General features: G+C 37.2%; 2 protein-coding genes across 3 annotated transcripts; one reads left to right on the plus strand and one right to left on the minus strand.

The window, feature by feature from the left end:
- The first annotated feature begins 12,649 nt into the window (after nt 1-12,649).
- On the plus strand, nt 12,650-14,807 carry LOC149419593 (zinc finger Y-chromosomal protein-like). Its single transcript, XM_089636957.1, has one exon. The coding sequence runs from the start codon at nt 12,747-12,749 to the stop codon at nt 14,724-14,726; it is 1,980 nt and encodes a 659-aa protein (XP_089493083.1). The 5' UTR covers nt 12,650-12,746; the 3' UTR covers nt 14,727-14,807.
- A 1,993-nt stretch (nt 14,808-16,800) lies between these two features.
- Nucleotides 16,801-59,124, minus strand: LOC149419594 (sodium-dependent transporter bedraggled-like). Of its 2 annotated transcripts, none has more exons than XM_089637180.1 (8): nt 58,904-59,124; nt 33,888-35,361; nt 30,349-30,925; nt 30,064-30,198; nt 21,239-22,054; nt 20,694-20,891; nt 20,250-20,488; nt 16,801-18,406 (listed from the first exon to the last, which is right to left on the minus strand). In XM_089637180.1, the coding sequence occupies exons 2-8, from the start codon at nt 35,342-35,344 to the stop codon at nt 18,043-18,045; spliced, it is 3,786 nt and encodes a 1,261-aa protein (XP_089493306.1). In that variant the 5' UTR covers nt 35,345-35,361; nt 58,904-59,124; the 3' UTR covers nt 16,801-18,042. The 2 variants fall into 2 exon arrangements, with proteins under 2 accessions (XP_089493306.1, XP_089493305.1); XM_089637179.1 differs by having other exon boundaries at nt 58,900-59,124.
- Nucleotides 59,125-72,089: the final 12,965 nt, after the last annotated feature.

A 72,089-nucleotide genomic window follows, 5' to 3' on the forward strand; every position in this document is an offset into this window, starting at 1 on the left:
AATGGGTGTATTATATTATTTTTGGAAAGCATTAATGCGTTTATGATAAGCGTATATTCGTTTTGTAATTCTGTTGTGATTAAATTCAATAGGGTAAGATGTTTTTCTATTTCTTGCTTCAATTCTAAATTAAATATGACATCGCTAATGTTTGTAGTAAACGACTTTAATTTTACGAAATTTTGATTAAATATTTCTTCATTTCTTTCAAGATTAGTTATCGTATTATTAAAATTTGTTATAGTTGTTTTCACTATTTGAGTTTGCTGTTTTAACATATTATATAAGTCTTTATCACCTGTGTTTAGAGAATCAATTGCTTCATCATAATAAAGCGCGTCATTATTATCTAAGGTTCCAAATACAGTTTTAAATACTGTACCTACCACCTACCATATCTATCCAACCACGTTTTACTCTTATTTTTGGTTGTCCTATAAATTGTTTTAGCGTCTTATCCTTTTGCTTTAATACTATTATTAGTTGATGTAAAATATTTAAATGCGGTTCGCAAGGAGAAAAACTTTTATGCATGATGTTATCGTCATTACATAATAGTTGTATATTGCTATATGTTTTATCAATTAATATTAACTTATTATCAAAATATATGTCTAAATCAATGTATGTTACTACATTCCAATAACTCTCTATAAAATTAATCATATTAACGTGTTCATAATATATCCCTGCGGACGAAGATATTTGCGTCCAGTTGAATCCATTACCGTAAGGCAACCATGTCATCAATCTGAAACAATAGCCTTTTTTAAACGATTGAAATGTACTTTAACATATTTTTTCTTTATTTGTATAGTACAGTTTACTTTCGAATTAATTTTAACAATTCTATAGGGGCCTTGATAATTAGGTGATAATTTTTTGGAATGATTACTCTTCGTTGTTTCGTTTCTTAAATAGACTAAATCGTTAACGTTATAAAGTTCATTACTAGAAATGTTCTTATCAAAGTTCTCTTTTGATCTTATCTTTTGGACTTGAACATGTTCGCGTGCAATTTCTTGTGATTTGTTCAGTTTCAACTTTAAATTGTCAACATAATTATCATATGTATATTTGAATTGAGGTTTTTGTGTTAATGACGTTGGAAGTTCTGGTTTTAAACCGAAAATTAATTCGTATGGCGTATACCTAGTACTGGTATGAGGCGTTGTATTATACGAAAACATTGCTAAATTTATCCACTCGTCCCAATCTGTTTGTTTTTCTGAAATGTAATGTTTTAAGTAATCTGCTAAGGTCGCGTGAGACCTTTCCAATGCACCGTTGGACTGGGGGTGATAAGCTGTTGTTTGGATTTGTTTAATTTTAAATAGTTTTGCAACTTCCTTTAAAATAATTGACGTAAAATCTTTTCCTTGATCTGTAAGAATTCGATTTGGTATTCCGAATACACAAATGAAGTTATTGACTAACTCCTTTGCAATAGTAATTGCTTCATGATTTGGAATTGGAAATGCTTGCGAAAATTTTGTTAGGTCGTCTTGTAACGTGAAAATATATTTATTTCCATTTTCGGATAAGGGTAACGGACCTACAATATCTAAAGATATCCTTTCAAAAGGTTTCTCAGAAGTTGTAGTTATTTCCATTGGATGAATAAATCTTTTACGAGAAATTTTATTTTTTTGACATGATTCACATTTTTTAATGTAGTTTCTTATGTCTTTTCTCATATTATTCCAATTATATCTCTCTTTCATTCTATTATACGTTCGATGAAACCCCGAGTGTCCTGATTGTGGAGAATCGTGATTCTCCTCTATTAATTTAGCTATATCCTTGGGATCTGGATAACTTATTTTATTTTTACAAATAGTTACCATGATTCCGGAGTTTGCAAAGACGTAATAAATAATAGTTTTTATTTTATTCCAATTTAAATTATTATCACTGCGAGCTAGTTCAGGAATTGAAAGCGATTTCTTTCCTTGTGAAATTAATACATTTTTTAATTTAAGAAAACAACAGAAAATATCTTCGTATGTTGGTTTATCCCAAAAATGTTCCATTGTTATAAGATGGTAAACGTTAAATATGTTATTTAGTTCTGAATATAATATATCTCTTACATTCGTTTTACTTTTCTTTATATCATCGTGATTATTGATTAAATTCCTTATCTCCATAGACAAACCTTCGGACATTTCCTTATCATTGGAAATAAAGTTACATAAATTATCTTTCCGTATTAGAAGACATTCGTCTGTTTCAACAATATTTTTGCAGTCAATAATGGTTTTATCTTTATAATGAGACTTTATAAATTCTTCGTAAGAATTTGGTTCAGGGTTTATTCTAAAGTGTAATATTTGAGAATGATCAATTCTAGATAACGCATCGATTAGAATTAAGTTTTCCGGGTTTATATATTATATTATACTGATATTCTTCCAATTTTAAACGCCAACGAAGTAAGCGAGAGCCAGGGTCTTTTGTATTAAATAACCAAACTAAAGGTCTATGATCCGTTATTATATTGAATTTTACACCATACAAATAAGGTCTAAAATGTTTAACTGCATAAATTATAGCTAAAAGTTCACGTTCTGTCGTTGAATAATTTGATTCGGCTTTATTTAGTGTTCTGGAAGCAAAGGATATTGGCAAATCTTTAGAAATCTCACCTTGAGATAATACTGCACCGATAGCAAAATTACTTGCATCTGTGGTGACATTAAATGTTTTACTGAAATTGGGGAACTGTAATATTGGTTCATGAATTAAATGTTCTCGAAGTATATCAAAAGATTCTTGTTGTTTTTCCTTCCAAATGAATGGAATATCCTTCTTTAATAATTGGGAGAGAGGTTGAGCGATTTGCTAAAATCTTTAATAAAACGTCTGTAATATCCAGCAAGTCCTAAAAATGACTTCATATCTTTTGGATTTTTTGGAATAGGGTAATTTTTTATGATTTGAATTTTATCTGGGTTTGGTTTAACTCCATTTTCTGATATAACGTGACCTAAATACATGACTTCATTACGCATAAATTCACATTTATCAGGCTGTAATTTTAAATTGTGTAATCTTAATTTTTGGAATACCTCTTTTAACCTAACCTCGTGAGTCTCTATTGTATCGGCATAAATAACTATATCATCTAGGTATGCGAAACATCTTATTCCTTGTATACCAGCTAAAACGTTATTTATAACCCTTTGAAATGTTGCAGGACCGTTTTTTAACCCAAACGGCATCCTTAAAAACTCGTAATGTCCTAGAGGGGTGGAAAATGCTGTTTTATGTGAATCTTCCGGTTTCATTGGGATTTGGTGAAATCCTGATGCAAGATCTAAGGTGGTGAAGTACTTTGAGTGTCCTAATTGATCTAATATCTCTGTGATGTTGGGTAAGTTGTAAGCATCGCCTACAGTGACCTCATTTAATTTACGGTAATCAATCACTACTCTATATTTTACTTGACCTGTTGCATCTTTCTTCTTGGGCACTACCCACAAAGGAGATGACCATGCTGAATTTGAATCTTTAATTATTCTTTGGTCCAACATTTTTTTTATTTGATCATTTACTTCCTTTTTATGTACCTCGGGGTATCTATATGTTTTTGCGTGTATTGGAATCTGTGTTGTAGTATTTATTTCATGCCTTATCGAATCGGTTTGACTCAATGTATCTCCTTCCAAGTGAAAAATATCGTTATAGTCTCGACAAATTGAAAAAAGTGATCGTTCTTCTTCTTTATTTAAATGTTCAGTCCGTAATGATGCTTTTAAAAGTTCGTACCTATTATCAATATTCTCTGTTATTTTGTTGAATTGAAAAATGTTTTTATTTTTGCATTTAACTTTCCTTTTTATCGTTCTATCATCGCAATCAGCTTCTAACATTTTGCTATCTTTTTCACTAAATTTTTCCAATATCAATTCCATTTTCTTAACTTTTACTGCTTTTTCTGTCGTATTTAAAATAGACGTAATTGCTTTTGACTTTGAATTAACCTTTGTTATACTTCTACAAAGATAAACTCCTTCCATAATCTCTATTTCTGGAACGAGTCCCTCTCCTATTTCAGGATTCAAAACATTGAATTCAACTAAGGTCTCTGTGCGAGCCTGTACAATAATTACCGAATTATTGTTTTTGACATCCGAACTTTTTGTTTTAAAATGGATTTGCATAGAACTTTTACCTATACATAATGTATTGTTGCTGTAATTAATTTTGGCATTCACTTTTCTTAGGAAATCATTTCCGATAAGTCCATCGAGTGGAACATTTGTTGCTCGAGGCAATAAATGCATCTTATTAGAAATTGGGATACCGTTGAATAATAAGTTCAATTTGACAGATCCTAACGTTTCAGTCGATTTTTCAGCGTTAATTCCTCTAATTTTAATTATTTCTTTATCATTGTATACTGTTTCACCATCTAAAACCATAGGGTTAATTAGTGATATATCTGCGCCACTGTCTAATAATAGTTTGACATATTTATTTTTACATTCTTTAATGGGGATTTTGATATATGCTGTAATATTTTCGAGATTATTTAATATTCTACCTGTAACGTATTGACCTTCTTCGTTTCGGTAGGGAACGAAGGGTCTTGGAAGTTTTCCGAAGCTTTCTTTTCTAAGAAATTTTTATATTTCCAACAATCTTTTTTGTAGTGTCCACGTTTTTGACAAAAGAAACACGTTATTGTGATGTTTCGATGCGTGTTAACAGTATTATTATTTTTGCACTGAGAATTTTTTGAAGTGAAGTTACTAAATGATTTTACTTGGTTGACACGTTTATCTTTATTGTGGAAGCAATTTATAGATATATGTCCTGATTTTTTACAAATAGAGCAAAATTTTTGGTTTGAATTACTTTGTTCTGTAAAATTGAGCATTTTTTCTTCGTTAATTGCAAATATTGAAGCTTCTTCAAAGGTTTTTGGGTTTCTAGCCCTCAAAATAATGCTGTACTGCGGTAAAGCGCCCATTAAAAATGCTTGAAGAGCCATTTGTTTAATCATAGAATTTTTTCCTATTAATTCAGTGATGTCAACAGTTTCTGCTTTAGTAGCTCTCATTAAATTTGAATAGCACCTTTCAATTCTTTGTGTAAAGTTGAGAACACTCTCATTTCTATTTTGTTTACATGTCTGCAACTCTAATAATAGTTGTGGAAAACTTTTCGAATCAGCAAAATTTTCTTCAAGAAAACTTTTGTATTCCTCCCATGTACGCAAATTTCTACATGATGTTATTAAATCAGCTTTTCCAGTAACTTTGGTTTGAATATATTTAAAAATAATATCTTTTTGAGCTTTAGATGCTAGTTTATAAGCATAATCACAATTTTTAATGAATGTGTGAAGATTATTTGTATTACCATCAAATGTACTAATGAATTGTGTTAAAAATTGAAGAGATACTTCTTGTTCAGTCATTTTTAACAAAGCGATAATTGTAAATTAATAATAAGAAAAGAGATTTTAAATGCTACGTATGAGATTCTTTAGAATTCATGAAACAATAATCAAACTTACAAAAATATGAAAAACCATTCCATCTTCAGCAAGGCAGGTCCGCGACGTGCGACGTCAAGGTGTAGAATCTTCTTGATTTTCGGCTATTTGCACAGCAAAGGGCAACAACGTACTTTATCAAAAATACTCAGCAAGGCAGGTCCGCGATGTGAAGGTGAAGGTGAAGTGTAGAATTGTTGTGTTTGTGGTAAGATCCAGGGATGTTTGGGAATCTTCTTGTTTCTTTCTTCTTGGTGCTGTTCGGCTTTTTGCAAAATTTTTTTTTTTGCAACAACGTCACTAGTCACAAATAATTAAAAGTTACTCGTAGAATCCAGAGTTCTTTTGTTACAGTCAAGAATACTACAGTATTATCGAAATAATGTTTCCATGTAGTATTAACTTAGACCATATCGCACTTCTGACACCAATTTTTTGTTATGGATTCTATTGATGAAAACACTTAACACGGTTTTATAATTTTATTTGTAAGTCTTACAATTGTTTATGGTTACATATTATATAGTAGAGTTTTTACAGAGTTAAATGTCTCTAAGTGAAATGTTTCCAAACTGAAATCTAGAATGAATCTGCCTTGAAACAGAGCGTAATGCATCTTATAGTAATCTTGTATTTAACTAGTGTGGTAAATAAAGTCAATTAATAGTAAACATGGAAATTTACAATAGACAAGAGATATGGCGACAATCAAAATGTTGATTTTGATATGCATTGGTGCGACGGACAAATAATAGATAGTGAATGAAGCATAATAGGTTCAAAGGTTGTACAAGTATTAGAAAGGTACATAACACTAGTATAACCAGAGATGTGCTTTATTTCAAATAAATCCATTTCAAATGGAAATGCAAAATGCAAAATGGGTGTTTTCCATTTTGCATTTTAAATGCTTTTCTAAAAACCATTTTGCATTTTAAATGCTTTTCTCAATGCATTTTCCATTTTAAATTCTTTTTTGCAACATTCTTCCTACTATCTCCACTCATATTTTTTTCATAAGCCCCAAATATCAGTCGGTCCTCAACCTCGCTATGAGAGATAATTTACATTTGTACAAGTTGCTACCTGGTAGGAGCCCTGGCAATTGAGTGATACCATTACAAAAAATACTGATTCAAATACTGAAAATGGGGCCATGACGCTGTAATATTAAATGTTAGATAGAAGTTTCTATGTTTTTACGTTGGCTGCATTAGTCCTGCACAATTTTTTTGTGGTTTCATAATATAATCTGTAGTCATGGTGTTTTTGGATTAACCATCATGTAATTTTTTTTTTCTACATTGATGTCCATTATTAATTGACCAAATTTTTAAAAAATTCTATAACTATTTTAATTGTTTGACCTGAGAAACCATTTTGCATTTTCAATGCATTTTTAAAATAGGTATTTTGCATTTTGCATTTGAAATGCTTTTCTAAAAAACATTTTGCATTTTCAAATGGAAAAGTTTTGACCCATTTCCATTTTGCAGTTTTGGGTACCAATTTTGCACATCTCTGAGTATAACTTATTCCTATTACATCAAGGACACTTTACAATACATCTAAAACTTATTCTTTACCGTATTTAGGCATAACCCACAAAAAGCAGCAAGTTCTGTCTGTGCTGGATAACTCATAAATTACGGCTAGAGTGCGTAAATTAATATGTTTTTTCAAAATTTCAAGATATATCCTTGGAAACACATTAATTAAAACTGTGTACTATGCTCTATGTGAATCCATAATTTAATATTATCTGGAGAGATGCAGCATCCTCAATCCTATTGCCTCTCGAAAGAGCACAACAAGCACTTATAAAAGTTATGATAAAAACATCTTACAGACTTCATACCAAAGATATTAGAAGAACGAGATGTGCTATGCGCAGTTCGTACTGAGTGGAATTGTTTTGCCGAGTGTCGCCGGTTTTGTTCACCAATACTACTGCACACCTTCGCTTGCGCTAAGGTATCCGCACTAATACATAGAACAGATTTCTGTGCGTACACGTCCCGATACCGTTCAAAGTACCCTAATTAGGTAGTACTCCGGCTACGGTCCGGCGGCCAACATAGCATATCTCGTTCTTCTAATATCTTTGCTTCATACCGAAGCACTATATAAAGAATGCCTCCTCTACGTCTGTTAACTATTTATACTGTGGAGGCCGCCCCAACCTCAACAAATCAGTCTCTCGTGACTGCAGTACTCCCTTAGAGTAATAATATACAGTACTCCACTCGTACTGCCTTTAGACAGAGATCACCAACTAAAAACAAATCAGTCTCTCGTGACCGCAGTACTCCCTTAGAGTAATAATATACAGTACTCCACTCATACTGCCTTTAGACAGAGATCACCAACTAAAAACAAATCAGTCTCTCGTGACCGCAGTACTCGCTTAGAGTAATAATATACAGTACTCCACTCGTACTGCCTTTAGACAGAGATTACCAACTAAAAACAAATCAGTCTCTCGTGACCGCAGTACTCCCTTAGAGTAATAATATACAGTTCTCCACTCGTACTGCCTTTAGACAGAGATCACCAACTAAAAACAAATCAGTCTCTCGTGACCGCAGTACTCCCTTAGAGTAATAATATACAGTACTCCACTCGTACTGCCTTTAGACAGAGATCACCAACTAAAAACATCTTTTTCACGGGAGGTATTCAATACTAGATTTAAGATAACCTTAATGAGTGATTTCTCGGCTGCTGAAAATTTCATGCAACCTATCACGTAAATTAAATTATATTTATTATTATTTTCTGGACAGGTAAGTTTTATTTGTATTTTTATAAAGCTTTCTTTTTTAATACTTTTTATTCTAATTATACTCAAATTAATTAAATATTTAGCCATGCAGGACATAGTAGCAGGGTATCAAATAGAGTAGACGTTGACTTCTCGCTACCACACGGCGTAAGCTAGTAGTAGGGTAGCAAGTAACGTAACAAAATGAAGTCTTGGACACTTCTCGCTACAACACGGCGTAAGCTAGTAGTAGGGTAGCAATTAGCGTAACAAAATGAAGTCTTGGACTTCTCGCTACAACACGGCGTAAGCTAGTAGTAGGGTAGCAATTAGCGTAACAAAATGAAGTCTTGGACTTCTCGCTACAACACGGCGTAAGCTAGTAGTAGGGTAGCAATTAGCGTAACAAAATGAAGTCTTGGACACTTCTCGCTACAACACGGCGTAAGCTAGTAGTAGGGTAGCAAGTAACGTAACAAAATGAAGTCTTGGACACTTCTCGCTACAACACGGCGTAAGCTAGTAGTAGGGTAGCAAGTAACGTAACAAAATGAAGTCTTGGACACTTCTCGCTACAACACGGCGTAAGCTAGTAGTAGGGTAGCAAGTAACGTAACAAAATGAAGTCTTGGACACTTCTCGCTACAACACGGCGTAAGCTAGTAGTAGGGTAGCAAGTAACGTAACAAAATGAAGTCTTGGACACTTCTCGCTACAACACGGCGTAAGCTAGTAGTAGGGTAGCAAGTAACGTAACAAAATGAAGTCTTGGACACTTCTCGCTACAACACGGCGTAAGCTAGTAGTAGGGTAGCAAGGAACGTAACAAAATGAAGTCTTGGACACTTCTCGCTACAACACGGCGTAAGCTAGTAGTAGGGTAGCAATTAGCGTAACAAAATGAAGTCTTGGACTTCTCGCTACAACACGGCGTAAGCTAGTAGTAGGGTAGCAATTAGCGTAACAAAATGAAGTCTTGGACTTCTCGCTACAACACGGCGTAAGCTAGTAGTAGGGTAGCAAGTAACGTAACAAAATGAAGTCTTGGACACTTCTCGCTACAACACGGCGTAAGCTAGTAGTAGGGTAGCAAGTAACGTAACAAAATGAAGTCTTGGACACTTCTCGCTACAACACGGCGTAAGCTAGTAGTAGGGTAGCAAGTAACGTAACAAAATGAAGTCTTGGACACTTCTCGCTACAACACGGCGTAAGCTAGTAGTAGGGTAGCAAGTAACGTAACAAAATGAAGTCTTGGACACTTCTCGCTACAACACGGCGTAAGCTAGTAGTAGGGTAGCAAGTAACGTAACAAAATGAAGTCTTGGACACTTCTCGCTACAACACGGCGTAAGCTAGTAGTAGGGTAGCAATTAGCGTAACAAAATGAAGTCTTGGACACTTCTCGCTACAACACGGCGTAAGCTAGTAGTAGGGTAGCAAGTAACGTAACAAAATGAAGTCTTGGACACTTCTCGCTACAACACGGCGTAAGCTAGTAGTAGGGTAGCAAGTAACGTAACAAAATGAAGTCTTGGACACTTCTCGCTACAACACGGCGTAAGCTAGTAGTAGGGTAGCAAGTAACGTAACAAAATGAAGTCTTGGACACTTCTCGCTACAACACGGCGTAAGCTAGTAGTAGGGTAGCAAGTAGCGTAACAAAATGAAGTCTTGGACACTTCTCGCTACAACACGGCGTAAGCTAGTAGTAGGGTAGCAAGTAGCGTAACAAAATGAAGTCTTGGACACTTCTCGCTACAACACGGCGTAAGCTAGTAGTAGGGTAGCAAGTAGCGTAACAAAATGAAGTCTTGGACACTTCTCGCTACAACACGGCGTAAGCTAGTAGTAGGGTAGCAAGTAACGTAACAAAATGAAGTCTTGGACACTTCTCGCTACAACACGGCGTAAGCTAGTAGTAGGGTAGCAAGTAACGTAACAAAATGAAGTCTTGGACACTTCTCGCTACAACACGGCGTAAGCTAGTAGTAGGGTAGCAAGTAACGTAACAAAATGAAGTCTTGGACACTTCTCGCTACAACACGGCGTAAGCTAGTAGTAGGGTAGCAATTAGCGTAACAAAATGAAGTCTTGGACACTTCTCGCTACAACACGGCGTAAGCTAGTAGTAGGGTAGCAAGTAACGTATCAAAATGAAGTCTTGGACACTTCTCGCTACAACACGGCGTAAGCTAGTAGTAGGGTAGCAAGTAACGTAACAAAATGAAGTCTTGGACACTTCTCGCTACAACACGGCGTAAGCTAGTAGTAGGGTAGCAAGTAACGTAACAAAATGAAGTCTTGGACACTTCTCGCTACAACACGGCGTAAGCTAGTAGTAGGGTAGCAAGTAGCGTAACAAAATGAAGTCTTGGACACTTCTCGCTACAACACGGCGTAAGCTAGTAGTAGGGTAGCAAGTAGCGTAACAAAATGAAGTCTTGGACACTTCTCGCTACAACACGGCGTAAGCTAGTAGTAGGGTAGCAAGTAGCGTAACAAAATGAAGTCTTGGACACTTCTCGCTACAACACGGCGTAAGCTAGTAGTAGGGTAGCAAGTAGCGTAACAAAATGAAGTCTTGGACTTCTCACTACAACACAGCGCAAGCTAGTACTAGCGTAGCAAGTAGGGAAAAATAATAAAATGTAGCAAATATAATAAAGAAATGGATAACAAGTATTGGGCGTCCACTATCACAAACATATGTTTAAAAAAAAAAAATTACACGTAAACAGAAACAACAATTCATAAACAAAATAAAAAAATAGATTCAATAATCTTATAATAGCCCCTCTGTACGTAATCTTTAAGTACCTGAATACGTCTGTCTCGACACAGGTGTACAGTGAGACAGATGTCGAAAAATGTATGTAATAAAACTTTATATTGATAAATATTTTTTTTTTTTAAATTAAAAATAAAAATGAAGCCACTTTGAGTACGCATCAACATTGATAAAAACTATGGCACCATGAACCTGACAACTCTTCATCAACGCCGATATATTAGTACGTCAAAATCTTAGTACCTCCTTAAAAATCTTGGTTTTGATTTTTTATTAGAAACAAAAAAAATTTTAAAAAATAGACCTATAAAAAATGTTATTTTACTAAAATACATCAATTTTTATTATGCATTAAAAATATTAATATTTTCTTTTTATGGTTTAACTAGGTATTGAAACTTGCTCCCCAGCGACTGACTAATATGAATGAACCGCGCTATTACGTATGCCAAATCCTAATTGGATGGTACCACTATTTATTTCGTATATTAACTGCAGTAAATTTTTTTAATGTCATCCAATTTCAGAAAAATCATGTGAGTGCGTGAATGCCACCAAACGTTGAAAGAGTGCATTGTCATCGATAACGATTATACACGGTGTCCGGAAACTCGTAGTACAAGCGGGAAACTGGAGAATCTACACCACATGGGAAACCCAAAAAAACATAAAGTTTTTTGATTTGAGCATTTTCAAAAAAAAAAAAAAAAACCAAAAAAAAATATTTTTCGGCTATTTTAGGGTTAAAGTTTTTTCTGGTGTTTAGGGTTGAATAACAGATATTTTATATATAAATATTTTATGATTACACCGGGTTAAATGAAGGGTGATTTCAAAATAATGCTTCAAATCCGAGTTTCTTCATTTGTTTTACTTTCAAATAGTTTTAATTAGTTGGGTACTTTGATCTTCAGTAATAATTTATAAGAATTTGATTAAAAAAAAAAAAAAAAAAAATCAACTTCAAACTCGATAACGAAAGCTCAAATAAAAAAAATATATACTACAAAATCGACTCCAAATGTGATGTAGGTTCACCAGTTTCCCGCTTGTACTACGAGTTTCCGGACACCCTGTATATCTGCAGAGTTTCGGCTCGATGGGATGTCGGGAAGTGAATTAATTAACAATGTCTACTTCCGAGATCATTTGATGACCATTTTAATCATTCATATATTATTTTCAATCAAGAAAGAAAAATCGAAATTCAAATATATCTATTTAAAAATAGATACCTACACTATACAGTTTTAGCATGCAGATCATAATTCACATGGCCAAGCATTCAAAGCCATGGTCTGCCTTGTTCGCTTGTCCCGTAGCAGAAACTTCAGCCGGCGCTGATAAAAACCTCAAGGGCGCTGTATTAGGTATCATCAGCGCCTATCAGAACGAGCTGCTTCAATTGCGCCTGTCAGAAAAATAATTACAGCAACGAGGCAATATTGTAGTGTTCAAGACCTTTTTCTCAATATATTTCGATTTTGTCCAACACTATGGTAGGTGAATAATCGAGTATGGACAACACTAAAACCACTGTTGTTCGTCTGTTTTTAACTTTGTCTATGACTTTAATTTTGACAGATTAACTATGGATTATGGATGGAGTGGCTTCTGTTGTTAGTTAGATTCATGTTAGATTGTCAGTATGTTAAGCGATGGAATAGACAATATAGGACTACAAGATGAGTGATATTAGAGAAAGTGGGGCTAATCTCGTTTGTCGCTGCTGTCTGAGAGAAGGAGATAATATGCATTTCCTGTTCTCTACCTCCGAGGAACGGATCGAACGGACCACTCCGTATTTACATGAGATGCTGGCATCTAGTACCCAGGTCGTCATATCGGAGAGCGATGACCTTCCTCGCCAAATCTGCGCCGGGTGTGTCGAGCGCCTCTACTCCGCATTCACGTTCAAGTTCATGTGCGAGCAGTCTGACGCCCGCCTCAGAGCGCGCCTGTCGGAGCCGGCCTTCAAGACCGAGCCAGCGCTTCCCGCGAGATCCATCTTCGCCACTGACAAGAGCTGCCAAACCGAAGTCAAGTTCCTTCAAATTCACAACTGCCCACACTGCCAGAAGAAGTTCAAAAGCTTGCCGGGGCTAACTTCTCACTTGAAACACCACACGGATCGGAACAGCGTCGCGGCCTGCGGGGGCTGCCGGGGTTTATTCGGGGGTCCGGAGGGGCTCGCCGCGCACTGCCGCAGCGGAACCTGTCCGCAGCCCAAGCGGAAGCACCGCGCCAAGGAAGAAACGACGCACTGCCGCGATTGCAACAAGTCCTTCATGAATAACAAATGCTACAGGGCTCACACTTGCACCAAATGGGAGCAGCTGCTGGAAGCGGGCATCAAGGAGGAGCTGCCCGCTTCCCCCGCCTCCCTCAGCCCGCCCAGCCCCTCGGCACTCTTCTCCCCCGCACCCTCCGACGGCGAACTCTCCGAAGAGGTCAAGAGAGAATTTGAAGATTCAGATTACGAACCGTTAACGCACACCAAGATGAGACAGTCTATAAAGTCAGGATCAAGACGCGTCTCCAAGAAAGTTATTCCCGATACGGAGAAATACCCGTGTACATTGTGTCCTAGAGTTCTAACTTCAGAAGTGCAATTGCAAGTTCATATGGCCAAGCATTCGGGACAGATCATTCCCTTCGCTTGTCCCGTGTGCAAGAGGAACTTCAATCGTCACAGCCATCTCAAGAGGCACCTCGCCATACACTCTCCTTCGCGGCGCCTGCAGTGTCCGCAGTGTGACAAAACCTTTGCACGGCAAGAGCAGCTCCACCGGCACCTATGCGCCCATGCCGGGGGCCAAGTGTACCAGTGCGAGCTCTGTCCGCGCTGCTTCCCGCTGCCCGGCCTGCTGTCGCAACACCACGCCTCGCTGCACGCCGGGCTGGCTCCGGGACAGGCTAGCTGCGGGGAGTGCCGGCGCTCCTTCAGCTCGCAGCGAAGCTTGGAACGGCACTCGCGCGTGCACAACCCCGTGCTGGTGCTACCCTGTCCGCACTGCGCGCTCACCTTCCCCTCGCGCCGGCTGCTGCGCAAGCATCAGACCAGCGCGCACCGCCCCGCTCCCGCGCGCCCCTTCCTCTGCTCGCAGTGTGGGGGCTCCTTCACGCGACAGAGCGACCTGGCCACTCACATGCGGCGTCACACGGGCGAGAAGCCCTTCGCCTGTCGCTACTGCCCCAAGCGCTTCACTCGCCTCACAGACCTGACTATCCACGAGCGCTACCACACGGAGGACAAGGCCCACGTGTGCGCTGTGTGCGGAAAGGCCTTCCACCGCCAGTACAACCTGAAGGTGCACCTGCGCATCCACTCGGGAGAGCGGCCCTACAGCTGCAGCCACTGCGGCAAGGGGTTCGCGCAGAGCAACGACCTCAAGTCGCACGTGAGGCGGCACACCGGCGAGCGCTACGGCTGCGAGCTCTGCAAGGAGGTGTTTGTGCAGGTGTACCACCTGAACAAGCACAAGCGCCTCGTGCACGGCCTGGAGGTGGTGGTGCACAACCGACGCGTGGTCAAGCACCCGGGCCAGGGACCCCCGCGCATTCCGCGGGCGCAGCACCGCGCTTCGCGCGCACAACTCGCTCAGAGCATGGCTGCCCTCCTAGCCCCCCTACCCGCCCCTCACCCTCCTCCCTCGCCCAGCTAACACGGCTCTGTGATAAGATGTATATATAGTATATTTATACAAACCGTTGTTTGGAAGGACAATCCACTGACATATCTGGACTGTGCCAAAACATTATAACTATTGAGTCTATTATTGAAAAATTTTATCAATAAAATATTTAAATAACTTTACTATTATTAATTATTTTCCATATTTCCTCTTATCTTGTATTGCATTTTGTATTTCTGACTAAACAGGAGTCTTGTTTGTAGTGCCTGTTAGTTTCTTATTGGCAGCAAACCGCTGGTAGATGCGTTGTAACATCTCTCCAAATCCAAAAGAATATTTTCATACCACATTTGGAAATAATAATACATTACTCATACATTTCCCACGATTGGGTACTATCTTGCATTAATTAGCCCCTTCGATAAAATTATTGAAACATTTTTAGTTGTTTTCCATGGCTTTCAAAACTGGCCTCTTCACGGCACAAGATGGCCCTGCCCCCGGTGCATCGCGCAACGCGTACTTTAACACATACGGCCACACGTCAGCACTAGACAATTCCTATACCTCTTGTTTTTTAAAAAATCACCTTTGCTGGGTATTTTGGCCTGGCTACACGGCCGCCATTCCTCAATGAAATCTCATTCAAAATAGATTCTTCCCCTCGGATACTTTATCTCTAACCACGTCCGGTCAAAGTGCAGTAACTTCGGGAGGTGGTTCTACATGATGGTAGGAGCAAAATAGATTCTTCCCCTTGGATACTTTATCTCTAACCACGTCTGGGGTCAAAGTGCAGTAACTTCGGGAGGTGATTCTACATGATGGTAGGAGCAAAATAGATTCTTCCCCTTGGATACTTTATCTCTAACCACGTCCGGTCAAAGTGCAGTAACTTCGGGAGATAACTATTATCCGAAATTCCAACTTTTTTTTCCATACAAAAAGACATACCTGCTAAAAACGTTAGTGGAGGTACACACTTACCCGATAAATTGGCTGTGCTTGTCGAGTACGAGACTGGTGACGTTGTTTATTATTTGCCAGTGACACGTAAACCGAGAGTTCGAAGTTACAACAATTCGCTTCAAAATCGTCTGTTTTATGATGTTTTAAACCAAATTCGAAGAGCAAATAATAATAATTCGGCTGATTTATATAGCCCCGTTTTTGTTAGAAATCACCTCAAGGGCGCTGCAAAGAGAACTGCACTGAACAAAGAGAACTTCACTAAATTAATAATACGAATTTACACTTTTAACGATAAAAAATATTAATAACTTATTAAACACTTAACTAATGTCATCGCTTTTTTACTAATTTAACAGATTTTCAAAATGTCCACCTTCAGCTTTCATGGAATTATGGAAACGTAAAGTGATATTTTTTTTTTTTTTTTTTTTTTTTCATAAATTATCAGCTTACCATTCCATGGTACATAGACTCATTAACATTCCCTTGGACAATAAAGCGTATGAAAAAGAAAAGGCAACGATACAAACCATCGCGGTTAATAATGGATATAATATAAATAACATTGAAAAAATTATAAAAAATAAGAAATATAAAAATAAAATTAATTTAATATGTGGGGCAAATAATAAAAATATAGAAAAAATTACATGTCTCGAATTTATCAGTCCAATATCCATAAAAATAGCAAAAGAAATAAAAAAATGCGGTCTAAATATAGCTTTCAAAACCAATAATAACATAGGAACAAAACCTTAAAAACTCTTAAAGTAGAAATCCTTAACTTAATAATAGTGGCAAATATGAATTAAAATGTTTGCACGCCGACTGCAAAGCTACTTATATCAGACAGACGGGAAGGGCTCTAAATCAACTAGATTCAAAGAACATATAAGATGTTATAATAATAAAAGCACCTTTTCAAAATTCGCAGAACATCTCTTAGTAAATAATCACATCCCGCTTGACAACAATGAACGTAAACCCTTGCACATAGAAAGAAAGGGCCATTTTCACAAAACCTAAACAATATAACACATTTAAATAAATTAATAACTACTACATCATTATTGAACAATTAAGATAACATTAATGTGGGGAAAACAGACTTCAAAATACCCCCACAGAATATGAAATCTATTGTCACAATTATGTTTATCAGTAAATTGGTTTAACCGGTAATAAATCATTTTAAATTGGGAGGGGGTAAAATAGAATCATATTAATAAGTCGTCTAAACGTCGTCTGCTCTTACCACACGGCAAATCATGATAGGTACAAATCTTGTGGTGATCGGATAACTATGACAACTCAACACACCTTTCAAAAGTGATATAAAACGGGTTTACGCTTTTCAAGGTGTGTTGAATTGTCATTATGTTAACCATTGCTTTTAGCTGTTTCCCAACCTATTTTCTGGCGACGCACAACATTCAGAACGCCAAACCCCAGAGGCTTTGGACATGGATAGTGCGGACTCTCAAATAAATAATATTGTTTCAGTTTTATATATTTATTATGAAATATACACAATAACTATTATTAACATATAAGCTAAATTCTGAGTGTATTTATTCTTTATATAGACTAGGTTCCAGCATGTGGTGATTTGAACAATAGTCAGAAAACATTCAACCATCACAATGCATGGATTTTATCAGTACATCGTTACCATTAGTATACAACAATCAATACATTATATACAAGTATCCCACACAGTAATAACTAGACAACAGATTATATGCATTTGCATGCGTAACGCATATTGGATTTAAAGCGCACTTGAAGTGAAATGTTATTATTATTATAATTGGAGCCTTTTCGATGTTTTGCCTGTCTTTTCTGAGAACAACGCTAGCCTCACAGGTATCGTATGGTGAATACCGTCCCTACATATAATTAATGAATCTGCATCTTCGGAGGTTTACAGTAAAAACAATATTTTTATTTTATTTTTTTTACCAGCTGATATAATAGAATTTAATTGTTTTCGTTTAAACAGTGAGATTTAATGAAAATTCAACTTTTTGCATCAATCGAAAAAAGGAAGTAATTAAATAGTTTAAGATAATAAAACAATTTTTTGCAGATTCCACAAATGTATACGTATCCAATAGTCGTATACATAGGGACTGTCGATATATATAGTGTAGTGCATATAACCCAATGTCTAATAATAACAAACAAATGATAACAAAGAAACAGATTAGGTCACCGATTGGACGTGTCAACTCCAAGAGAGTTTTAAAAACCAGGACATCTGTTGAACATATTACCAACAATCACACAATAATATAGTGCAGTGTTCGCTGTTCTTGTTCAGGGTATGGAAAGGAGCGCAATCAATAAAAACATAACAGTCTGCGCCATCGCACTATATCACAGACGAAGTAGGATCCATGTCCAGGGTGACCTCGGGGGGGTGCGGGGGCTGGGCGCGCGGGGGGCGGGGCAGGGTGCCACTGCGCAGCAGCTGCGCCACGTCCCGCGCCGTCACGCCCTCGCTCTGCCGGGGGGCCCTCATGCTGCGGTACTGGCGGGAGAACGGATCCGGCTGCAGAGGGCCGGGCGAGAGGCGCCCCACTCCACCCCGCAGCTGCAGCTCCAAGGGCGGGCTGTCCCCGGAGAAGCCCCGGTTGCTGTAGCACGGGGGCGCCAGCTGCGAGTACAGTGGGGGCGCACAGGCCGCGCTCACTGTCGTCACAGGGGAGTGACCTTCCGCTAGGTGCATAGTGAGCCTGAAATACACAACCATACATTACTCGACTTCTGCAACTTACTAGCTGTACCCTGCCACACGTTGCTATGGCTCAGTCTATCGGTGCAGATAGAGAAACAGTAGCGGGTGTTGCTTTTACGTCCAGCAGATGGCGCTGTTTTTACCTGACACATGTGACATCTATATAATATAGGTTTTTTTTTATTTTTTATATTAACTCCACACAGGAGGCCCTGAAGAAAATAATTTCCCTCAGGGCCTATGTCATGTTTGGGGATGCTGTGTGGAGGGTCTTTTTGTGGAGAGGAAGGAGTGAACATGGGTCTTGAAGAGTCCCATGTTGTAGGAGGGAGGAAACACAGAGGCCGGCAGTTCGTTCCACAGCCGAGCTGTTGAACTTAAGAACGAATCGTAGAAGCGACCCGTTCTCATGTGACAAATGTCAACCGTGTACAAATGTTGGGCGCGCGTTTGGCGCGTATCCCGACTACGCACCGGTGCCAAAGGGATCAATGACGCTAGTTCCTCAGAGCATCTTCCATTGTAATACCGATAGAACAAGGACAGCATACCTACCTGACGCCTGTGCTCTAAAGATTGCAGTCCGTTTGTTAAGATTGGGGAATCTATCAAACGGACCGCCCGTTTTTGCACAGAGTCAAGGGTTTTTTTCAAGTATTTAGGGGCTCCGGACCAGAGATGGCTGCCAAATTCGACAGTAGGGCGCACTTGCGATTTGTACAGGGTCAGCAGTTGTGTACTATTAAAGTATCTGCGGGCCCTGTACAGTACGCCCAGCTTCTGAGAGGCCAGCTTTACTCTGGCTTCGATGGAGCCCCCATACCTGAGCTGGTCACTTATAGTTACACCAAGCATATCAATGGAAGGCCTGTTCGGAAGATTGCTTCCGTTGAAGGAGACTAGATTATCATTTAGATCCCTTTTAGACGTAGTCAGACAGGATTGGGTCTTTGAAACATTAAATTCGACGAGATTATTTTTGCCCCAGGAGGAAATACTCTCGAGATAACCGTCCATTCTCTGCTTCAAAGCCCTCCGAGCCGTTGGAGTTTGTGTGCCCTTTGGGGGCTTGTCAAACAAAAAGCTATCATGAACTGTACTGTCATCCGCGTAACAATGTATCGGTGCACATGTCAAAAGGTTATTGATGTGCAACAAAAACAAAGTCGGAGACAGAACCGATCCCTGTGGGACGCCAGCATTTATAGAGTGTGAGGAAGAGGTGAAACCGTCAGCAACCGCCTGAATCGACCTATCCCTTAAAAAGTCAGCAATCCACGTACACAGGGATGCGGGAAGTCCGTAAGAAGGCAATTTGTTGACAAGTCCTCGGTGCCAGACCCGGTCAAAGGCCTTGGATATGTCTAGTGCGACCCTTTTGGGTCTCACCGTGACGTTCCAGGCACCGCCCCCAAACATGCGTCACATACGCGAGAAGATCACCGCACGAGCGGTTCCGCCGGAATCCGTATTGACGGTCGTTGATAATTTTGTTCTTCTCGAGGTATGTGAGCAGTTTGTCGTTGATCACACGTTCCATCAGGTATATAAAAACACACGCATATTTGAAAGAAACGTTGCGTCAAAATTTTAAAGCAATCGGTGAAGAACTTTTGCAGATTTAATATTTTGAACAAACAAACATTTATATTTATATATCTATGAGGAAATTTGGCATCAGTGAGTCTAGCGAATAAAATACCTGAGTGAACACAAGAGTCAGAATAACACAGCATCCTTGAGGTGATTTTGCACAAAAACGGCGCTATACAAGTCATCCAATTATTATTATTTATTTATTAACAGGAGAATGAAGAGCATCAAATGAGAGGAAAGTGTACCTGCGCTGCACATGAAGGATACTTCTGCGGATGCTGTTCCTCAGCAGCTTGGCAAGGCGCACCCCCGTGGCCGTGGAGTAGGAAGGCGGGGGGGTGTACTTGGGCGGAGGGTCGGGTGGTGCGGGGGGCGCAGCAGGCTGGGGCTGCGCAGGGCGCGGGGGCTCGGGGGGTGTTGGGGGTGCTGGGCGCACCACGTGGCCCCGGCTGTCCAGACGCGGTCGGTACAGTAACTGTATGCGCTGGAATAAGTCGCTCTTATATGTTTTCAGCATTCAAGACCTACGAGGCAGAGCTGTAAGCTTCTTGACTCCAAACACAAGGACTAAACATTTTTTAGGTCAAAATTTAGGACTTAATTTCTGTAGAATTATTGTTCTTCAATAGGGTTCATGGTCGTTATATCGTCATATCAGACTTGTCGGGTTAATATCTCATTGAACTTACGTCGAGAATATCCGGGGGCCCGCTGAACAGGTAGCGATAGGACTGGAAGAGGGCGGCTAGGGGCACCAGCAACAGGGGGCCCAGCTGCAGCAACGCCCCAACGTGTCGCGCCGCCTCACTCCACCCAGTGGGGGGGCCTTGCAGGGCTCCGTACAGCTGGCGATAGCGCCCCACGCGCCAGTCTACCACGCACAGGGTCTGCACAATAGAGGTAGTCATTAAATGTTCTCCTAAAGACATCAAGCTTTCTCCAATAGTTGCACTGCATTATTTATGGCCTTGTTATGATTATGAGAATATTTGGCTCTTTATACAAACAACTTTATATTTATTCGGAACAAACAAGTTTAACTCTCTCAGTATACGAAGGTTATTTATACTTCTTGATAACAGTTTGCGAAGATTTATCCTAAAAAAAAAGATGCGCTGCGCTTTTAAGTTATTATTAATATCTGAATTGCAATTACTTAATGATTTTGCTGAACAGAAAATACAGATGTGAAATTTACAATTAAGCCAAGCAGTGGTTAAAACATATAACTTACGATCATAGCTACGGGCAACACCACATTCCAGGTGAAGCTCAGCAGCGGAGCGAGGGTGGCGGAGGGGCCCAATAGTGCCGCAGCCACGGTCTCTCCCGCATATGGACGCCCCCGCACCAGGAACATGCCCAGTAGCGCGGCTGCCTGCAGCAAGCCCTGCCACCAGCTGCCCGCCACCGCGTAGTCCAGCAGCTGCGCCGCGGTCAGGCCACCCTCGCAGGCCAGGGGCAGCGACAGCAGCAGGCCGGCCCCGCACACCGCCACGCACACGGCCAGCCAGCGCGGCCGCAGCAGCCGCGACCAGATGTCCGTCACGCCCAGCAGCAGCGCGCACACCAGCGAGGCCAGCTGTGCCAGACCCAGCAGCAGCATGCTGAAGTAGAACAGCACGGCCCAGAAGGAGGAGAGGCGGCGCGTGGACAGGAGCGCCAGGGCCGCCGGCACCAGCTGCGTGGCCAGGCGCAGCGGCTGGGCCGGGCCCCCGCGCCCCTCTGCCCCCACGCGCACCCCCAGCGCGGAGGAGTGGTGCCACAGGTGGCGCACACTCACCGCCTCTGCTGACAGGAACTCGTAGCTCACCGCGCTGTACTGGTATCCGTGCTGCTGGATGATGTGGCTACAGCTGCCCGCCAGCAGGGTGGCCAGGGCCAGGGCGGCGGGGGTGACCAGCAGCGCCACCAGCAGGAGGGGACGGCGCGGGGCGGGGCGCTCGATGGGGTGGCGAGGGGAGGTGCGCGGGGCGGCTACCAGCGCCCACACTCCCGGCATCAGCAGACCCCACACCAGGAAGGTCTCCTGCGCTGCTGCAGCCCAACTCTAAGTTTAAAAATATAATAGTATGTAAATATGAAAGATGAGCAAGCAAAGGAGTCCCAAAGGAATGTGTGGATAATATAACCAAAAGTTAACAAGTAGACAGTTTGATTATTAATTTTTAAATTACGACATATGTTTCGGCAGCTGACAAATCGGTGAACAAAAATACAAAGACGTTTATAACTGGCGCCAAAACTACAAATATTTATTTTTTTATTTTTTATTTCTTTTTATTTAGGAAGCAAACAGTCGTACAGTAAAAAAAATTATAACAATAAACATTCATATGTTCTAGACCAATTAAGTTCCATTAAATTAAATGTAGATTTAGTATTTTTTACCTACACAACATATTAAATGGCAAAAAATAAACATAATAAAGAAATACATAAAATTAAAAACAAAAAGAAAAAATACAACTTTTCGCATAGCTATACTAGGTATTCACTACGGGTGATAATAATGTACTTTTCACAACAAAAAAATCGAATAAAATAAAAGTATTTTAATTTATTAATTTATTAAGCTGAATTTTATATGATATTAAGTTATGGTTGAAAATGTCTACATCTCTAGAGGCATTGTGAGTTTCACAGATACGTACTATTACAGAGCTTTGCGCTATTTGGATTTACAATGTGGTATTCTAAATAAATCGTTCGATCTGGTGTTTTGCTTGGGGCAACGAAATGCAATCCTTTCTAACAGATATGATGAATCAACAAGGCAGTTTACGATTTTGTGTAAGAATAATGCATCAGAGATTTTTCTACGTTTATATAAAGTGACAGGGACAAATCGATGGTCACTAAAACAACACGATAGGTGTTTCATAAATTTGTTCTGAATATTTTCAATACGATCAATATATATTTGATATTGAGGATTCCAAAATGAGGCGAATTCTAGTTGTGACCGTACATATGACATATATAACAGAATTAGGGTGTGTGCTACCGTAAAAGGCTTTGTAATTCGAATAATGAAACCCAATTGCTTATAAGCTTTTTTTAGAATATTTTCAATATGATCCCTAAACAACATTCTAGAATCTAGTATTACTCCAAGATCTCTTATTGTTTCTACTCGTTGTAGAGGTAGATGGTTTAGTTTGTAAGTGTAATAAATTGAATGTTTTTTTCGTGTAAATTCGGACAGTCCGCCGCCATATTTTGTCACGAAAATCAAATTAACAACTTTTAATACTTTTGAAATTTCAGTAGTGCCATCCAAAAAATAAAAAGTGTTGCCATATAATAATATCAATGCATGGAAAATTCTGAAAATTAAATATCATTTGCCAGATTGGTAGTTTATTATTTAAAATCTTGTAAATACTTAATTTATGTATATATATAACCTAACCTAACTGTGATTTTCTATAACAAAAAAATGACCCTTTAATAACGCCCACTCGCATCCCCTTTAGAGTTTTATCCCAGTTTTCAAGTAGTTTGTGGGCTACGCTAGGTTTGTATAGACGGTTTGTGATTTAATACTAATACCTTTTTTCCATGTTATTTCCTGTTACACAAAATTGCCCCTTTAATAACGCCTGCTCGCGTCCCCTTTAGAGTTATATCCCAGTTTTCAAGTAGTTTGTGGGCTACGCTAGGTTTGTATAGACTGGTTTGTGATTTAATTCTAATACCTTTTTCCCATGTTCTTCTGCCTACTCTAACCCAAACTAAACACCTAACCTATTTTGTAAAAAAATATTATTATTATATGGCAACACTTTTTTTTTTGGTTGGCACTACTGAAATTTCAAAAGTAAATAGTTGTTAATTTGATTTTCTTAAGTCATAATTGATAAATAAAACATGGTTCCTATGTATCGCGTACGAAGTTTCAAAACCCTATAACTCAGTTAATAGTGCCGACCCCCACCTAATTCTTTCAGATTCGGATTCCCCAGCCCTAAATTGGTCTAAATCAAGTTCAATTTCGGTTATACTCCCATAAACCGAATTTTACCCTCAGATCGCGAAGTGCAATTTTATTAAACTTTGATCGGCTGTATCTCCCTCAATTTATTCTTCCGCGCCTTAATTCTTTTTTTAATGAGTTTCTACACACTTTTCTCATCTAGAAAGTGCATTTTTATTCAATTCCCAGAGTTTGGCGTGATCTGCATTTCACCCATACATTTATATAATTTCATGTCATCAGCGTAAAATAGGAAACAAGAATTACTAATAACACGATTCATGTCGTTTATGTATAAAATAAACAAGAGAGGCCCTAGATGGGAGCCTTGCGGTACCCCTGAGGGAATAATTATAATTTGTGACATGTAACCTTTTAAAGCAACAGCTTGACTTCTATTTTTAACATATGAAGAGAACCATCTCAGAAGATTTCCACATATACCAATCTTCGAGAGCTTGTTTAACAGTATGTCGTGATTAACTTTGTCAAAAGCCTTAGAAAAATCTGTGTAGATGGAATCTACCTGTTTCCCATTATCCATAGAGTTAAGAACAAAATCAGTAAACTGTCCTAGGTTCGAATCAACAGATCTGCCTTGAAAAAAACCATGTTGATGCGGGCTAATAATAGTATTTTTGCATGAGTCAAAAAGTTGGTTATACACGATTTTTTCCAAGATTTTACTTAAGATACATAGTTTAGAGATAGGTCTATAATTTTCAATGTTGTGTTTGTCCCCTTTTTTAAAAACAGGTGAAACAAAAGCTTGTTTCCAAATGGTAGGAAATACACCTTCTTTAAAAGATTTTTGGAACAGTAGTGTTACAGGAGTAACTAGTGTTTCAGCACAATTAACAATAAAAATTGGGTGTAACTTATCACAACCGGCACTCTTTTTAGTGTCCACATTTTTGAGATGTTTTAACACTAATGGTGCAGTTATATCAATTGAATCAAAATTAATTGAATTTATTGTAACATCATTACTTGTATCAACAATATTTGTGGAAGTATTATTAGTAGTTTTATCGGGGATAAAGACAGATTGGAAGTAATCGTTAAAAAGATTGCAAATTCGTTGACCATCACTTGAGGAAATTTTTTTGTGATACACGTTATTAGGTACTTCAGAAGATGACTGTTTTGATTTCACGAAAGTCCAAAAATATTTCACATCTTTCCTTATATTTAACTCGGCTTTCTTTATATAATTAGTATAACACTCTTTTTCTTTTCTTTTTTGGCGAGTCCTGAGTAATGAGAAGGTATGATAATCTGAGGGGTGTGAATAATTTTTAAACTTTCGGTGATACTTTAGCTTTTCTTTGATGATTTTGATTAGTTAGGGAGTGTACCACGGGGGATATTTGGGAGACAGATAAATGGTTTTTGATGGTACGTAGTGATCAATAGCTTCATTAATAATTTCGTAGAATTTATCAGTTGCTTCTTCCATACCCCTTGAACTAAAAATATTCGACCAGTCAAATTGCTCCAAAAACTCGTTAATCTTGACGTAGTCAGCTGAGTCAGCTGAATTAAATAATAAGACTTGTCGTGGTTGATGTATTAAATAAGGTTCGTTTTTTAGTCTTATTTCTATTTTGAAAGATTTGTGATGCAAATCTTCAGTTAAAAGGGGTGGAATGCAAGGTTGTAATGAGCAGTTCATGTTGCTAATGGCTAGGTCAAGAACACGTTGATTTACATTTAAGATGTTATTATATTGGAAAAAGTCACAAAGAGATAAAAAGTCTATAACAGTAAAGCTGGCTTCGTCAACAGATATTTGTGGTATCATCTGTCTTTCAGAATTTAGATTCCAGATAAGTCTAGAAATGTTATAATCACCTAGTATGTAGTAGATATCGTAACATTTGTAAAAATGTTATGCGTAATGCGAAAGAAAGGTACTATAGGTCTCAACTTGACCGAGATCCATCTAGTAAAAATATGTGGAGCATCGTTAAACAAATTACCTATACTAAACATAAAATTGAAGCTAATATTAAGGAACTTTTGATTGGAAACACAGCCACCACAGATTTGGACATAATTGCTTGCCACACCAACCAATATTTTACGACGGTTGGGTCTAAGCTTGCGGAAAACATCCCAAGTGTCACCAAGGAAACTGAAGATTCACTGGCATCTGCAATAGAACCAAAACAAAATCCTTTTTTGTTCAAATTCCCACCTACGTCAAATGAAGAGGTTATAAAAATTATTGACAATCTTAACACTACGCATTCAAACGGTCCTGATAGTCTTAACACTCATATACTAAAAATCATCAAATACAATATCGCATCGCCTTTATCAAAAATTTTCAATAAAAGTTTTTCTTCTGGGGTTTTCCCCGACCATCTTAAAAAATCTATAGCCTAAAATCTATATACCTATCTACAAAAGTGGAGCCAAAAACCAAGTGGGCAATTATAGGCCAATATCCCTATTGAGTGCAATCTCAAAAATTATAGAAAAAATCTTTAAAAATAGATTAAGTAATTATGTAGAGAGTCGAAAACTTCTAAGCAAAAATCAGTTTGGCTTTCGGCTGGGGAGAGGAACGGACGACGCTATAGCGCAACTTACAGAACATATTTCTGGAAATATAGATTGCGGAAAAAAAACATTGCACTGTTTTTAGACTTAGCCAAGGCTTTCGATACAATTTCTCATAAATTACTTCTCAAAAGATTACAAAATATTGGTGTGGTAGGTATGCCGTACGAATGGTTAAAGAGTTACTTAACGGGTAGAAGCCAACAACTCAAAATAGGCAAAACAGTGAGTACCTCACTAGACACCAACTTTGGTGTACCACAGGGAAGCACACTGGGACCTCTTCTATTTATAATTTACATCAATGAGTTATGCGAGCTACCAGTAGGCGGAAAAGTTATTACGTTTGCAGACGATACGGTAGCTATATTTGAAGGAGAAGATTGGACTGAAACTCATAAACATGCTGAAAGTGGAATCAATGCGATAAAACAGTGGCTTGACAAAAATCTACTAACACTAAATATGTATATCAAAAACTAAATACATAAAATTCAGCTCAACTATAAAGGGACTACCTAGTACATCATACATAATAAAAACTCATAAGACTAATTGTATCTCATATAATATGGACTTTAACTGCAACTGTGAAGCTTTGGAATGTGTAAACAACATCAAATATCTAGGTGTTATTGTAGACAATCATCTTAATTGGAAACATCACATTGACAACCTTTCAATTAGGGTAAGAAAATTAATTCACATATTCTTAGCATTACGCAACATAATTAAACAACAAGGCCCATAAAAGCAATATAATATATATATATATATAATATAATATAAAGCAATATAAGGCCCCTAGCATCTCTGCACACATGAGACTCCTCAGGCTGAGATGGGCTGGGCATGTACAGAGAATGCCGGATACACGCGTCCCAAAAAGAATTCTGACTGGTCACCCAGGTGGAAAGAGAAAAGTGGGAAGACCCAGACTGAGGTGGGAAGATGAGGTAAGAGGGGATGCAGCACAGCTTCTCCAGGTGACAAACTGGAAGTCAGCCGCTGAGGACAGGAGGAGTTGGAGGCGACTGTTGCAGGAGGCCAAAGCTCGATATGGGCTGTAGCGCCATCGAAGAAGAAGAAGAAGAATTAAACAACAAGACCTAAGAAAAATTTATTTCGGACTGTGCAACCCCATCTTAATGTATGTTTGCATTGGCTGGGGAGCGTCAGGAAGAACAATTTTAGATCCGCTTGTGAAGGCCCAGAAATCCATAATTAGAGTCATTTTGCGTAAACCCTATAGGTTCTCAAGCGATGAACTCTACAAAAAATTTAATGTTCTTGATATTCGTCAAAACTTCATAAAAAAGATTATTATCCATGTGCACAAAAATCTAGAATATTTTAATAAAATTGATCATAAATATAGTACAAGAAGTCACACCAGAAAAGATCTCGTGGTCCCAGGGAGCAATACGGCAAAATATCAAAAGACATATACATATCTGGGACCGAGATTATACAGGGTGTCCGGGGGTAAAGTGCAGTAACTTCGTGGGGGGATTCTACATGATCGTAGGAGTAAAAAAGATAAATAACTTTTTCCGAAATTCCAATTTTTTCTTTTTCATACAAAAAGACATACCTGCTAAAAAGCCATAGTGTAGGTGCAAACTTACCCGATAAATTCGCAAGTGTGAACGTGGCAACGTTGCATATTGTGAGTGGCGCGTATCCATGGAAACCGATATTGTGAGTGGCGCGTATCCATGGAAACCGCATGTGAATTGTAAACAATAACAACACAGAGTTCGCCGTATGTTTTGATATTTTACCAAATTCAAAAAGAGAACTGCACTAAAATCACGTTACACTTTTTATTATAAAAAATATTAATAACTCATTGAACACTTAACTAATTTCATCGCTTTTTACTAATTTAAAATATTTTCAAAATGTCCACCTTCTGCTTGTAGGCAAGTATGTAAACGTACAGTAATATTATTACACATTTTTAACAGTTAGGTTACTCTTAAACTAAATAAAACTCGATGTTTAAGGAAAACACGCACCGAATAAAGATGTACTTTTTAGTAAGACTTAAACACTAGATAAAGACACTAAATTAACAAGTTTTTATTTAAATGAGACTTTTAACACTAGATAAATTAAATTTTCAAAGTTGTTTACTCCGCGCGTCAAATTATGTGACACATTAGATTCAAAGCACAGACGTTTGCTTACTGAATTACAATAGCGGGGGGTGCAGGAAGGGGCGCGGGATGTAGATTTGGCAACGACGAAAAAAATAATGCCGTCTAGGCACGTCGGAGAAATTTTTCGTTATTAGCTTAAAAGTACATCTAAAAGTTGGAATTTCGGAAAAAGTTATTTACCTTTTTTACTCCTACGATCATGTAGAATCCCCCCACGAAGTTACTGCACTTTACCCCCGGACACCCTGTATAATAAAATCCCCCCAGATTTAAATTTTTAAAAATGCAAAATATCCTACATCGGTTCAATAATAACCAAATGGTTGATTGGCTTAGGTAGGGAGGAGTCTGAAAAACTATTATACATATAATGTCACTTAAAACTATACATGTTTACCTATGTCATATTTAGTAAAAACTTAATATAAGACTGAAAAAATATTATATAATGTCACTTAAAACTATACATGTTTACCTATTAATGTCACATTTAGTAAAAACTTAATATAAGACTGAAAACCTATTATATAATGTCACTTAAAACTATACATGTTTACCTATTAATGTCACTTTTAGTAAAAACTTAATATAAGTATACTTAATTTTTTTTAAGAAGAGTAAAAATTAAATTACATTTGGCATTTCACAAACATTTGGTTCCTTAGAACAAGCAATCTGCCTAGCTAGGAACTAAATTCAACCTAACAAAACGTAATAACACTTGTACCTACTCATTTTAAATATATGCTCTCATTATACTATATTATTACTGTTATGTCTGCTTTAAATGTATCTAATGTAAAAATAATTATTTTTAATAATATATGTGACAAGTTTAGTGCCAGATACAGACGTAATGTGTCGTCTCAGTCAGGGTCGGACTAGATGTGAGAAGCCCCGGCGTAGGGGCCCGACCTCGGGGTGGGGGGCCCCGGCCAGGTAAAAGGGGATTGCAGGCGGGTGTTTCAAACTAATTTGAGGGGTAAAAGGGGATTGCAGGCGGGTGTTTCAAACTAATTTGAACACCCGCCGTGCCTGTAAATCAAATATTTTTTAAGAAGATAAGAGTGTATTTGTATTTACCAATAGTGGTTCAAACTCTGCAAATTGGTTTGGAATGTATGGTACATGAATAGTTAATTAAACCCCAATACTATCTTCTCTTCTTTACTTCAACTAATTTGTTTTTTTTCATCATATAATAATGTATATTATGATGACTTGTTTTTCCATTTTGGTGATGGCCCGGGTTTATGGGATGAGGTCTGTCCAGGTCTGCCTGCTGTGTGGCGGGTTGGATCGGGAGATACTGGTCGAGGAAGGCCTCTATATACATGTTGTCCGTACCTTGCTGTTGATGAAGAAGTCGGGCCAGCTGGTGCGCGGCAGCGAGGCGGGCAGCATGAGCGGGTCCAGGCACAGCAGGCGCACGCACACTGCCCCCAGGCCCAGGAGCGGCAGGATTGTCATGACGTACACCACCTGCAAACAAACCACAGCGGATATATATAGCCCACCTGCACAGCACAGTACTCACGGGCTATGTTGTTCGCTTTTATGAACAACTAATATTCCATTCACTTTGATTTAATTGCAACCTTCTGTCAAAAGTAGAGTTAGGTAGGTACTCACCTTCCAGTAGGTGCGCAGTCCTTTGCTGAGCATGAGGCAGATGGCGGCCCACAGCAGCGCCAGGTGGAAGGTGAGCTGGAAGTGCAGGGGGCCCAGCACCTCCCCCTCCCCACGCTGCAGCACCACCTCGGCCCAGTAGCGCGGCAGCAGCAGCGACAGAGGCGAGCTGCTGTTGCCCGCCGCGTTCTCCGCCCACCGGTAGCGGCCGTGCGCGGGCACGAAGGAGTCCCTGAAGAAGACGAGCAGCCAGGCCAGCGGCAGCGAGGAGGAGGCGGCGGAGAGGGCCAGCGCGAGCAGCAGGGCGGCGCCCAGGCCGCGCAGCAGCGGGGCCACGCGCCACGCGCCCAGCGGGCCCGCGCCCAGCGCCGCGCCCAGGCCCGCGCCCAGCGCCAGCAGCGGCGCGCCCAGCACCAGCGACAGCGACACCCACTGCACCACGAAGTTGGCCCCGAAGTGCAGCGCCAACAGAGCGAAGCGGCACAGCGCCTGCGGGCCCAGGCACAGCGACAGAAGCGCCAGCGCCTCGCCTCCCCTCGCCCACCCCTCTATCTGCCCCTCCGCAGTGCCGGAACCGGAGCTGTAACACGAGACACTGCACTTGAGACAACAATGGCCTTCTCGGGATATCTCCACTGTGTTGTGTGTGGCGCGAAACCGACCCTGACAACCCGGAAGTCTCATTGAACGAGAGAATCATTCCTTCATTATTTTGTATCATCTTATTTTTTGCGAAAGGCGGTCGATATTTGAGTCGAAAGGAATTCGTGAAGGTTACTTTTTGAGCAAGTAGGTACACTAAACTAAACACCAACCAACTGTTTTGTAATAAAATCACGACAATATGTTTGCACCGAATTCAACTGATTCCTTAATGATTATTTAGACATACTAATATCGGTTGTCGGTGTATGAATGCGTGATTTGAAATTGCGTTAAATAAAACGTTTTAATTTAACATATATATTAGGGAAAAAAAGCGGCGGCTTTTGTGCGTGCGGCAAATCGTTTTGTTGCAGGTGATTTTTCAAATTGCGATATCTTCTAAGGTATTAAAAAAATATATCAACTTTTAAGTTGCTAATTTGAGTAGTTGGATAAGGATTTAAACTATATCGGTCAAATAATCTTCGTGTTTTTTTTTTAATCTTCGATATCTTCCAAGATATTAATTTAAAATATATATTTCAAACGAAAATTTTAATCTACATTAAATGATCAACGTAACTAACATATTTAATTGGATAAGAATTAATATTATATTGCTCAAAATTGCTTCGCAAATATCACATTATATATGTAAAAGATAAAAATTATTACTGCGGGTTCCCATATTATCCTATATTATCAATCCTTATGAGATATTTATATTTAGTTGGCAATGACAGCCCCCGAAAATATGTTTTTACGACTTGATTATAAACCTATCATACTAGCACTATTCTCCGTGATAGTGAAAACTCTTTGGGTAGTTTAGGAGAACTAAGAGAACAGACAGACGCGAAAGGCGTCTTTATTTTATACTATTTAGAGATTAGAGGGAGGTCACCCTTCAAGGTCATTATTTAAAATTATTCATTTCAAAAGGAAGATTGGAGTCGAATTGAGACTTTGAAGAGATGAGATGCTGAATGGAGGGGACGCAATTCTGACAAGGCTTGATGGAAGAGAGGAACAACCAAAAAACATGTGATCTAAAGTTCCCACTTCTAGAGCACAGAATGTACAATGGGGAGTCAAGCAGTAAGCACGTACATTTTAAAAAGGTGAGAAGGAACGGAACATCCTCATTCGAATAAGCGAGGAAAATCCTTTATTTACAGAAATAGGGTTTAAAATTCTTTGAACCCGAGTAACAGACAGAGGCACAACCGACATTCATATTTTTAAAAATATATTATCAATTCTTCTAATCTGTAATGAAACGATTTTGACAAAAAAAGGTTGTCAAAAGTAAAAATAACTATTCCTTACAGAGTGGCTACACTTACTTATATTAAGGCGATGCACTACGTAGTGTAATATTTTAAATCGAGCCGCTATCAATAACACCCCTTACGTAGATGGCGATAAGGTTTAAATTCCCGCTTAACACCATCCGCCTGTTTTGATTTATGCAAGAAAAAAACATGGCCTGTTTTTTAGTGTATAAAATAAGTATAAAATAAAATAAAATTTAAAATACACTTTTTAGTGTATTTTATTTTATTTTGTGGATGTTCAGGCATAAATATTTAATTTTTTTCGATCATTTAATAAATAACTTAATTTGCCATATTATACAATAAAATCCTAACCGAAAATGGGTTCGTAAGAAGGAGATTTTGAACTTTAAAGCAGTTTTCATAGGCCTTATACATTATTTTTTTCTGGGCTTATAAAAATATAGTTTATAAGCCCAGACTTATCTAAAAAATACTCGATTATTTCAAAGGCTATTACTACTTTCAAAATACTGTATTTCTCATACGTTCGTAGTATCCTTGAATACACATCACAAGTGTGGAACCCAGGCTATGCAATACATAAAAATAAAATTGAAAGTGTTCAAAATAGATTTGGTACCTTAATTTCCGCTCTTTTCGATCTCATATCAGTAATGAAGACTGCAAAGTTCTTCAATATACGGACGTTAACTTTTCGAAGAAATATAGCAGATTCGGTAATATTATTTAAAATTACACACAATTTAATCGATAGTAATAATCCTCATATTCCATGTTCCCAATCGCAACAGCAGACAGTCGCTTACTTTTAATCTCCCTCATTGTAAGACCAATTCCAAACAAAACTCATTTATCTACAGATTCCACACATTCATTTAACTTCAATTATTACCATATTGACATTTTTAACTCGACTTTACGCGACAAATAATCAACAAAACTCAAACTAGAAGTTCAATTCCTATATATTCCCGTCCTTTGCCTCTTAATCCTTATCCTATATTTCCTCCTCCTCCCCCCCACCCTTCTTTATTTTAATATTTTCTAACTAAACAAGAAATTAATTTAAGAGAACATCTCTATGACATTGTACACCTTACCATTATCTATTCATCAGTGGAAAGTTCATAATTGGCATAATTAATTATATTATTATTGTATCGTTGTATGATTAAAGATTTGCTGTCGACTTTTCTTAAAATATATAAATAAAAGGCAAAGATGTATTCTACTCGCAGTATTTAATTAAAGCATCTGAAAAATTTCTAGGCGACCACATTTTCAAATAAAAAAAAGATTATAAATTACTACGTAGTGCATCGCCTTAAGAGAACTATTTTTATTTAATTAATTTTTTTATACATTTTTATTACAAAAAATAAAAACAAACAAAAATAAATATGGTGTTTATTTTAGTAGAAATGAAAATGTGTAAGATAATTGTGAGATAATGATAAGATAATGTGTAAGGTAATAAATACGCGGGTAGTAATGCTACCTACAATGTAAATACAAGCACGCGGCATGTATTCCTACTTGCAGTAAGCAGGCACGGTGTGTATGTTCATCTGAACTCCCTGAACGTATTATTATTACCTGTCATCCGGGGGAAGGACGGGCTCCTCGAGGCTCCTGGCGGGGGAGGGGGGCGCGCCGGGGGACACGTGCAGCGAGCCGCAGCGCCTCGCGGGCTGGGAGCGCCGCCCCCGGGCCCGGGGACCCGCCCCGGCGCTCTGCGGCCGCACCGCGCCCCCGTAGCGCCCCGGCTCCTGGCTCTCCAGGAACAGCCGCGCCGATAGAGACAGCTCCGGGGAGGGAGGCGCCGACAGCGGGGGCGCGCTGGCCCCGCACAGGGGGCGCAGCCGCCGCATGGAGGCTCTCCTGTCCAGCTCCCCCCTGCAACTATCCGTTCTCCCCCCAGCGACCTCGGTCCCGAGCAGATGCTCGCGGGCGGACCTCCCGATGGGCGGTGTCATCTTGCCATCATTCACACTGATCTCTTCGAGAGAGTTTCCTGTCACAGGCAGGTCGTCCTCCGGTTCTGTCACCTGAATGGTAATCGTCTCGATCGATGACATCGCTGAAGCACTCTCGGACACGTCACTGACGCCCGAGGAGCTTTCTGACGGCGTCAGAGAGTTCGACTCCGTGTCGTCCAGGGTCACGTTGTATAGATCAATGTCACCATTTTCACAATCATTTTTAATTTCTGATAAATTTTCCTTGATGTCTGCTAATTCTTGCTTCACGACATTTAAATCTTTCTTCACACCGGCGAAGCTCGATACATCGAAGCCGGTGAATCGACCCGCGTTTTCATCGAGAGCGTTCTCCGAGCAAGAGTCTCCTCCACCGCGGCCGACTGTATCCGTAGGAACGCTTTCGAAGGAAGGCTGACAAGTGGTATCCACATCTTCGGGTTCTTCTATCAGTGACATATCGAGGACGGCATCCAGGTCGGTCAGAATTTTCATTATTTCAGTATTGAGAGACTTGAATGATCGGGACTTTCCGGAGGATGTCGTGGGTAATTGGAACGTTTGGCTGTCGTTACATCGTTCTGTGATTGCGTTTCTTTTTTGATGTAGTTGTTCTAAATCTACTTTTAAAATATCTGCCGGTCCATCAGCCACACTACTGGGAAGTCTAACTTCACAAAATCCAATGGTATCTCCGAACTCGTTGATAACGCTATTGCGACTATCCAGAGATTCCAGATTGGCGTAACCGTTAGCCCGCAACGGAGAACTTCTTTCGCCCGCTCGGCTGGGGCTTAATCTGAGGGGACTTTTATCACCGATAGCAACACTTTTAGGCGCTTCAAATAAATATGTTTTAAGTTGATTGCCCTCTTTACTTGTTTCAGCATTGGCAACTTCTGTACCACCCTCGCCCTCATTAGCACCGGCACCATTCTGTTGCACCAATGTTAATTTCACTGGTTGGAGAACTCTGCTTGGCTCCGGGACTCCACAGTCACTCCTCGCCTCCCCTCCCTCCCCCACCTCCCCCACCCACTCGCCCAGCATCATCGTCTCAGGCTGCGAGCACATTCTTCCGCGCGTTCCATCTGAAATATTTACTTTTATTAGGTAACTATATTTCAATTACATATTATTGAAATAATGATTACAAAGGATTTAATTCAAAACACACAACAAAAATTCACACCCGTTACTCATCACTCCTAAAATGCATTATTGAAAACAGGTTTTGCTCGGCCACAGTTCTCTTATATTGCTACCAAAATGTTCAACTCACTGAGCATTGATACCAGGAAATCGAAAACTGAATATAAACATAAAGATACCATAAGTGTTCAGAATTGGTTACTTATAAAAAATAGGAATTATTTTTAAAATGTCTCACATCATTAAAATAAGTTAATTTGCTTTACAATTTTTTTCCTACTTCAAATTCTAGATGTTGCAATGATTATCTAGCAAAATGCAAAATTCTTGCATTTTGCCAGACCGAGATACCAACTATAGATCTCCTCATTATAACAAAACATTGCATTTAACAAAACCGTATATTTAATAAATAACAGTATTACGACTACTATAATACGGGTATGTGCCTAGTGTGGTGGTTGAAAAGCCTGTAAAAACAGAGCACAATAACTTATATTATTAATAAAGAAAAAAAAAAAAATCAGAATATCATTTCATTATTCCTGAGAGCGCTTCCAATAGGCCAGCTCTCGTTCGACACAGAAATAAGTAAGAGGGAATGTGTAGGCAAGTCATGCTGGAGAGAAGATGCCAATGTTACTTAGGTCTATTGAGAGCGCCATACCGTGAGCGGCCAGTATAGATTTGATCCTCTCGAGGAGTGCCATCAACAACACTACACTAAATCAAAAACATGTATTCCCGACTAGCCAACGATTATGGCCTGGGTCGAACTATTCTCCGATCCAAGATGGAATGCCCGTGCAATTAGCTCCGTCTGAACAAAAACGTGTAGTCCCGACTAGCCAACGATTGTGGCCTAGGTCGAACTATTCTCCGATCCAAGATGGAATGCCCGTGCAATTAGCTCCGTCTGAACAAAAACACGTAGTCCCGACTAGTCAACGATTGTGGCCTGGGTCGAACTATTCTCCGATACAAGATGGAATTCCCGTGCAATTAGTTCAAAATATGCGTTCAAATCTTAAATTAAATTTAAAGTATCTACATTTAAATGTGAATACCTTACAGGTGTCTAATAACTTGGTGGTGATTTTCCCCAAAAACGGCGGTATACAAATCAGCAATATTATTACAAAATGTTGTCCAGTTCTCGTCCCACAATTCGAATCCTTGGTTTCTTAGCATTAGTACCCGCCTGTAACTTTTATGGCCGAATGGAGTCATCTAAAGTAACTGCAGATACACAATGAGTATTTTGAAGGATAGAAAAGTGTACAAAGGGTGACCCAACAAGTTTGAAACAGTTACCGGTACTGAGTTCTGAAGTTTCAGGTCTGAGGTCTCAGGTCTGGGGTCTCAGGTCTGAGGTATGAGGTACTGCGGCACACTGAACGGAAAACACAGTGATAAACTGAAGCCGGACCTGTTCTTGGAACATCGCGGACAAGTGTCAAGTGACACGCTAATAAATATATGTTTAAGGATTATTTTGAAGGTTCCTCTTATTAGTAGACCCACCCTGGAGTTCAATTATAATTTATATGCTAATTAAACTACTGTCTACTTACAACTTATTTGGCGTAGCATACCAATACATGGTCAGTTTTACCCTGGAGCTAAGAGGGCACAGCATACCAATATATGGTCAGTTTTACCCTGGAGCTAACTGATACCAAGGGTTGAACTAACCTTGATCGATATTTAACTTTACTGATAGTAAACGTACGAAACATATAAATCTTTTCTGTTGAATTCGAAAGCCAATAAAATGAATTTCAAATAATTCTTGTGTAACGCGATTGGGTCTTGAACTACCGCTATCCGTTGACGTTCAAGTTCATTAACCCAAAGTGACAACAAACAAACATTGTGCTTAAGTTTGAAAACACGACTTCCTTCCTATTTCCACAGCACACATTTCAAAGGCTTTCACTTTCATAAGGAAATTATTTTTTAGAATGACCATTGAAAAGTATGTGAATCAATGCAAAGTCATTAGTAATATAAAATCTTGACCACCTGCTCATCTCTTTAAACGCTCGCGTATGTGACGCATGTTTGGGAGACCCAAATGGTTGCACTGGACATTTCACCGAGGACTTGTCAACAAACTGCCTTCTTACGGATTTCTTGTATACGTGAAAGATCGATTCAGACCGTTGCCGATGGTTTCAACTATTCCTCTCACTCTATAAATACTGGCGTCCCACAGGGATCGGTTCTGTCTCCGACTTTGTTTTTGTTGCATATCAATGACCCTTTGAAGTGTGCAACAATTCAGTTAAGCGGATGACAGTAGAGCTCGGTGGGCTTTGAAGCAGAGCTCGAGGGGGTTTCTTCTTGGAAGCGCCCCTGAGGTGATGTCTCACAAAGGACTGGCCCTGGTAATATGATCACGAAAAGTTTGTAAAGTGTAGTGTAGTTTTCCACCATATAAACAAACAAATAGCAAACATCTGCTTTTTATTATTATTGCACAGCTGTTTATACGTACCGATGACTAATGACTGTAAACTGTAAAGTGGTCAGTCAGAGTCGGGAAATATTATAATATAGAGAGAGGAGGTTTATTGGTGTACACATAATTATGCCTTTGTGTGAACACCGCACAAGAGTCCCAACTGCTCCCAACCGTCTAAAGTCAGTGAGATTATGGCTTCCCAAATTGGGGTATGTTGTTAGGCTGGAGTTAGTGGGGATGGGAAGGAGATGGGAGAGGAAGGTGAGGAAGCACCCGACTCTTCACATCTCGTCACCAAACACGGCTAAAGCCATTTCACGACCTCCGGATTACTAGTCGGAAGAGGCCGTCAAAAGGCTAATGACTAATTTAATGACCCAATGCTGTGGAATTTATTAATGAATTACTGTCTTTAAACTTATTTTTATTATTTTTTAATGATAAACTAATGTTTATAAGACAAGGTTTTATAAAGGATAACAAACAATTAGTCGCTTGAAATATCAATACAAATTGATATTTCAGGCGACTAATAACTGCTTATTATTATTTGTTATCCTTTAATCGCGATGTTCAGCGTTCAGTGTATTAATTAATAATAATAATATTATAATCTGTTCTCACACGAAGGAAAGGAAACATAAATTATTATAGTGTATTTCTCTATTTACGTATTTATCCGAGTGGATGAATACACAAATAAATAAATACTAAACAATGAAGTTCAGATCTCGTGAAATCAATTTATCTAAAATGGTGGCCTAGAACTTCATATCCCTACTTAGATAGGCACTGTCTGGCCTTCTGGGTCGAAACTATATCTTTTGGTAGTTAATAAAAGTAAGTTATCATTTTATTTCATCATGATAGTACCTACACGTAAAATACACAAGGTGTCCGGGGGTGAAGTTCACAACCTTCGGGAGGTGATTCTACATGATAGTACACGTAAAATACAATGGGAGTCCAGGGGTAAAGTTCACAACCTTCGGGAGGTGATTCTACATGATAGTACACGTAAAATACAAAGGGAGTCCAGGGGTAAAGTTCACAACCTTCGGGAGGTGATTCTACATGATAGTACACGTAAAATACAATGGGAGTCCAGGGGTAAAGTTCACAACCTTCGGGAGGTGATTCTACATGATAGTACACGTAAAATACAAAGGGAGTCCAGGGGTAAAGTTCACAACCTTCGGGAGGTGATTCTACATGATAGTACACGTAAAATACAATGGGAGTCCAGGGGTAAAGTTCACAACCTTCGGGAGGTGATTCTACATGATAGTACACGTAAAATACAAAGGGAGTCCAGGGGTAAAGTTCACAACCTTCGGGAGGTGATTCTACATGATAGTACACGTAAAATACAATGGGAGTCCAGGGGTAAAGTTCACAACCTTCGGGAGGTGATTCTACATGATAGTACACGTAAAATACAAAGGGAGTCCAGGGGTAAAGTTCACAACCTTCGGGAGGTGATTCTACATGATAGTACACGTAAAATACAATGGGAGTCCAGGGGTAAAGTTCACAACCTTCGGGAGGTGATTCTACATGATAGTACACGTAAAATACAAAGGGAGTCCAGGGGTAAAGTTCACAACCTTCGGGAGGTGATTCTACATGATAGTACACGTAAAATACAATGGGAGTCCAGGGGTAAAGTTCACAACCTTCGGGAGGTGATTCTACATGATAGTACACGTAAAATACAAAGGGAGTCCAGGGGTAAAGTTCACAACCTTCGGGAGGTGATTCTACATGATAGTACACGTAAAATACAATGGGAGTCCAGGGGTAAAGTTCACAACCTTCGGGAGGTGATTCTACATGATAGTACACGTAAAATACAAAGGGAGTCCAGGGGTAAAGTTCACAACCTTCGGGAGGTGATTCTACATGATAGTACACGTAAAATACAATGGGAGTCCAGGGGTAAAGTTCACAACCTTCGGGAGGTGATTCTACATGATAGTACACGTAAAATACAAAGGGAGTCCAGGGGTAAAGTTCACAACCTTCGGGAGGTGATTCTACATGATAGTACACGTAAAATACAATGGGAGTCCAGGGGTAAAGTTCACAACCTTCGGGAGGTGATTCTACATGATAGTACACGTAAAATACAATGGGAGTCCAGGGGTAAAGTTCACAACCTTCGGGAGGTGATTCTACATGATAGTACACGTAAAATACAAAGGGAGTCCAGGGGTAAAGTTCACAACCTTCGGGAGGTGATTCTACATGATAGTACACGTAAAATACAATGGGAGTCCAGGGGTAAAGTTCACAACCTTCGGGAGGTGATTCTACATGATAGTACACGTAAAATACAAAGGGAGTCCAGGGGTAAAGTTCACAACCTTCGGGAGGTGATTCTACATGATAGTACACGTAAAATACAATGGGAGTCCAGGGGTAAAGTTCACAACCTTCGGGAGGTGATTCTACATGATAGTACACGTAAAATACAAAGGGAGTCCAGGGGTAAAGTTCACAACCTTCGGGAGGTGATTCTACATGATAGTACACGTAAAATACAATGGGAGTCCAGGGGTAAAGTTCACAACCTTCGGGAGGTGATTCTACATGATAGTACACGTAAAATACAAAGGGAGTCCAGGGGTAAAGTTCACAACCTTCGGGAGGTGATTCTACATGATAGTACACGTAAAATACAATGGGAGTCCAGGGGTAAAGTTCACAACCTTCGGGAGGTGATTCTACATGATAGTACACGTAAAATACAAAGGGAGTCCAGGGGTAAAGTTCACAACCTTCGGGAGGTGATTCTACATGATAGTACACGTAAAATACAATGGGAGTCCAGGGGTAAAGTTCACAACCTTCGGGAGGTGATTCTACATGATAGTACACGTAAAATACAATGGGAGTCCAGGGGTAAAGTTCACAACCTTCGGGAGGTGATTCTACACGACAGCAGAAGTAAAAAGATTATTAACTTTTTTAGAAATTTCAACTTTTTAAGGTTGTTTTCAGGTACAACAGTTGAATTGTTTGTATGGACAAAACCCGCCGAGTAGCGGGCGGTGCGCGGTGCGCGGTGCGCGGTGCGCGGTGCGCGGTGCGCGGTGCGCGGTGTTGAAGTGCGGTGTTGAAGTGCGGTGTTTGCCGTGTCTAGTGCTAACATCATTTAATGACCTTAACCTGCAAATATTTCCCAAATACCGGATACAGAAACCTGATCTGGAATAGTGATAACGAAATTGTTGTAAAAAGCACGAGGTGAGCCACCAATGCAATGGCCCGGTAGAGAGATTCTTAAATACCTCTATTTGGTAGGTATCAATGAAGAAGAAAATAAAACGAAACAGAACAAATCACAGATAACGGTCCAAACTAGGAATCGAACCCAGGATCGCTCGTCTTACCGAGACAGGCGTCGTAAACCACTCGACCATTGGAAACGATTTTTTTTTAATTCCTTTATGTTTCCCAATTTTTACTTTAATTACATACAATATTATAATATAAATCAATACAAATAATGGGAACCCACTAAGGCGCAGCCTGTGCGTGGGTAATATATTTAAGTTATTATATTATTGTACCTAGAAATAAACAAACTGTGGGCATATAAAACAAAAACCAGATTACATTTTGTCTAAGCGGTTTGTATAAAAAGTGTTTACAATATTGTATAGTGAAGTTATAAGTGTTTAGTGTAAAATGTGGTGAATATTTTATGAGAAACATAAATTGATACAAATTAAATAAAAAAAGTTTCAACTGCTGTATCGAAAAGCCATCATTTTAACTCTTTTAAATATGGAGGAAGTTTAGTAATCACTTGAATATTTTTCGGTGAAAGATTGAAAGTACGAGGTCCAATGAAACTGCATCTGCAACTGCAGTTTGCATTTGTTGTGTATTCGTTTTGGGAGTACATTATTATTTCGAATGTTGATTCTGTTTTCATTTATAATGAATTTATTTTTGTTTTTAAGTATGTATTTCATAGTTTGCAAAATAAATAGTTTGCTGAGACAGAATAGTTAATAAGATTCTTTGTATAACTCATCTGTTGAAAATGTTATTTTCCGACTATACATAACTTTGATGATATAATTTTGAGTTATTTGTAAAGGTTTGATATGTGCACTAAGCGCATCGCCCCATCCTATTATTCCGTATATGAGTGAAGATTGCACCAAAGAAAAATAAATAATTTTCAGTTTTTCAACATTGAGCACTTCTTTTAGTCTGTAAAATGTGTATGTAAGTCTTATTCAGAAAATTATTATTAATCTTATTCAGAATTAATTAATTATTTATCAATCTAATTCAGAATTAATTAATTATTTATTAATCTAATTCAGAATTAACAATATCATCTTCAGAATTAACAAACTATTTTTCCCGTATTTTTGGCATCTACCTTTTTAAAATGGAAACAAAGTTTCTAATGAAATTGGTTTGTAACTTAGATAGTATTTTTTTATTTTTTATATTAGGTACACACATTATAAGGCAAAAAAAGTCCCGATAAACTGCTTTTTAGCAGTTTGTCTAACGGGTTCTTTACATTAAAAATCTTATTATAGTGAGTTTACAGTTACATTTTTACAATTATATGTTTAATCCAAAAATTAAAAATTTTACAGAAATATAGCAAAAGAAAATTATGAAAAACATAAATAACAATTTTAAAAGTTTTTAGAATAATACATCATTGTAAGCTAATACAAATTAATCCTATCAGTAAGCCAAGTCTTCAGTAAGTTCACCAATTGTTTGTTTTGGGCACAGCTTTTAATTTCAGCAGGTAACATATTAAAACAACTGTATAAGAAGTCACACCATGCCATGGTTCGTGTCGAGAGCAATAGGCAAAATACAATGTGTCGCTTATGCACTCCATTAATGCACAGTTTTGCACAACACTATTTATTACACGTACACTGGAGTGGTGTGGTTTAATCAACTAACGACAGAAATAAGGTTAGAACCGAACTATAATAAATTTAAAAATAAAATAAACTTCACTACCATAATTTAGCGAATTAGAATAACGATGACATCTCACTATATTACTTTATATATTATTATATAAAAAAATAATAAAAAAACAAAAATCTCTTCACTTTATATGTTTTTATGATTTTTTTTCTTCTATTATTATTCTATTCGTATGTATGTTAAGTTTTTATTTTTTCCCTTTACACGCGAATTTTTGACTCTTGTAAAGGAAAACATGTTAACTATTATTTGAAATATGTTCTTACTATGTAAATTTAAGTATAAAAAAAATATAAAAAAAACCTGGGAATCATATAGTTTAACTTTCTTTGTCCATATTTATTTGTATGCTTAGGTACAATAAGTCCTTCATTAAAGTAACTAGTATTATGATTGTGTTCTAGCCTGGGGGTAAGGTATATAAGGGGTTATTTATGTGCTGAAATATAATTTTTTCCACAGAATTGCTCTCAATAAAGAATTTTGAGAGTCTGATAGAAGTATGGAATATTATGCCTTTCTTTGTATAGGTAAATAAAAAATTTCAACTAATAATTTAACCAATGAATTTTGCACGGATTGAACATGGTCGATATTAGTTTTACAGGAAAATCTCCAAGCTGTTATTGCATACCTACCTTATAACAGATTCAGCTAGAGATAAATAAAGTAAGTGTGCAGATTGGAACAAAATAAATTACTTTACACAATCTGTTTACAATTGATCTTAGTCGTGCACAAACTTTGTTTATTTGTATGTCCCACTTGAAAAAGCAATCAATATCGACACCTAAATAAACATATTCTTTAACTAGTTCCATATTTTCACATGTACACATTGCAGGAATACCGTTGTGTGAGGTATGGGTCTTTTTCTGGTCTAATATATACCTACCTTAAGATTAGGGAATCTTATGTGTAACAATTTAGTTTTTTTGGCATTTATGATTAAGCCAGAGTCATGAGACCATTTTAAGAGTTCAATGTAGTCTTTTTGTAAAAGGTCTATACAAGTTTTCAAATCACTGCTAGAAATCAATAAAGCAGTTTCATACGCATATCAAAAGTGCTTTACATGTCTAAAATGTATTTAATAAAAGATACATATATACAATACAAAATTGGACCTAATATGGAACCTTGAGGAACTCAGGCAAAAAACTTTTTTTTTTGCAGAGTTTAAGAGTTTTAATTTCATGCATCGGTTGTTTAAGTAATTTTCAAAAAGTTTTAGTAGTTTTCCTCTTATTCCTATAATTTCTAGTATTTTAAGTAATTAACCATGATCAATAGTATCAAAGGCTTTTGAGTAATCTTTAAATAAGACTAATGTATGTTTTTTTACAGTTTAATTCATTATTTATCATGTTGGCAAATTTTTGAAGCTGCAATTCTGTACTCTTTTTTGTGGAAACCGTATTGATTAGTATCTATTACAGAAAAATCTTCTAAATATCTTATTTATTTTATTTGAATATATTTTTCAAGAATTTCTTCTAGTGATGGTAAGATAATAATTGGTCTGTAGTTACGCAATCAAAGATTTGTCTGCCTTGGAGCTTCGAAACTGGAGAGAGCTGGCGCGGGACCGAGATGAGTGGAGGAAGACTCTTGAGGAGGCCAAGCAAGACCCACCAGGGGTTGTAGAGCCAAAAGTGATGATGAGTTACGCAATACAGTGTGGTCACCTCCCTTATATATATATATAGGTCTTATAATACTACATTTTAAGTCATCAGGAATTTTTGCTTGAAATAAGATTCTATTTATAAAATAGGTTATAATTGGACCTAAGATTAAAATATGTTTTTTAATATCTGTCATCCTGATATTATCAATTCCTGGAGAAGAACTCTTCATTTGTCTAACAATACTTTCTATATCCTTTCTGTTGCCCTCGGTGCTTTGAGGCATCTTTTCTTGTTCAAATTCAATTGTCTTATGGTTGCACTTATGTAACATATTGTAAACACTTTCAGAGAAATAATCAACAAAATCATTAGTTAAACATTATTTTGTTCGATCTTCCATCAGATATTTAGAAGCATTTTCATCACAGTCATTTTTACATTTATTAATTTTATTACACTCCTCCCATGTTTTTTTTGTGTCTTGAAAATAGTTTGTGAATTTATCATTATAGTAAAAAGTTTTTAATTTAACTAATAATTTATTTAATACATTTCTAAAACATTTATATTCTTCCTCGTAATATTCGTTTGTTGGAGCATTTCCAACGTTTATACAAGTTATCACTTCTGTTACATAAAATATCATAAAGAATGCCTTACATCTCAAAACTGTTCTTATTTTTTCATATTTCTCTAGTGAAAATTTTATATCTAAATTAACTTTTAACAAAAACTTTATATTACGCTGATGCGATTATTCTTATTTTTATTTCTATTATCCCTAACATTATCTATTTATTTATTTTTTTTTTTTTTATGCTTCCGATTTTGTTGTCCGGGTTAAATCTTCCCCATAGGAAAAACTAAACCCTTCCACTCACTTTTCCAAAAATGATCAGCTAGTCAATCAACACTATTTTATAATTTTTTTTAAATAATTAATTAATTTATATTTATTTTCATTATATCAACAAGTAAGGTCATTTGTTTATTTGCCCATTTGTATTATTTGTATTTATATTTATTTTATCTCAAAAATCAAAAGTTTGCAATACGGTTGGTGTATTCTTGTTAAATGTACTTAACCAGAAAACCAGTTAAAGTATTAGCTATTTTACAAATACATTGCAAAAAAAAAACGTTGTTCACATAAGGCCGGGTTTTGGATTTTCTACTTACAATTATGCTATTTTTATACAAGTCATCAAAATAATTCTGAAATTTTGAATAAATAGTAGAACAGTCATATTCTTCTAGAAGTGATTTTGTATTGAATCGTTATATTTTCAGTTTTGTTAAAGTTAACTTGTTCTATAGAATCGAAGAGAACATTAATAGCCGTAGTGTGGTGATCTGCAATGTTATAATCACATACGCATGAGGAGATTGAACTCACACCTGCAAAAGCTCTAGCGGATTATAGAATCTGAGTGAACATTAATAGCCGTAGTGTGGTGATCTGCAATGTTATAATCACATACGCATGAGGAGATTGAACTCACACCTGCAAAAGCTCTAGCGGATTATAGAATCTGAGTGAACATTAATAGCCGTAGTGTGGTGATCTGCAATGTTATAATCACATACGCATGAGGAGATTGAACTCACACCTGCAAAAGCTCTAGCGGATTATAGAATCTGAGTGAACATTAATAGCCGTAGTGTGGTGATCTGCAATGTTATAATCACATACGCATGAGGAGATTTAACTCACACCTGCAAAAGCTCTAGCGGATTATAGAATCTGAGTGAACATTAATAGCCGTAGTGTGGTGATCTGCAATGTTATAATCACATACGCATGAGGAGATTGAACTCACACCTGCAAAAGCTCTAGCGGATTATAGAATCTGAGTGAACATTAATAGCCGTAGTGTGGTGATCTGCAATGTTATAATCACATACGCATGAGGAGATTGAACTCACACCTGCAAAAGCTCTAGCGGATTATAGAATCTGAGTGAACATTAATAGCCGTAGTGTGGTGATCTGCAATGTTATAATCACATACGCATGAGGAGATTGAACTCACACCTGCAAAAGCTCTAGCGGATTATAGAATCTGAGTGAACATTAATAGCCGTAGTGTGGTGATCTGCAATGTTATAATCACATACGCATGAGGAGATTGAACTCACACCTGCAAAAGCTCTAGCGGATTATAGAATCTGAGTGAACATTAATAGCCGTAGTGTGGTGATCTGCAATGTTATAATCACATACGCATGAGGAGATTTAACTCACACCTGCAAAAGCTCTAGCGGATTATAGAATCTGAGTGAACATTAATAGCCGTAGTGTGGTGATCTGCAATGTTATAATCACATACGCATGAGGAGATTGAACTCACACCTGCAAAAGCTCTAGCGGATTATAGAATCTGAGTGAACATTAATAGCCGTAGTGTGGTGATCTGCAATGTTATAATCACATACGCATGAGGAGATTGAACTCACACCTGCAAAAGCTCTAGCGGATTATAGAATCTGAGTGAACATTAATAGCCGTAGTGTGGTGATCTGCAATGTTATAATCACATACGCATGAGGAGATTGAACTCACACCTGCAAAAGCTCTAGCGGATTATAGAATCTGAGTGAACATTAATAGCCGTAGTGTGGTGATCTGCAATGTTATAATCACATACGCATGAGGAGATTTAACTCACACCTGCAAAAGCTCTAGCGGATTATAGAATCTGAGTGAACATTAATAGCCGTAGTGTGGTGATCTGCAATGTTATAATCACATACGCATGAGGAGATTGAACTCACACCTGCAAAAGCTCTAGCGGATTATAGAATCTGAGTGAACATTAATAGCCGTAGTGTGGTGATCTGCAATGTTATAATCACATACGCATGAGGAGATTGAACTCACACCTGCAAAAGCTCTAGCGGATTATAGAATCTGAGTGAACATTAATAGCCGTAGTGTGGTGATCTGCAATGTTATAATCACATACGCATGAGGAGATTGAACTCACACCTGCAAAAGCTCTAGCGGATTATAGAATCTGAGTGAACATTAATAGCCGTAGTGTGGTGATCTGCAATGTTATAATCACATACGCATGAGGAGATTGAACTCACACCTGCAAAAGCTCTAGCGGATTATAGAATCTGAGTGAACATTAATAGCCGTAGTGTGGTGATCTGCAATGTTATAATCACATACGCATGAGGAGATTGAACTCACACCTGCAAAAGCTCTAGCGGATTATAGAATCTGAGTGAACATTAATAGCCGTAGTGTGGTGATCTGCAATGTTATAATCACATACGCATGAGGAGATTGAACTCACACCTGCAAAAGCTCTAGCGGATTATAGAATCTGAGTGAACATTAATAGCCGTAGTGTGGTGATCTGCAATGTTATAATCACATACGCATGAGGAGATTGAACTCACACCTGCAAAAGCTCTAGCGGATTATAGAATCTGAGTGAACATTAATAGCCGTAGTGTGGTGATCTGCAATGTTATAATCACATACGCATGAGGAGATTGAACTCACACCTGCAAAAGCTCTAGCGGATTATAGAATCTGAGTGAACATTAATAGCCGTAGTGTGGTGATCTGCAATGTTATAATCACATACGCATGAGGAGATTGAACTCACACCTGCAAAAGCTCTAGCGGATTATAGAATCTGAGTGAACATTAATAGCCGTAGTGTGGTGATCTGCAATGTTATAATCACATACGCATGAGGAGATTGAACTCACACCTGCAAAAGCTCTAGCGGATTATAGAATCTGAGTGAACATTAATAGCCGTAGTGTGGTGATCTGCAATGTTATAATCACATACGCATGAGGAGATTTAACTCACACCTGCAAAAGCTCTAGCGGATTATAGAATCTGAGTGAACATTAATAGCCGTAGTGTGGTGATCTGCAATGTTATAATCACATACGCATGAGGAGATTTAACTCACACCTGCAAAAGCTCTAGCGGATTATAGAATCTGAGTGAACATTAATAGCCGTAGTGTGGTGATCTGCAATGTTATAATCACATACGCATGAGGAGATTGAACTCACACCTGCAAAAGCTCTAGCGGATTATAGAATCTGAGTGAACATTAATAGCCGTAGTGTGGTGATCTGCAATGTTATAATCACATACGCATGAGGAGATTGAACTCACACCTGCAAAAGCTCTAGCGGATTATAGAATCTGAGTGAACATTAATAGCCGTAGTGTGGTGATCTGCAATGTTATAATCACATACGCATGAGGAGATTGAACTCACACCTGCAAAAGCTCTAGCGGATTATAGAATCTGAGTGAACATTAATAGCCGTAGTGTGGTGATCTGCAATGTTATAATCACATACGCATGAGGAGATTGAACTCACACCTGCAAAAGCTCTAGCGGATTATAGAATCTGAGTGAACATTAATAGCCGTAGTGTGGTGATCTGCAATGTTATAATCACATACGCATGAGGAGATTGAACTCACACCTGCAAAAGCTCTAGCGGATTATAGAATCTGAGTGAACATTAATAGCCGTAGTGTGGTGATCTGCAATGTTATAATCACATACGCATGAGGAGATTGAACTCACACCTGCAAAAGCTCTAGCGGATTATAGAATCTGAGTGAACATTAATAGCCGTAGTGTGGTGATCTGCAATGTTATAATCACATACGCATGAGGAGATTTAACTCACACCTGCAAAAGCTCCGCTAATCCTTACAAAAAAATAATCGATACACGAGCTATTTATTTTCTGTTGAACTATAACTTCTCTTGTTACGTCATCTATACATTTTATTAAATAATTGACTGCATCATTTCTATTTAAGGCGTAAAGCGATGCACTACGAAGTAATTCAAATTCATGTGTTTTTGGTTTGAAAATTTGGTCGCCTAGAAATGATTCAGATGCTTTAATTAAATACTGCGAGTAGAATACATCCTGGCCTTTTAAATAATCGAGTATTTTTTAGATAAGTCTTTTTATAATCCCAGAAAAAAATAATCTATAAGGCCTATGAAAACTGCTTCTTGTAGTTCAAAATCTCCTACTTACGAACCCATTTTCGGTTATGATTTTATTGTATAATGTGGCAAATTAAGTTATTTATTTAATGAAAAATATATTTATGCCTGAACATCCACAAAATAAAATAAAAAGCACTTTTTGGCCATGTTTTTTTCTTGCATAAATCAAAACAGGCTTAAGCGGGAATTTAAACCTTATCGCCATTTACGTAAGGGGTGTTATTGATAGCGGCTCGATTTAAAATATTACACTACGTAGTGCATCGCCTTAATAAGTTTACATTGATGTCACCAAAATATATGACTTTCATTCGGGTCAATATTATTTTTAAAGACAGAAGATATTTCAGATGCTTGTTTATTGAGATTCGGAGGTCGGTATACATACCTATAGCTAAAAGCTAAAAGCTAAAAGATTTAAAATTTTGTTTTTTTTAAGTGTCAATTTTCCAAAAACGTTTTCAAAATATTTTGTGTCTATAAAGGCGAAGGCGAGATTATTTTTTTCATATAGCAAAATACCTCCACCGGATTTGTAACTTCTGCAATAGTGATACGAATTAAATCCGGGAATTTCATAGAAACCAACTTGTTCCGAACGTATTGCTGTTTCACAAAGCATCAGTATATGTCAATGTGATTTATACTGTTTTTAAAATAAGTACTTGCATATTGACCTGATGTTTAATTCTACACAAGTTAGGTTATTTGTACCACATTTTCTTGTAGTCTGTATTTGAATCCATTCATGCAAATTATTAACTTTACAATAATTTACATCTCTTTCATCATCAATATAACTAAAAGACATTTTTCATTTGAGAATATTCACTTGAAATCCTACCATCTGTATGTTTGGAATGTAATAGAAGCGAATAAAAATAGACAATTATTTTGACGAGAAGGTAACATGTCTCGGATACCTTGACTTTTTGAAGACAAGCTTGGGTTCGATTATGTTTAGTTCTGTTTCATGATTTGTTTAGATTTATTAGTATTATTTTCTTATTCAGTGATATATTACATTGTCCTTCAAAATAAGTTTAAAAAACAGTTAAAAAGAAAATAAAAAGTTTTTCCTGAACACCTATTTGAATTTCACTTTTCTATTCGGTAACGAATGAATGCAAATCTTTGAAGCGGAAACGAACTCACTTCCCGACATCCGATGGAGCTGAAACTCGACAGATACACTCGTAGTCGATGACAATGCATTCCATCATATTGATGGCAATCAAGCACACACAAGGGGACATATACACATTTCCCCCATTAGTCCAGTAACCATGTACATCAGACCTTGCGTCAGATCTGGTAGATCTGATATGAGTGTTCCTTGGCTTGTAACGTAACGCAGTAACCTGAACCAGCGCCGGGCTAGAAATGCCAAAGGTACACAATGCCATCGTTGGCCCAGTACCTAGGACATGTGCCTAGGTAGATGAGTAGATAGAGATGCTGCAGCGAGCGCTGATATAGATATTGGCGTAGGTCTCTATTCGATGTAAAATGCAGTCACTTCGGGAGGTGATTAAGTCAGTCCACTTTACCACTGGAAACATTTGCTATCATGGTAGAATCCACTCCTGAAGTCAGTCCACTTTACCACCGGAAACATTTGCTATCATGGTAGAATCCACTCCCGAAGTTAGTCCATTTTACCACCGGACACGTGGGTATTTTATCATTTTTTCGAAACATTTTCTTTCCAAAACCATCGACTGGCTGAATAACCACTTACGAAGAAAAAGAAGAATGGTACTCGTATAGTAATTCAATCGTTTGACGTGTGATATAAAACCAAATATATCTGATTTGGTGGGCGTCATCTTATTTTAATATAAATATTTCGGTTTTCAATTCGGTAATACCCTCTACCTACAGGTCTGGACTCCGTACCTGCGAGTACCCGGGTACCTACAGGTCTGGACTCCGTACCTGCGAGTACCCGGGTACCTACAGGTCTGGACTCGGTACCTGCGAGTACCCGGGTACCTACAGGTCTGGACTCGGTACCTGCGAGTACCCGGGTACCTTCAGGTCTGGACTCCGTACCTACGAGTACCCGGGTACCTATACCTACTCATAGCTCACACGAAGTTCCGGCTTGTTCCCCAATGTAGATCAAAGGACTAATTAATAATCGACTTATTGCTATTATTTTGTTTCGTTTAGATTTACTAATATTATCTTGTTCTTCGATGATACATTACGTTGATGTTAATCCAATAAAGTCATCAATGGCGTTTATTTCTCAAACTTTAATTAAAAATAAATAAGTATTATATAGTTTCTCAATAAACTTTTAGTAAAATACCATGTACTGTCACGATATCGGAATACGTGTTCGCATTTCGTCATTGTACGTGTTCCCATATATGTATTGGGAATTTACTAAAAGTTTATCAGGAAACGACCTGCAGTCCCGTTTCAAACCGGATTTAGAATAATTTGAAGGGATTTTCAATAAATTAGCAATAGGCCCGCAGTAGGTGGACTCAGCTGCCGGATCCAGAGTGAAGAGTGAGGTGTCCCACCCACTACTCTACTCTAGTCTAGTAGTAGTGTTCACTACACTACGCTATATTAAGCTCTGAGATTAGCTTGGCAGACATCTGATCTACCCTAGCGTCTGGACGATGTAGGCCCTCTGATTTATCAAATTCAAATTGTGTGTTTCGGGTAAATTCCGCTAACTTGAAAATTAATACGAGATTTCTTGAAAAGCATCGTTTCTGCTCATATAATTTTTGGATAATATTGAAGAAATATGTTTTTGAAAGTTAAATCCATTGGATTAATTATATTACAGTAAAAATTATCCACAATTACGTTTTATATATTTGACGTCTGTCAAGAATCAAACATTCTAGGGTTCCTTAAAAATGTAAATCCCTCCTTTACCGGCCGCTGGAGTAGTTTCCCTATTGACCGACAGAGCGGATAAGAGCGATATACAAATACGTACAATTTCATTTATTCAAACAACGGTAATTATTTACGTAAAACTACTGTTTAAATACGCATTTACAAATAAAACAAACATTTGATTCAACTTAATGACTATAAACAACAACTCTTCGCATGTACGATTTTAAAAATATTTATATTTAATATTATTTACGTAAATAATAATCTCGCACTATTTTGACAGAACACCGATATGAAATAACGCATAATACGCGTATGTTTGTAGGAAGTATAGGCACTGCCAAGCCAATAAAATAACATGAAAGACAATCGGAAGATAGAAACGCTTCCTTGATTGTAAAATTAGCCAACAAATCTTTAATCTGACATGTACTTATATGTATAGTAAAACAATCATTTTGCCAGGTATATATATTTATATAATATATATTAAGGTAATTATTCGGAATCGCTGGAAAAGGATAATACGAAATATTTTAAAATAAAACCTTCTGATTTACCTTAAATAATATATAAGGAATCTGAATGCATTTGGGAAATTTTTAATTACATAAACTCCACCCCCTCTCTGTGAATGACCTATACAGGGTGTATCGGCACGTACCCGACAAACTTTAACCAGCTATTCCTTAGCACATTTGGAGTAAAAAATGTTATGGGCACTTTGCTGTCCGGTAACATTTTTTTGCTTTTAAAAACAAAAAATAAATAAAATTTCCACACTCCGTTACTGCCCTCAGTATAGGGGTAAAGTACTTGGCAACGCCGCGCTACTGTCATCTCTTTCACACGTATTCTGTCTCAAGTCCCGTGTGGGCTGTGTTATAAGCAAGTGTGTCGAAAACCATCTTCGCTCTTTCCTACACACTAAATAATAATAGTTAAAAATGAGACGAATGATGCCATACCATTGTTATTGTAAAAGCGCGCCAATACGTAAGTATACAACGAAACTCGAATAAGAATTGCCAGGTGGGTTTTTTAATCGCTTTAATCTGACTTCAAACAATAATTAAACACGTAAAAATTTATTAAAATATTTCCAAGTATTATTTAATATAATATTACAGTACAGTACTTTGAATCTTCGCAATAAATTTATTTGATTTTAAGTTTAGTTTGTAGAACTCTAACTAACTAACTAACTAACCATCACGCCGTTTCCCCGCAGGGGTAGGCAGAGAGGACGGACCGCCAAACAACTCGGTCTTGGCACACACTCCTTGCCTCATTCACATTCATACATCGTCTCATACATACTCTTCTATTGTTCTGACTCTTGACATGGCCCGACTCAAGTATCTGATTCACTTGGTCGTGCCATGTCTTCCTCGGGCGTCCCCGACTTCTGCTACTCCATTCAATTTAGAGATTTTTTTAATTTTTAACAGTCTCATTATTAAATTTATAAAAACAGTGTGTTTATAAACAAGTTCTGCTAGTTGTAATTATTGTTACGCGTGACAGCGGTTTCACCTTCTGACGGCATTATCAAACTGTGGTGAAGCCACTTACAGACGACGTAAGTGATAACTTTCTATTTTTATTATCCTGGCTTTATTGATTTCCGAGTAAATTGTCGTAAATTATTATTTGCTAATTCCTATTATTGCATTGTTTAAAATTTCACTTAATGTCCTTGGTATTTCCAACTGATGACTCAGGGGTTTATTTCCCTGAATAAGTAAGTATTTTGGGGTCTAATTATCATGCATTTCATTACATCCGATATATCTACACAATTTTTATGTTGAATTGGGGAAAGTTTTATGGCTAAGGGAAGGAGTGGAAGGTGAGGAAGTACCTGGATATTCAGATCTGGTCACCAAATACGGCTAGTCATTTCAAGCAAAGTTTAAATTCTAAACCTGGATATTCAGATCTGGTCACCAAATACGGCTAGTCATTTCAAGCAACGTTTAAATTCTGAACCTGGATATTCAGATCTGGTCACCAAATACGGCTAGTCATTTCAAGCAACGTTTAAATTCTAAACCTGGATATTCAGATCTGGTCACCAAATACGGCTAGTCATTTCAAGCAACGTTTAAATTCTTAACCTGGATATTCAGATCTGGTCACCAAATACGGCTAGTTATTTCAAGCATTGTTTAAATTCTTAACCTGGATATTCAGATCTGGTCACCAAATACGGCTAGTCATTTCAAGCAACGTTTAAATTCTAAAGCTGGATATTCAGATCTGGTCACCAAATACGGCTAGTCATTTCAAGCAACGTTTAAATTCTGAACCTGGATATTCAGATCTGGTCACCAAATACGGCTAGTCATTTCAAGCAACGTTTAAATTCTGAATTAATTAATCAATTACGAATAACTGATGACTCAGGGGTTTATTTCCCTGAATAAGTAAGTATTTTGGGGTCTAATTATCATGCATTTCATTACATCCGATATATCTACACAATTTTTATGTTGAATTGGAGAAAGTTTTATGGCTAAGGGAAGGAGTGGAAGGTGAGGAAGTACCTGGATATTCAGATCTGGTCACCAAATATGGCTAATCATTTCAAGCAACGTTTAAATTCTGAATTAATTAATCAATTACGAAAAAGCGTGGGGTTAAGAATATTTTTTTAAATTATAGTTGTAATTTATTGTCGATTTTTTTAAAAATTTGCGATATTTTAAATAAAATTTAGTAATTATTATGTAAATAAATTAGCAATCTGGCAGCATTCATTTGCAGGTGGTCAATCCAATGCAGTCATGACGTTTGTGTGAGTGCTTTCCTTTGTGTGAGTGTGTTGCGCAGCAGTTTTATATGAACCGTTTTTTGATTCATCGGGATTGTTTTTAAAACTATACATTCTTTGTACCTTCAAATTAGTGGAAATAAACTTAAGTGTGTCAAGCTGCTTGTTATATTCCGGTAATTCTGGAAAGCTTTTAACATAAGCAATAATATTCATAAATCACATTCCGCGAAGTTGTAAATAACTAAATTTATTAAAAAATATACGTTGTAGGATAGCCTAGCAAGTAATATTTTGACAGAGCACTTACGGTGATTTAAAAAACAACGGCGCTGTTCAAATAATCCAATTATTATAATTGATAAGTACCTAAGTGAGGAAAATTGTTTTTAAAAGTGCTCAGAATTATTGGACTTCGATTATAAATTCAGGAAATCTACTAATTAGTTTCTTAGTTTCAAAATTAGACTATTTAATACGTGAAACGCGTAAGAGGTGAAACCAGAGCATTCCAGAAGTGAAACAATTTAGATACAAAAATAAAACTGATGTGTACAATACAAGAAGACAATCAGTGATTCGCATACGAAAAATGTGAATAATCATTATTGTTAAATAAAATATTTATTTTCTGGTACTGGATTATGTAATACGGGCTTCGTTCGCAGCGACACGCGAGCAGTTGCGACGTTGCTTTCAAATATTGACAAAGGATAAAACAGTGGTGACATGTGGTGAAAATATGTTTAATTAATTTTTTATTAAAAAAAAACGTTACCGGACAGCAAAGTGCACATAACATTTTTTACTCCAAATGTGCTAAGGAATAGCTGGTTAAAGTTTGTCGGGTTAGTGCCGATACACCCTGTATATCTAATGGAATATAATATCAGTTCGCCATATTAGAAAGTTAAGAATCGGAAAGTAAGAAGCGTGTTGTTACTGCGGTACAGAGTGATCACTGCAGTGAGTGGGCAATGGAATAGGAACCAGGACCTAGACCCACTAATAAGAGGATGTGGTCAAACGTGACATTCCTCATTCTCAGATATAACCTTGTTGTCTGATTCGACTAAATGTTAGTGCACAAGCTGCGTGGCGTGCCAGTTGGGTAGACCCTTTGACCTCTCCAACTGGTCTCTGCAGTGGATTAGATTCCTACCCAAACCTCTATTCTTCCCAGAACTTTCTCTCCTTAAAAAGACCCTTCACACAGAATCCAGGGAAATTATTTTCCTGTGTGGGGTTAATTAAAAAAATAACACACAAAAAAGAAATTATTTACATGGTAATTGGGTCATCTATGTGGTGTGCGTTCCAACTACTTATATTGTAATATTGAAATATTAGAACTTTTAAAATAAAACAATAAACATCTAGCTATTGCACCTCTTATTGAATTATTTCCTCAAGATTGACAAAACAGGCTTATACCTACAAACTATCATGTTTAGATTTGCTTTTTGCTTGGTTTTATATTATGTCTAATGGTGAATGTTATATTATTGCTTTAATATTCTTTATTTATAATCTGCACAATATTTTTTTTATATAAACTATGTAAAATGGCTGACCGATCGCCCTCGATTGAGAGGGATTGATTGATTGATTATTTTATGTTATTGATTGATTATTTTATACAATATATTATATTTATTAATATAATATATTGTATCATGTTACTGCTGCCACTACCTAGCATTTACATATAAACTTTACATTTCTTATTAACTAATTTAAGTCTGTATAACTTAGGAGTAGGAATATTCTTATTTTTGTACTATTTGCTTGCTGTTATAATATGTCAAATGGATATGTTTATATATATTTTTACTATTACTTTTGTAAACTTGCAATCTTCAGAATATTATTTTTTTATTAACTATGTATGTAAAAGCCCAATGGGCGTATAAATAAATAAATAAAATAAATAAAAAATATTATAGATATATGTATTATATAATTATAGAGATAAATTAAATGAGAAGAGAAGCAAACTTTAACTATAGTCACTAGCATCCATTGGAACTGACATTTGAGTGAGTTACTAGTCGGTGTAGCTAGTCACTCTGCCTACTCCTAGTATAGTACCTACCACATATATTAAACTAGCGCCTCGTAGGAAACCCAATTTAGCGGTGGCCACAGGTCACAGTGCATCGCGTCATCGCTAATTCGCTCGCTACCAACGAATGTTGTCTGTAACTCTTCTACTCGACTCGACAGGTGTTTCTTTCTGCTCCGTGTTTGCCATCTAAAACTAAATGTACAAAACAAATACCTGATACATTCCTAACAATACTATTATTACTATCTACATGATGTGAGCTGCCTGCATACAATGTAGAAGTCATCGGACGCCGTTGCAATATCTGGAAAACTGTTTGCGTGTTTGTAAACTTTTGAAGCCGCATGAATAGTAGGGAGGAAAGATAATGTCAATAGAGAAAACCCTTTGATTTTATAGCAGAGCTGCTGTTGATGTTATGGGCCAGATAAAACTATAAAGAGTGTAAAAGGGCTATCGACATTTTCCAGATTGGCTAAAATATATAATATTTGTCAATTCCGCCAAAATATTAACTTGAAATTAAAAAATTAAAAAATTAAACTAAACATGAATCGCTTTTAATAAATATGCCTATTTCTGACTGTCCTAAAACAGGTAATCTCCTAGTTGGACAGCCAAAGATCACTGTAATATGTAACATGTCATGTTTTTTTTTTTTTAATTAATAAATAAAAAAATAAATGGATTTAATCATTGTATATCCCATTGTTAATACGAAGTTACAACGAACATTCCCGAATACATATTCAATCTTGTCCGTTTTCGTAGAACGCTGGATTTCGATTTTTCCTTTTAATATGGGGAAAATTACCTTGAAATCCCTTGACCTTCCCTATTTTGAAAAAAATAAATTAAATATATATAGATGATTTGGGCAAGTAGAGCGAATGGGCGAAGAAATGAGTGTTAGGAGAATGTATCACGCAAATTTGAATGGTAGCAGAAGTCGAGGAAGACATGGCACGATCAAGTGAATCAGATACTTGAGTCAGGCCATGTCAAGAGTCAGAATAATAGAATAGTATGTGTGAATGTGAATGAGGCAAGGAGTGGGTGTCAAGACCGTGTTGTTTGGGGTTAATTAGTTCGTATTGGCAGATTATATTTGTGAAAGTTTCCTCAGAATAAGGAGAGGTCTAAAGAATGAAGAGGAATGAGTCACATCATCCAAGTAACCTAAGCACTAATTATGTTGACCTCTGGCGAGAACGTTACCACCACTTGAAGCAGTCAACACTGTTGACAGCTAGTCACACTTCCTGGTGTTGCACAAGGGAGGTAATAACTGACAGGTTGAGTGCATCGTGTTCAGGTAGAAACCTAACCCAATTTACGTTTAGGTAGCACTTGATGCCTAAATATGCACCACTGTGTACCAACAATTATTTTAATTAGTTTACCTTTATATAACTAACATCCACATGAATGGCTCTATAGCCGATGCAAACATTATTCGGGCAGTTCCCCCACAGTAAAAGTCACTGCATTATAATCTGTGTACATCCGCAATGTGTAACGGAACATATAATATACCTAACTAACATATAGTCGGCGAGCCGAGCCTTTTACCTTGCGTTCTGCGGACAGAACTTAGATTAGAAATTAGAAGAAGACCCGTAGTCAGTAAAAGTGCAGCACATGAAGAGAACATGATAACGTACCTACCAGGATCAACTCATCTCGGGCTCTGCCCTCGGAGGGCTCACTTCAGAACGCACTTCACTGGGACCGAACTCGAGAGAACTCACTTCACGGGCACTGACACATAAGTTAGTTAGTTAGTTATATAGCGCGGGGGCCTCGGACGGTACGGTGGTACCAGACGCTCGAGGACAAGGGACGGACGCGGGACACGGCACGGCACTAGCACGGGGACGGTGGGTGTGTTACTGACCATAAATATACCACTCTCGTTACTGACGTTACCGTGTTGTGTTGGCTGGTGTGTTGTGGCAACCAGTTCTGCGAGAGACCTCGCGGTGCGACAGGGGATCTGTACGCTGGGCCCGCAACCCGCGCCGCGATCAAGAAGAACTTATTCATTTGTCATACTTCTTGATGAATTATTTAAATAACACTTCGTTTCAACTCAATTAGTTCAAGAAACAATTATTTAGAAGTACTGAATCAAATTTACCTTTGATCACAAATAAGATCTCTAGCAAAATGGCGTTTTGGGCATATAAACAACGTGCGACCAATAAGTTGTATGGAGGCGATGACTCACCGCTTAGTGTATCGCCATAATAAAACCAAAAAACGATAGATTAAATAGGTTACTTTTAGCAATTTTCAAAAGTGTGGTGATTTGTCACAACAACAACTTCTTTATTCCATTGAATTTCATGAAGGTTCAAAAATGCAATAGGGAATTTGAGTCCACTTTAAAAATATTATCAATGCCCAAATTCAAACTTAAATAACAGTATTTTTAAATTCGTTTTTTATAATTTAAATTAATTCTCGAAGTTTGAATATTTTAAAGCCCGCCAAAACGACGATAAGAGGTAAATGGGTGCATGACGTCATCAGTGTCTACCGTGGATAGTACTGGGTAGGCATTTTGTATGAAGATTTTCTTTATTCTTCATTAATGAATTCCAGTCATTTTTTTTATCAATGTTAAACGTCTAAATAAATTAGGGGCATTTTTGTAATATCAAAATTTCATACAAAAATTTATTTTCAATCTTAGAATTTGACATTTTTGTTTTATTGAGTTTTATTTTTCAATGTACATTTATAACTTAAATTTCGTTTACTTTGCTACCGGTTTTGACACAACCGTGTCATTAACTAGCAATCGTAAAACTCGCAAAAAAATCACAGTTTTAAGATTACTAGTTAATGTTAAATTCCTAAAGTTAAGGACCAAACTGCCTTAGCAATGTACAACCAAATTATTAAATCCATAAATCACAAAAATATACCCCTAAAAAGTGTCGAGGACAAGGATATGATGGTGCTAACACAATGAAAGGCACTTATGGTAGAGTTCAAAAGCTCATAAAAGATATCGAGCCAAATGCGGTATATGTTCGCTGTGCTTCTCATAACTAAATCTAATGATGCAGTAAGAGAGGTTATTGATATGCAACATTTATTTAAACAGTTCAACAAATTTATAATTTTTTTGGGCAGTATCAAAAGATGAAAAATCTTATCAAGTTTTATATATGATAAAGAAGGGGAGTCTTCAACTCAGATAACATTAAAAACATTGAACCCTACTAGATGGTCAGGACGTTATGATGGTATTTTTGCTCTAAAAGTTCGGTTTGTCGAAGACAAGACAAGCTACGTAATTTGGCTATTCTGTCTATTGAAAATTCAATGTCCTAATCTTTAAACTTTGATGACGTTATTGATACTTTTGCGGAACAGAAAGCTCGGAGAAAAGAATTTTATTCAAAAATATCTTGTAAAGACTAAATTATTTTTTCATTATACGTACATTATGTAATAATTATACCTACGCGACTGTGATTTTTACTGGGGGGGGGGCATCCAATGAATTTGCCACGGGTCCCCGATGGTATAGTGTCTCTGTGTTCTATAGGTACTCTTGCTTTCATTGTTTACTTTTTCATTGTTTACTAAATCTACTCGACCTCTCCGACTGAGAGATTTAAAAACTTTTAGGAGGAAATGATATTTCAAAAAAGAAACATTAATTAGTTATATGTGTAGATAATTAGATAAACTATATTGTACTACCGGCTTCACAATATGTGAATTCCTTGGCGTTTTTATAATATTCAATACGCATTAGCAATATGTATTAACATTTAGAACCGCCTCTGATTATGAAGATCACTGTCACAACCATTGATAAAACTAAAAATCATCTCAGAACCTGATATCATGCAAATACAGCCTTTCCCGTTTATTCGCAAAGTACGCCGTGTAACTGGAGGTCGCAGTGCGAGCTCCCCTGGCCAGCCCGCCGCAGCCGGTCGAGCTCCTCCCTCCAGCGCGGCGCCCGCTCGCCTCGTCCCTCTCGCACAGAGCTCGAGTCACCTAGCGCCGAATCTAATTTCCAAATGCCGCCCTATTCCCTGCACAGTCGCTAGTAGCTAGTACCTGCTGCCATGTTACTGCCTGCCAACAAGAGGCTCCCAGCGACCATTCCTGCAGGAGGCAGGAGTGCAGACTTCAGGCCTCAGGTCTGAAGCCTGAACAACTTCGCCCGGTGCTTGGCTAGGAGCCCCACTCCCTCTGCCGCACAGATAATAAGACAATAGGCCGTTAATAACTGACTTCCTTTACGATATCTTGTCAAGAACATTACCAAAATTAAATTGGCGTCCAACGTAGCGCCAACCGTCAGTAGTATTTATATTTGTACACGAGTCCCAGCTGCTCAGAACCGGTAGAACTACGGCATCCCCATTTCAAACAACGTTCCGATTCTAGCAAGGCGATACTGAGAGTATATTATGGTACGTACCTATACATTTGCGAACTTAAACATTTGCGGTTGCTTCGATCCTTTCCCATAGGTTGAGGTTCAGTTCGGCAGTTCGGTTCGCGTATGTATACGTAGCACTAAAACTACTCTAGAAAGAAGGGCCAATACCTACTTACATACAATCCTGTGACACAGACAGCGTTTTTAGTCGGAGGGCCAATTTATCCATGTTCAATTTGTTCGCGGGCCGCGGGGGGTGGGTTACACGGTATTACACACAGCTTTGACGTGGTCGGTTACCATTGCAGACGGTGATATCGTTAACTAATTTGTGTCATCAAAATGGTAAGTTTTTTTTATAAAACAAGCGTAGAACCCACAAACAAAGCGCCAAAAGTATATCTATAAAGTATATAAGATATTTGGGCAAGTTTGTGCGGATGTAATTCGGGTATTTTAGGGTGGTCACTCAATTATTTTAGCTAGATTCTCTCCGACTTTAACAAAGTAGTTGTTAAAAATGTTAGCAATTTTTTTTAAACCTTAAAAAGGTTTTTTTTATTTGATTTAGGGATTAGAGTCAACCGCGTTACATTTATTTCGCATATTAACTGCTGTAATGTCATCCAATTTCAGATAAATTCGCATGTCCGCGTGTGTATGCGTGATTGACACCAACAGTTGATAGAATGCATTGTCATCAAGTTTCAGCTCGATCTAATGTCGGGAAGAGGATAATAGTGAAATTCATTTTAATCTATTAAGATGTATTAAAAAAGCATTATAGTTGAGATAGAAACGTTTCTTCGGACCTGTATAATTCCTCATTCGATTTTTTGAAACGTTTAAAAAAATGAATGGTTTATAATAAGTAAGTGCATGTACATGGGTATGGATATGGGTATGTGTACTGTACTGTACTGTAATGTACTGTACTGTACTGTACTGTAATGATTTCAGAGGAATAGCTGAACTCCTCGACGTTCCTCGGTATTCACACAGACGTTTTCACAATCATCCTCGGAATAAAAATGTATATTTGTATACAAATCAAATTCACATCGTTTGCCCGTTCTTTTACTGATTAACTTTATATTATAGACTAGCTGACGTGTACCCGGTGTACGTAATATAGGTACTCATAAGCGCCACAAAATATTTGGTTTTCTCTTGATTACAAAACATCTACTTTGTATAAATAGAATATGCATGTATTATATATATAAACCTTCCGGAAGAAATTCTCTAAATGATAGTGAAGACCCTATCAAAATCCGTTTAGAAGAACTAAGCGCACAAACAGACAGACGCGGTTAGCGACTTTATGCTTTGTGGAGATGAGAGAAGACGAGAAAATCAGAAGCACACTCTTTTGGACACGATTGTTTACAAAACTACTAAAAATTTGTTAAAAATTCAGTGAATGTGGGTGGATGGGTGGAATTGCATGGTTTTGTCATAATCCGCCAGTTTCGTGGTTTTCATTAAATCGTGCGATTCCTGCGTCAACTGGGGGTAGTAGAGGCGCATAAATGAGGAGATAATTTCCAAAGTCACTGTTCCAACGAAAATAGATATTCCGCATCTCACGCCCCTCCGCCAATATTCACTGTAAATTCTAAAGGAATTTTGTCTTCCTTCAAATCCACAACGCAGGAAGAAGTATTAAAATTTATTTCAAGCTCGCCTAATAAGCAGTGCAGTCTTGATCCTATACCGACATGGAACAATGTTCTAATGTTTAAGCTCCATTCCTAGTTCACGTTTTTAATAAATCACTGAGCACGGGTGACTTTCCTGAACCACTCAAGTCAGCTGTAGTTACACCAATACTGAAACATTCACAACTAGACGCCGATAACTTAGGTAATTATCGACCCGTTTCAAACTTATCATTCATTTAAAAAATTCTGGATAAAATTGCTGCCGCACAAATAACCCAGTCACTTGAATTCAAATAAATTATTCGCAAATCGTCAATCTCCGTACAGAAAGTTCCATTCAACTGAAACCGGACTACTTCGTATGCTATCAGACATAACTCTTGCCGTAGAGTCAGGTAAGTTATCACTTATCTCACTCCTAAACATGCATGAGTGCAGCGTTTGACACGATTGATCTTGAATTCCTCATTAGGAGATTAGAGGAAACATTTGGTTTGAATTCCGACATTGGACAAAAATTGGCTGGTATCCGGTATCCTATCTTTCCAATCGCTTACAAGCCGTGAGGGTTGAAAATAAATTGTCCAACTTCGCAACAATTTCTTCAGGGGAACCCCAGGGATCCGTTTTGGGTTCACTTATCTTCATCCTTTTTACAAATGATGTCGCCAAAATAATCGAGTCATTTGGTCTCTTGTCTCACTGCTACGCTGACATCAAGATCCGTATAACTGAATGTCTAGAAGCAATAACTCGTTGGATGTCTTCAAACAAGCTGAAGCTGAATCCATCTAAGACTGAGTTTCTCTGGGCGGCCACAAAAAAACGTCAACATTTCATAGACGATTCACCTATTTCTATTTCTTCCTACAGAAGCAACAAAACTACTTATCAACTCTTACGTAATCTTACGTCTCGATTACTGCAAAGGCATTTATGCCAGCCTTCCAAAATATCAAATTGACAAACTTCAATCAGTGTTTAATGCAGCAGCACGGCTCAACCGGGGTTTCAAAATATTCGCACATTTCAGAACACCTTCGTAACCTTCACTGGCTCAAGTGTCATGAGAGAATCCAGTACAAACTGTGCTGGATGATGTTTAAATCCATCAATGAAATGGCCCCACCCTACATCTCTGAACTATGCTTCCCGGAAAACACTGGTCTGAGGCAGTCAACTCTTAGATCAGCAACATCAGCAGCTGTAGGCAGACTGATAGAACCTAAGCGCAAGCCAAATACTAAGTTTGGTGATCGCGCTTTCGGAGTATCTGGGCCGAAGGCTTGGAATAAACTCCCTCCGGAACTAAGATCCATAACAAGTCCAACAGAATTCAGGTCTAAACTAAAAACTTACCTTTTTAAGCTGTCATACCCTTAAATTAATTATGCCATTCCTGAAAGAAAGTCCAGTTATATCCAATTTTCCAATTATGTCCTAAATCCTGTATCTAAATTCCGCTAATAAACAATTAGTTAATGTTAATTAAGTGTTAATCTCAAGTGACCTACCAGGTAAGTATTGTACTGTATATTATCTCCATAAATAGTTAGTAATAACAGTTATAATAAAATAAGCCTAAAGATATTAACTGACGAAACAGCTGCTTAAAGACAAGGCCACCTGTAGAGATAACAAAAATAAGATTTATAATTTTTTGTCGTACATTTTAACGTGACCTTTCTGACGTGTCTTTCGTATACGTGGACTTCAAACAAAACTAGATAACTCTATAATTTGGATACCATCAATAATATGCGAAGCTGTGGTACTGACTGAAACATGGTTAAATCCATCCATCAATTCTTCTGAACTAGGATTAACCTACAATAATATTTATAGGATGGACAAGAGGAGGTGGTGTACTGGTCGCAATAAAAATGTCTAAGAAATTAAACACAAAAAACAGTAACGTTGAACAATTGTTTGTATTGGTGAAATGTAAAAGTGAGAAAATAATAATTTTTTTCTGTATACTATGAAGACGTAGAAATATTAAAGCAAAATACCCTGATGCCAAATTTATTCCCGTAGGTGATTACAATCTTCCAAATGTAAATTGGGATTTGCACGACCCCGAATTGTCAAATACTTGTAATTCAACTATCTCTGAATGTGAAAGAGTAATGTAACCCGACATGTCAATATACTTAAACTTAACTCAACATAATCTTGTTAGAAACATTAAAAATCGTGTATTGGATCTCGTTTTCTTCAATTCTCAATCTATCAAAGTGAGTCTAGCCATAGAAGTTGTCATACCCCCTGACATTCATCAACCTCCACTAATTATTTGTATAACTTAAACCATCTCACCTTAAACTCTCTCCATCTCGCCTTAAACTATCTCAGTAATCCTCCGTGCTTTCAACTGATTGTATACATATGTCTTATAAAATACAAAATGGATCTGAAAATTTTCTACCAAAACGTTAGGGGAGTTAAAACCAAAACAAATGACATAAAAATGAAGTTATAATCAATAATTACGATGTAATCTGCTTCACTGAAACTTTTCAATAATGAATTGTTTGACGAGCGTTACCTGTTTTTTCGGAGAGATCGGGAATCCACTAACTCTACATCTAGAAAAGGTGGGAGGGTATTAGCAGCAGTCAATAAAAAAATAATAAGAATTCATAAATCATCTTGGGAAAGTGGTGGTGAAGATTTATGGTTAATGATAAAACCGCATGAAAATTCGAACTCATTCATCTACATGTGTGTACTATACATTCCCCCTAATCTATCTGTCGATGATTACTGTAATCGAATAAAAAATATTCAGGATATTTATTTGCAACACATTAATCCCAAATCTCAATTTATAATCATTGGTGATTTTAATCAACCTGAAATTAAATGGACACCTGACATAGCATATTACAACAAAATACTAGCTCCATCCAATTACTCTAGTCACAAAGCTCACTGCCTTGTCAATTTGATCTCAGTGTGTAACCTTCACCAATTTAATTATTTACCCAACAAAAATTTAAATATGATTTAAGATTTTCACGGCCAAAAGTATTTTTGTTATTTGTTTTTGGGGTATTATGCCGTGTTACGCTAACTCCTTCTTTAGCCAACGTTTCGGACAGCATTGCAGTGTCCATCATCAGGTCAGATGTGTTATTTAAATATATATAATATATATATATAGATAATGGACACTGCAATGCTGTCCGAAACGTTGGCGAAAGAAGGAGTTAGCGTAACACGGCATAATACCCCAAAAACAAATAACAACAAAAATTTGAATATTCTCGACCTTGTTCTATCCGATAAAAACAATATTAATATTTCAGCGACAGCTAACTTATCAAAAATTAATCACCATCATCCCTGTTTTGAAATAAATGTAAATTTAGAAAAAATGCAATACTTACAAGAAAATTACTCTCCTGTTAAATACAACTTCAAGAAAGGTAATTATGAAGGATGTTGTCACTGTTGTCAGGATCTAACAAATGTAAATTGGTACTTTTCAGCAACTGTCATCTCAACAATAAGGTACAGCTATTCTACAATATACTATGGGAAATTATAGATAAACACATTCCAAAAAAAAAACTCACATAAAAAATCACTATCCTATTTGGTTTAGCGAATCTCTAAAAATGCTCCTCAAAGAGAAAAATAAGGTTAGACTACGGGCTAAAAACACAATAACCCAAGAGACCATGCCGAGTTTGCTACTCTTAGAAAAAGATCAAAAAATACTTAAAGAATGCTACAAAACCCATATTAACCTAGTTGAGCAAGAGATAAATGATAATGTAAAGACTTTCTGGGCGTATTCTAAATCATTGCGTAATATAAATTCTATTCCAAAAATAATGTATATGGATTCAATGTCTCCAAATAATGAACAGCAGATTGCCAACATGTTCTCTAATTATTTTGGATCAGTTTATACTCAGTCGTATCCCACATCAAATACTCTCGGACTAAATGCTCCTCTATTCAACCAATTTAGTCTTAGTAAACTTAATGTAAGCATGGGATCTATCAAATCCTGTTTAGAAAGAATTGATATAGGTACATAAAGGCCCAGGACCAGACAAAATACCTCCCTTGTTTGTAAGATGTTGCTCTAGCTCGTTGATTAAGCCACTTTTCATTATATTTAACATAATGTAATCATTATCTACAGGAACTTTCCCAGATTTATGGAAAAATGCATTATTGTTCCAATACATAAATCTGGTGATCAGTCTTTTGTGAAAAATTATCGACCAATCAGTATTTTATCATGTTTTGCAAAAGTCTTCGAATCTATAATGTATAATTTCATATTCACACACTTTAAACCACAATTAAGCATTAATCAACATGGATTTGTTCCCAACAGATCTATTAATTCTAATCTTCTTGACTTTTGTGATTACGTTTGCAAGAAAGAACTCAAGTAGATGCCATTTACACAGATTTTAAAAAGGCATTTGATAAAGTAAGCCATTTTATTCTACTACAGAAGCTTGATCGTATAGGTATCCATGGTGATCTATTTATTTATTTATTTATTTATCGTTTCTTTACATTGTATCTTTTTTTTTTAAAGTTATAATTTTTAACCTCACTAGGACAAGCCTGTGTTGAGGTTAATAATTTTACAAAATATTAAAAAAATAGTACAAAGATTATAAGAGATTTAAAATAGTACAAATATTAAAAAAAATAATTCAAATATTAAGATAACAATATTGTTACATTGACGTTTCTGCGAATTGGATACCTACATGGTACCTATCAGCCTATTCATTACAATATAATGCTGTAAACATGTAGGGTGACCATGATATTTAATTGCAATAAAAATGTAACAAACTATTATTTTTTTTTAAACAGAGAAGAAAGAAAGAGAGAAAAAAACATTTACATTAAAAAAAGAAAAGGATGAAAAAATTAACTTATTCAAAATATTATGCCACAATTTAAAAGGACAAAGATGAAAGAATATGTTGGAAATCCTCGGATGGCAGAAATAATTTAATATTCTTTTTAAATGTACACAAGGAATTTGACGATTTAATGTGATCTGGAAGGCTATTAAATAAAAGTGGAGCCTGGTACAAATAATGTCTCTGCCCAAATGAGGATTTAGGGTGAATTGCCATAAAGTTCAGACCAGAGCCAATTCTTGTAGTACGAATTTGTTGCGTTCTTTTAGCAGAACTAATATTGTTAAAAAATCTGCATAACGTTTGTAGGATAAATAGTTGTTTTAAATTCATGATATTACATTCCTTATAAAGTAACTGTGTAGGATATGTAAATTTTTTCTTATACATAACTTTGAGAATCAGTTTTTGGGCAATATTAAGTGGTTCTATTACAGTCTTCAGGCAGGAACCCCAGCACACTATATTATATGAAAGTAGGCACTGAATTATAGCAAAATACACTGTTTTTAATTTTTCCTTGTCTAGTACATGTCTGAGATCTTTAAAAATATAGATAAGTCTCCTAACTTTATTTACTAACATTTCGACATGATCATTCCACCTCAAAAATTTATCAATTTTTACCCCCAGGTATTTGAGGCTGTCTACACTTTCCAAGGGGTTGCAGTTACACGTTTGCACACAATTGTGAATAATCAAATTATGAGAGGTAGATGGCTGACTTTTATAAGAAATGCTAAAAGTGATGTATTTGGTTTTTTGTGTATTTAAAGTTAAAATATTATTACTCAGATAATTATTAACTATTCCTAAACCTGTATCACATTTTTCAAAAGTTTCACTCCAATTTTTACCCTCAAATATTAAGGCAGTGTCATCTGCAAAACTAACAATGTTACCTGGAATTTTTAGACTGCATAAATCGTTTATATAAATAAGAAATAATATTGGCCCGAGTACACTACCTTGTGGTACTCCAAATGAGATAGATTTACTATCGCTTAACATTTTATTTATTTCTACTTGCTGTGTTCTATCACTAAGGTAAGATCTGAACCAACCCATAGCTGTATTATCAATGCCTAAAGATAATAATTTCTTAAGAAGCAACTCGTGGGAAACCGTATCGAAGGCCTTTGATAAGTCTAAAAATACCGCTATAGCTTTGTTGCCATAGTCCAGTGCGTTTATAACTTTGGTCAATACCTTTAATATAGCATCACTCGTACTTCTGTTCTCTCTGAAACCAAATTGGCTGTCGGAGAGTATTTTGTATTTTTCTAAAAATGATACTAATCTTGACTTAGCCAGTCTTTCTATTATTTTTGAGAGAGTATTGAGCAAAGATATTGGTCTGTAATTATTAACATTTTCGTGATCTCCACCTTTGAAAAGAGGTATAATCTTGGCATTTTTACAATGGGAAGGAAATATGCCATTCTTAAAACTAAGATTAACAATATGAGTTATAGGACCAGCTAACTCATAAACATGCTGTTTATACACCATTATACTTAAGCCATCGATACCACAGGAAAAAGACATTTTTAATTCATTTATAACTTTAGTAACTTCAAAAATGTTAGTAGTTTTAAATTCAAAACTATCTCCTGTAACTTGAGTACCAGGTTTAAAATTGTTAACAAGATACATTTCGTTGGTTTTATTAGCACTGCACAAGTTTTTTGCGTATGTAGGACCAATATCACTGAAGAAGTTATTAACATGGTTGGTAATTATATGTGGATCCTCCTCCAATGAGATAGTTTTGTTATTGATTACTAATTTTTTTATGGACACTTGCTCCTTTTGAATATTTATGGCTTCCTTTATAATCTTCCACTGTTGCTTGTTATTACCGTTGACTTTATCCAGTTTCCTTCTGTAATACGTTTGCTTTGTATATTTTATAATTTTTGTACACCAGTTTCTGTATCTCTTATAATAAGCCAGCAGTTGAATATTATTAACCTCTCCTCGACATTTGTTGTGCAGTTTGTCGCGGGTTCTAAGGCATTTGATAATTCCATCATTTATCCAAGGTTTTAAGTATTTGATGTTATGTTTTACACTTTGTACCGACGAGCAACTTTCCACGTGCATTTTTAAACATTTTACGAAGTTTTCAGTAGCTGAATTAACATCTTGCGATGACAGGACTGACTGCCATGATTCTTCTTTTAATTTAGCCTTCAAAAGAATGTTATTTATGACGGTTTTGATTTTTTCATTTTCCTTTGCTATTTTCTTTTGTCTAAAGCTCATAAATCTCAGCAATACCGCATCATGATCTGTTATGTCAGTAGTGAAGACAGCTCCCTGTGGTTCAAATTTAGATTTTACCATAATGTGATCGATGCAACTTGAAGCAGTAGACGAAACTCTTGTAGGTGAAATTATAATAGGCTTTAAGCCGTGAAAAGCCAAAAGTGAGAGGTATTTTTGAGTTTTTATACTGTTCAAATCTAATGTATTAATATTTATATCACCACATAAAATGATTTCCTTATTTTGTATAGATGTAGAATCAAGTAGGACACTCAGTGATTCAAGGAAACTATCTATATGAGTCTGGGACGGAGATCTGTAAATGGCTATTAAACATATATTATTCGATATCTGCATTCTTAAGCAGTTTGCTCCAGGGAAAACAATTTCCTCAACAGTCGCCTGAACATTTTGTTTCACGTAGGCAACTACACCATCGTTTTGCAAATAGTTATTATTTGTATTGTAAACTGTGTATCCTGGGATGCTAGGTATATTGATCAAATTTTTTAGCCAAGCTTCTGTAAAAACTAATACCTCAGGACGATGTTCTATGCCATCAAGCATAGTTAAGGTTTCATCAAAGTTTTTACTTAAACTTCTAATGTTTAAACAAACTAAAGAAAAGTTTGAATGTTTCAAAAAATTTTTGCAAGTAAATGAATCTTTAATAGTTAAATTAGGTTCTGTATTGTCATCCAAATCAATGTTTTTTCCTAAATCGATGTCCATTTTTAATATATTAAATATTGTCGGTGCCTTTTACCATACAACTTCTAAATTCTATTGAGGTCATCTTCGTGTTTTATTTCTTTATTTAAGATGGCTTAAATCTTACTTGGAAAATAGAACACAGCTAGTACTTATAAATGGGTATGAGTCACCTCCCATAATTGTAACCTCAGGTGTACCTCAGGGGTCCAATCTTGGCACTCTGATTTTTTAAATCTTTATTAATGACCTTGGCCCCATGTTACGCTACCATTTTGTTTTATTTTCTGATCATTTATTTTCTTATCATCTGATGTCAAGATTTACCGTAAAATTTCCACTGATTCTGATCAAGTTATGCTTCAAGAAGATCTTTACACGCTACATAGCTGGTGTACTCAAAATGATATGTTTCTAAATATTGATAAATGTTACATTATAACCTTCACTCGTAAAGAATCGTGCATATTTCATTAATAATGTTCAATTAAATGCAGTCACCACTATTAGAGATCTAAGAATCACACTTGATTCAAAATTTAAGTTTTATACATAGAATATCGAAACCATTCAAAAATACCCAATCCATTATAACCTTGTACCACTCGTTGGTCAGAAGCAAATTGGAATATGGTAGTGTTATCTGGAACCCACACTATTTGAAATATTCAAAAACTATTGAATCTGTACAAAAAAAAATTCTAAGATTGTTATCATTTAAACTTGGACTAAGTTCCGTACTGCAGTCTTATGAGGAACGACTCCAATACTTTAACTTTGCGACCCTGGATAAAAGAAGACAAATTGCTGACTTAATAATAATATGTCTATACAAAATTATTCATGACAAGCTTGAAGCATCTCACTGTGTGAGCAATATTCTTATT

The sequence above is a fragment of the Hesperophylax consimilis genome, chromosome 11 (assembly GCF_061612785.1).
Source record: "Hesperophylax consimilis isolate HC1 chromosome 11, BYU_Hcon_1.0, whole genome shotgun sequence".
Classification (NCBI taxonomy): Eukaryota; Metazoa; Arthropoda; class Insecta; order Trichoptera; family Limnephilidae; genus Hesperophylax; species Hesperophylax consimilis.

Coding starts and splice junctions, on each gene's coding strand:
- LOC149419594 (XM_089637180.1), bottom strand. CDS start 35,344: ATGTGCTCGCAGCCTGAGACGATGATGCTGGGCGAGTGGGTGGGGGAG. Junction 22,055..30,063: donor ACTTCTTCATCAACAGCAAG/GTACGGACAACA, acceptor TTTTAAACTTAG/AGTTGGGCTGCAGCAGCGCA. Junction 18,407..20,249: donor ATCCTTCATGTGCAGCGCAG/GTACACTTTCCT, acceptor TGTGTATTTCAG/GCTCACTATGCACCTAGCGG.
- LOC149419593 (XM_089636957.1), top strand. CDS start 12,747: ATGAGTGATATTAGAGAAAGTGGGGCTAATCTCGTTTGTCGCTGCTGT.